Source organism: Gossypium hirsutum, chromosome D07 (assembly GCF_007990345.1).
Source record: "Gossypium hirsutum isolate 1008001.06 chromosome D07, Gossypium_hirsutum_v2.1, whole genome shotgun sequence".
NCBI lineage: Eukaryota > Viridiplantae > Streptophyta > Magnoliopsida > Malvales > Malvaceae > Gossypium > Gossypium hirsutum.
In genome coordinates this window covers 22,178,991-22,251,079 of record NC_053443.1, presented here as the reverse complement: position 1 = coordinate 22,251,079, position 72,089 = coordinate 22,178,991, and the positions used below count along the sequence as shown (strand labels likewise).

At 31.7% G+C, this 72,089-nt stretch overlaps 4 protein-coding genes across 12 annotated transcripts; 2 read left to right on the top strand and 2 right to left on the bottom strand.

Moving 5' to 3' along the window:
• Positions 1–1,961: 1,961 nt before the first annotated feature.
• LOC107956701 (transcription factor MYC3) lies at positions 1,962–3,826 on the top strand. Its single transcript, XM_016892266.2, has one exon. It carries the CDS (start codon positions 2,107–2,109, stop codon positions 3,616–3,618), a length of 1,512 nt encoding a protein of 503 aa, XP_016747755.1. The 5' UTR covers positions 1,962–2,106; the 3' UTR covers positions 3,619–3,826.
• Positions 3,827–34,611: 30,785 nt separating this feature from the next.
• Positions 34,612–39,714, top strand: LOC107954427 (glycerol-3-phosphate acyltransferase, chloroplastic). 9 transcript variants are annotated; one of them, XR_005915794.1, is made up of 9 exons: positions 34,614–35,267; positions 35,337–35,645; positions 36,106–36,312; positions 36,413–36,473; positions 37,041–37,103; positions 38,448–38,505; positions 39,077–39,178; positions 39,270–39,358; positions 39,440–39,714. XR_005915794.1 is itself a non-coding variant. In XM_041096712.1 (7 exons), exons 4-7 carry the CDS (start codon positions 37,093–37,095, stop codon positions 39,468–39,470), a joined length of 372 nt encoding a protein of 123 aa, XP_040952646.1. In that variant the 5' UTR covers positions 34,616–35,645; positions 36,143–36,312; positions 36,413–36,473; positions 37,041–37,092; the 3' UTR covers positions 39,471–39,714. The 9 variants fall into 9 exon arrangements, 5 of the variants coding, with proteins under 5 accessions (XP_040952646.1, XP_040952644.1, XP_040952649.1 ...); XR_005915795.1 differs by having other exon boundaries at positions 34,612–35,449; positions 35,533–35,645; positions 36,143–36,312; positions 36,413–37,103; XR_005915792.1 differs by lacking the exon at positions 36,413–36,473.
• A 7,330-nt stretch (positions 39,715–47,044) lies between these two features.
• On the bottom strand, positions 47,045–48,093 carry LOC107956103 (small ubiquitin-related modifier 1). The gene is made up of 3 exons (XM_016891846.1): positions 47,947–48,093; positions 47,705–47,854; positions 47,045–47,107 (listed from the first exon to the last, which is right to left on the bottom strand). Exons 1-3 carry the CDS (start codon positions 48,091–48,093, stop codon positions 47,045–47,047), a joined length of 360 nt encoding a protein of 119 aa, XP_016747335.1.
• Positions 48,094–67,472: 19,379 nt separating this feature from the next.
• LOC107954426 (uncharacterized) lies at positions 67,473–68,896 on the bottom strand. The gene has a single exon (XM_016889973.2). The coding sequence runs from the start codon at positions 68,528–68,530 to the stop codon at positions 67,769–67,771; it is 762 nt and encodes a 253-aa protein (XP_016745462.2). The 5' UTR covers positions 68,531–68,896; the 3' UTR covers positions 67,473–67,768.
• Between the last annotated feature and the right edge of the window lie 3,193 nt (positions 68,897–72,089).

Genomic DNA, 72,089 nt, shown 5'->3' with positions numbered 1-72,089 from the left:
TATATTTAAAAGATTATTATTTATTTATAAATCTTCCATTAATTTTTATTTTTTAAAAATAACATAATGTATAAAACTCGATAATACATTAAAAATCAGAACCAACTCCAAAACCTTAAACATCTCTCACCAAAATCACTTTCCCGTAAAACGTCATTTGGTATAGTTTTCCGTCTCTTAACTTTTAGAGTCCCAGCGGCTATGTATCAGTGCAATATGATCAGATTTGAAGGTTGGATTGTCGCTTTAATGAAGTAAAATACAAATAACCTTTTAAGACACTAATTAATAAAGGAACTTTCCTTTTCGAGTGATGCACATGTAAATGTATATGGATTGGAGTAGATAAATCTAAATGTAAAATATTGATAATTGTGAGAGAAAAGTATAATAAAAGTCGGTATGTTAAGACTCAGATTGTATTTTATGATTTTTTTTAAACTGTATAAATTAATCATTTAAAAATACATATATAAATATATTTAAAAATATATATAAGTAGACCTTCAAGTAAGGCTCTCGCCTCAATCTTGAAAATTGAATCCTTTCCTAACTTCATCCGTCGACACTTCTAAACACTCCCCCAATGCCCGCAAATGAGCTATTTCTCGATACAGCCATCCTCTAGTTCAAAACTTTTCTTTTATATATAGTTATATAGATATAATAATATAAGTAACTTATTATTCCTTTTTTTTCTTGAGAAATATTTTTATTATTTTTTATATTATAAACGATTAAAAAAGAACCTGAAATATAAAAAGACACTGATATAGGAGCGCACAGTCCACAAATGTAAAGCCTTCAGCTAATATAAAGATAACACGGTTTGATGATAATTACATAAATAATAATAAGTTTTATTAATAAGAAAATGACATGAAAACTATCTTAATTATACGAAATATGTGTCAGCCTATTATATGTAATATAAAGAAAGTAATATAAAAAATAGTATAATATGGTACGGTATGATATTTCTTTAAGTTTGGTGGTTGGTATATAATAATACATTAGTGACTTTTTTCAGTTTTCAATGATTGGGTTAAAAGATGTATAAATTGTGTGTGATGCCAAATAACGAGGAGCCCATACCCATAGTAGTCACTATCAACAAACGTGCAAGTGGTGACAAATGTCTGCTCTTTATTCTATCTCTTCGTATGTGACGTTTACAATATTTAAACATGTGCTTTTTTAATCATTTCGCCGTTTATCTTTATGCTCTCTCTTCCTTTAACTTTACTCATCATAGTTAATTGAATTAGTATTAATTAAAATTTTTAATTCTTTAACTATTAATTAAATTAAAATATTTTCAAAAAATAATCGAATCAAAATATTTACGTTAATTAAAATTTATATTTTTTGTTAAAATAAATATAAAACATATAAAAAAATTATACGGTTCACTTGATTAGATTAACCGAATTAGTAATAGCCTAATACATATAATATATATAATATTAGTTATTAAGTTCAGTTAATGCGATTAGTTACCCGATTTCGAATCAAATTAACCGTTAACCGAAATTTCATAAAGTTTTTGACTGACCTCCGATCGAATTAGATGAATTAATCAAATTATATCAATTCGGGTTAGAACCAAATCCCTGTTTCCTTGATGCTGCAAGGATAATTGAGATTAATATGGTAGTTTCTGTTATCGAAAATTACAGGTTAATAATCCCAACTTGATAACCTAAAATCATTTCACACAGTCAAAATAAACACGAAAACAAAATAGGTGTGATTAGAAGGAAAACAAAAATTTCAAGAGGAGAAGAAGCAAGTTTAAGTCTAACTTAATGAGTTAAAGTCACAGTCTTACTGTTAAAATAAACAAAGAAAAGTAGACAAAGCTTATAGGTGTGCATGCAGAAGATTTTAGGATCTTGTGGCCCCCACCTTATAAGTTACAAAGCTTATAAACTCCCCCTCCATCCCCCTTTTTTGTCCAATGCTCCCCGTATTCTCTTTTGGTTTTTTCTTTTCCTTGTAAAATTTAAGATGATTTAATGGCTCATTTGTTGTAAAGAACTTCCAAAATCTCTGCCTTTTAGATTCCCTCCTGTATTGTTTTCCTTCTTTTTGTATTTGTCAGCCATGGAAGAACTTATAATCTCTCCATCTTCATCTTCTTCACTGGTCTATATGACCCAGGAAACTTCACCTTCAACTCTCCAGCAGAGGCTCCAATTTGTGGTGCAAAGCCAGCAAATTTGGTGGACATATGCTATATTTTGGCAGACATCAAACGATGAACATGGTCGTTTGTATTTGTGCTGGGCAGATGGTTATTTTCAAGGCACCACCAAAGGTACGCCTCCAAAATTATTAAGCGCCAACAATTCGTGCCTAGAAAATGAAAGAAGAAAGGAGATGAAAGGGGCCCAAACTCTCATTCGAGATAACCATGAGGTAGATGTGTCGATGATGGACGGCACCACCGGGGTCAGTGATGCTGTATGGTTCTACGTGATGTCATTGACTCGATCTTTCCCTGCTGGAGAAGGGATTCCAGGCATGGCTCTAGGTACTGGCTCTTTGGTTTGGTTAACCGGTGCTCATGCTTTGCAGTTTTACAACTGTGAAAGAGCTATAGAAGCACAAATGCATGGCATTGAGACAATGGTCTGTATACCAACTTCTTGCGGGGTTCTTGAATTAGGATCCGTAGAAATGATCAGTGAAAATTGGGGTTTAGTCCAACAAGTGAAATCCCTTTTCGGAGCTGATCCCATTGACTTGGTACAAAAGCAATCAAGTACAGATCCAACTCTAACCCCACCTTCAATCCCCTTCCTCGACAGAAACATCTCTTTCGCAGACATCGGTATAATTTCCGGTGTTCAAGAAGAAGAAGAAGAAGATGTAGGTCCTGATAATGAAACCAAGCAAGAACACCACAACCACCCAACCAAGAAATATTTCACAAAACTTGGGCAATCTTCTTCTGTGGACTCGGAGCATTCTGACTCGGATCGTCCATCACTTGCCATGAGTCATTTAGAGCAGAAAACCCCACAGAAACGTGGAAGGAAACCCGGACTTGGACGAGAGACACCGTTGAACCACGTGGAAGCTGAGAGGCAACGCCGTGAGAAGCTGAACCACAGGTTCTACGCCCTCCGAGCCGTAGTCCCGAACGTGTCGCGCATGGACAAAGCATCGCTCTTATCTGACGCTGTCTCATACATCAATGAGCTAAAAGCGAAAATCGAAGAACTGGAATCGCAGCTTCAGAGGGAGTGTAAGAAACCTAAGGTAGAAATGGTTGATGTTACGGATAACCACAGCACAACCACTTCCGTGGAACAGGAAGCAGCAAAGCCTGATAATTCACCATCCCCTGCAACAGCAGGGTGCGTTGGCCTTGAATTTGATATCAAGATCATGGGGAATGATGCAATGATTAGGGTTCAATCAGAGAATGCGAACTATCCAGTTACTAGGTTAATGGTTGCCCTTCGTGATCTGGAGTTTCCGATCCATCATGCAAGCATGTCGTGTGTTAACGAGACCATGCTCCAGGATATCGTCGTCAACGTCCCTGATCTTGAACTCAGAAATGAACAAGGCCTCAAATCTGCTCTTCTCAGGAGGCTAGACCACTAAGTTTATCTAGTAAGTGTGTGAGGTGAACATCTTTTTCAATGCTTTAGTTTCTTCCTACTGTCGCTTTGTTGGTTTGCCAAATCTCACTCTCTTTATTTATTTGCGGTTTGGTTTTGTATTTTTGTGTCCTGTGGTTTCCCTTTCGGGTTTGTTTTCTGCTTTGTCTTGTATAATTAAGAGATAAAATGAGCAAATATGTTTCCAACAATTTGTATTTTGCCGTTCTTTGCCTGCTTTATTTCATCCGTTTCTTGCTACGTATTTTACTTCTTGCTGTTCCCCAAGTCTAAACTGTTCACACTCTTGAATTTTCACCAAAATATCAGCTGTATGTGCTTGTAAACCTATAAAATGCCTATATTTCACTCCAAATCAGGTAAATGAAACCATTCCAAGCAACTTCAAAATAACAATTAATTATCAACCACACCACGTTTATGAGTATAAATATATGTATTATAGATTACGACGTGAATGTTTGAATAATGTAATAAACATGATGAATTTAAATATTGTTAATGTGTCGGCAACAACATGTGCTTATTAATTAATCATATTTATGTTTAGCTTTTTACCTCAATTGATATTTTTATTATTAAAAATTATGAGTCCTGCATAATATTTCAATTTTAAGATTTGAGACATTTATAAATAATTTAATAATTGTATAAAAAAATATAAATATTAGAATTTTTTAACCAAAGGGTTAATATGATAATTCTATTTAACCAGTAAAAATTGATAATAAAAAAAGGCTTAATATCTATTTTTCTTATGTACTATATACAAATACTCAGTTCGGTGCTTTAAGAAAATTTTTTGCTGGTTTAGTGTATGAACTTTCATTCCATCAACCACTTTGTTACTTCCACGTTTTTAATTAAAAGAAATATCAAATAAACTAATAAAAGGTTGACATGTGCAAAATAGTAAAAGAAAATTCTAACATTTTCTATAAATACTTAAAATTCCAAACAAAATCTAAATAAATAATAATATTTTTAAGTTTTTTAAATTATAAGAATATATAAAATTATTTACAAATACTCTTTTAGAAAAAATGTGGACAAATTGGATGTCCTAATGAGATCAACCTTGACGTACATTTGTCTAGGTTTAATTTTTATATACATTTTTAATAATTATATATATATCTAATTATAAAAAAAATTCTCTTAGTTTTTCGAATTTTAGTTTTTTGGAATTACATATATTTTCAAAAAAATTATAATTTTTTTATTTTTTCCTCAAATTTATGTTTTTTTTAATTTTTTTTTAGAATTCTAAGAAAATTTGACTTTTTTTCACATGGTAGCAGTTCATTGGTTTATGTAGTTTTTTTTGTAGCGGGAATCAATGAATTACCAAAGTGCATGACCAAAAGAAAGTTTAAGTATCAATCTGACTTAAAAAATTTCTTGAGTATTCACTACACCAGAATAGGCTTTTAGCGGCGTTTGGAACAAAAGCGCCATAAAAAATCGAGCATTAGCGGCGATTTAGCCAAAGCGCCACTAAAGGTAGAGCATCAGCGGCAATTTCCCAGAAGCGCTGCTAAAAATAGGAATTAGCGGCGTTTTATACAAAGCGCCACAAAAAACCTAAGACCAACGTTGTTTGCGATTTTTTAAACCTTTAGCAACGTTTTTATCTAAGCGCCGCTAATACTCGGATATTTAGCGGCGTTTTTACCTCAGCGCTGCTAATTCTCTGGCCTTTAGCGGCGTTTTTATCTAAGCGCCGCTAATGCTCGGATCTTTAGCGGCATTTTTATCTGAGCACCACTAATTCTCTGGCCTTTAGCGGCGTTTGTAGCTAAGCGCCGCTAATGCATTTACCTTTAGCGGCGTTTTTACCGAAGCGCCGTTAATAGTAACAAAAATCTTATAAGTTGAAATAATTAATATTTTGTTCTATTTATTATATAGTGGTACAATTTACATTTAAATTATAATTAACAAATAATATTGATTAATACAAAAAGTTTTTATTAAAGAGAAGTCGTATATATATAACAGCTAACTATTTATTACTAATTTTCAATCACAGTTGATTTAAACTACTTTACGAGAGAAAATATATTAAATTATCAATAAAATAAAATATAATAAAACTTAAATTTTTGTATTGTAAAGAATAAATTAAAAATAGAATTAACTTTTATAAGAGTAATAAATTTTGGTAGTACTGTTCGACTAAATAAATCAAAGGAATTAATATAAAACACCAATTTATACAAAATATATTTTAACAATTAATTATTGTTTAATCGATTTTGACTATATTTTATGATTATATATATTAAAGATTTAGGGAATTTTTTATGGACGGTATTTTAAGGAGTACGGGGTATAGATTTAAGGTTTGAGATTTAAGGTTAATTTAGGGGTTAGAGGTTTAAGGGTTTGAGATTTAGGGTTTCAACGGTCATGTTAGGGTTTAATTTAGATTAATATTAGTTTTTGATTATTTTTTATGGTAAATATATATGTTCTTATATATTTGTAAAATAGATCCAGAATAAATTTAATATATTAAATATTATAATAGGTAGATCATGATCACTTTATGCATGTCGATTGATTGGTTAATTTATAATTTGAGACTTGTTAAATGATACAATTAATTATCTTGAATATTTAAAAACATTTAACCCTAGCCATTTGATTTTTTTGATATATATGACTATAGCAATACCAGATGCAAAAATATCGATACTTAAGTTCAAAAATGATAAAAACTTATATTTAGATCCATACGAAATTTTTTGTCATAAAGATAATATTGCTAGCATATTTCAACTTTGTACAACATTTTTAACTATATATAACTTGTTGTTTACTAGATTTTCACTATATTTTGTGATTATTAAAGAATATTAATTTAGGGAATTTTTTGGGTTTGGTCGGAGGGTTTAGACGGTCATGATAGGGTTTCTTAAGAGGTTAATATTAGATTGATTAATTTTTACGGTAAATATATATATGTTCTTATATATTTGTAAAATAAATCCAGATCAATAAATTTAATATATTGAAGTTTAGTATATTTTATATTATAATTAATAGATATATATATATAATAGGTGTGTGGTACTTAGATGATCATTTTATGGATGCATGTTAATTTATAATTTGAAGATTGTTAAATGATGTTGTATATTTAAAAACATTTAACCCAAATTAACGGCCATTTGATATTTTTGATATATATGGATATATATAGTTATTAATTATTTAATTTGTATATATATGACCAAAATAATCTTGGTATAAATAAATAAACAAATAAATAAGTAGGTAATTATGTATTTGTTAAATAAATAGGTAATTAATTATTTAAATGTAAGACACAAAAAAAAGAAGAGAAATTTAGCGGCGTTTCTATATAAAAACACCGCAAAAGGTAGCCTTTACCGGCGTTTTAGTCAAAAACGCCACAAATATTGCAATATACGACGTCGTTACGTGTTAGGGAATCAGTTTCTATTGTGGCATTTTATAGGGAAGCGCCGCTAATATTCTTGAAACTCTGTCAGAACGGCGTCGTTTCAGTTGAATGATGGACTCTATTACTGGCGTTTTTCAGAAAAACGTCATAAATATGTCTACAATTTTGTGAAAACGTCACCATTTCTTTGTGTAATTGAAAATTTAGTGGCGTTTTTTCCCCTAGGGCCGCAAAAGGGCAGGCTATTTAACCCGTGTCCTCATCCTTTACGAATTTATTATCAGAAAAAAATGCATTTTCTATACCAAATTTTATAAAAAAATTGTTTTTATATAAAGAGACAAAATTTGTTGTACCAAGTTTATTATAACAAATTTCATCCATTTGTTAAGAGGACATTTGAAGCTTCATACGAAAATTTGTCATAAAGATAATATTGCTACCTTATTTCAACTTTATACAACATTTTTAACTATATATATAACTTGTTGTTTAATAGATTTTCACTATATTTTTTTATTATTAAAGAATATTTAGGGAATACTTTGGTCGATGCATGGTATTTTAAGGAGTACGGGCCGGTATATATGAATTTAAGGTTTGGTATTTATGGTTTAGGAGTTAGGGGCTGGGTTATGCTTTAGGGGTTACAGACGTGAATTTAGGGGTTAGTGACAAGGTTAATTAGGGTTTAGGGGGATTTAAGGGTTAGAGAGGTTTTAGGGGTTTGGCCGGGGTTTAGGGTTTCTTAAGAGGTTAATATTAGATTGATTAATTTTGGAGGTAAATATATATGTTCTTATATATTTGTAAAATATAGATCCAGAATAAATTTAATATTAAGATAAGTTTTGAGTATAATAGGTAGATGATCACTTTATGTATGTAGCTACATAAATTGATTGGTTAATATGAAGATTACAAGGTTAATTTATAATTTGAGACTTGTTAAATGATACAATATAACTAATAATAGTTATATATTTAAAAACATTTAACCCAAATTAACGGCCATTTGATATATTTTTTGATATATATGGATATATATGGATATATATAGTTATTAATTATTTAATTTGTATATATAAGACCAAAATAATATTGGTATAAATAAATAAACAAATAAATAAGTACCATTTGTGGCAAAGTTTTGGATGTTCAAGAACTTCAGAAGGTACAGGATCGAGCCGCTTTGACTTTATGCAACATGGAGAAAATCTTCCCACCTTTCTTCTTCACCATTATGGTTCACTTGATAATCCTTCTCCCGCACGAAGCAATTCTTGGCGGACCCGTTTTCTATCTATGGATGTATCCCATAGAAAGGTGTTAATTAAATTTTTTAAAATTTTCCTTCATTCACCTTTATGCCTTTAGTTACAACTTTTGATAATGTTGTATATTGTGTTTAGGTTCCAATCCAAATTAAAGTCTTACTGCCGCAACAAGCGATATCCAGAAGGATCGATTGCTGAAGGCTACTTGGCAGAGGAATGTATGACCTTCTGCTCAAGATATTTGGAAGATGTTGAAACAAGGTTGAACAGACCAAATAGGAATGATGGACTCGCGGACCATAACTTAGCCGATACTTATTTGTTCCAAAGTTTTGGAGAACCAATCGGCAAAGTTGAAATTGCAGAATTAGATCATTTATCGTGGGTACAAGCACATCGATATGTTCTGTTTCACCACGAATCATTGGAACCTTTACGGAAGTAAGTTCTACAAATTTGATAAATATTTATCAAACTAATAATTGTTTATCTTCTAACAAAGTGAACATTTTTTAATACAGTGAGTACAAACAAATATTGAGATCTCATTCGCGGTCCCGAAGAACACAACATCGAGATATCAATAAGTTATTTACAGAATCTTTTTATGAATGGTTAAGCCAAATGGTATGCAGTTGGAGCTCCCGCTTACAAATAATAATGTTTTTTCATAACATTTTTAATTACTCAGTTTACTTTCCATTCAATAGGTTTGGAGTGGGAAGAACGTAGACGACGAAGTTAAATTGCTCTCCCAAGGTCCAAATCGAGTGGTTAAAAGATATAGTGCGTTCCTCATCAACGAATTCAGATTTCATACAAAATATCGCGAGAGGTTGAGGAGAACGCAAAATTGTGGAATAGTTGTTAATTCTGCAATTACAAGTTATGCTAGTGCTAGGGACAATAATCCTATCGAGGGAAATGTGGAATATTTTGGACATCTTACTGACATAATTGAGTTGGATTACTACGGCAAATGGAAAGTTGTCTTATTTCGAGGTGATTGGGCCGATGTTAATACAACTCGTGGAATTAAGCAAGATCAATTTGGTTTTACAATGGTGAACTTTGACCGATTGATTCACACAGGACAACAACTGATAGATGAGCCGTATGTATTCTCATCTCAAGTCAAACAAGTTTTTTACTCAAAAGATCCAACTGATGAGGGTTGGTACGTTGTACTCCGTAACATCCCTAGAGACTTGTTTGACATGGGCAATGGAAGTAGAGATAACATCGACGACAGATCAGAAACTTTGCCCTTTCCAGAACAAAACTTAAACGATAATATCCCTAGTACTAGTGCACAATTTCAATGGGTTCGTCAGGATACAGATGAAGATATTTACGAATAATGATGTAGTAAGATTTTACGATTGTTTAATTATATGTAATATCATAATTTAAATATTGGTCTTATTATATATTTCAACTATTTTATATGTGATGTTATTGTTATAATTAGTTATTAAGTTTACTTACATTTTATGTGTATTGCAGATAAAATGCTTAGAAGAAAAATTCTAAGGGAAAGCATTGTTCAAAATGATCCAAACTCGATAGAAACAAATAGTACTGAACAACAGACAGCAATTGGATCTTCGAATGTTCCGATTACACCTGAGGATCCTACAAAAGTTCAAAGTAATTTTACATTTAATTTACATGCGTGTTGACTTATAATTGATTTATTTTTCAAATTCTTATATTATAATATACCATTTGTATCTGAAAATGGTGGGACGCGCAGAGGTCGAGGACGTATGCTACTTAGAGAGTTGTACGAGTTAGATCCAGTCGAGCGTGTCAAGGTATGCAGAAACAGTTTTGGTCAGCCTGTTGGATCAGAAGCTCGACTTTTAGCAGGATACATGGGCATTTTAGCACGAAATGCGAATATGTTGCCTATCAACTACGAGTCGTGGCGTCAAATGCCCGATAGCAACAAAAACCAAGCCCTCGATAATATTAAGGTAACAAAATGTTAATGTCATCTGTAATGCTTGGGAAATAGTTTCATTTATATTTACTTTATTAACTTGTGTTTTTTGTGGGCGAGGCTTGCTTTAGAGGTCTCGGATGCTTATGTAAAGAAGGCATTGGGAAAAATATGGAGAGACAATAAAAGTACTTTGAAGAAAAATTATTATAAGACAAAAACAACCCTCGATGAGAAATTGCAAAATGTCCCACCGGGTATGTTGAGGTACCAATGGGAAGATGCGGTTAGATTTTGACATTCGAAGAAAGGCGAGGTACGACGTACTTCCAAACTATTGTAACTATTTTGGTTTATAGTAGTTACTATTTACGTACTAAAAATTTTATAACGTAGGATCGTGAACAAGTTGGAAAAAGCAGCCGGTAGTAACAAAAATTCACTCACACAGCCGGGTCAAGAAGTTTTGCATGTGTAGCTAAGGCAGAGGTATTTTTAATTTTTTAATATTCTCAAATATGTATAACTTTCTATTAAATAATATTTTTACTACTATATTGTAGGAACGGTCGTCCGGTCAAAAAGTTGGACGCCTTCAACTTTTTAAAATTACACATAAGAAGAAAGATGGATCTGCTATGACTCCTGAAGCTGGTGAAATTATGGTACATTTACTTAATACGATTTGACTTGTTTTAGTTATTTATAGTGTTTATTTTCTAATGGTTTAATTTATTGCTTGTAATGCGACTATTGTTATATTGCATTTGTTTTTTTAATAAATATTGCGTTCCTAACTATGCGATTTATTTATTAGGAAAAACTAAAGGATAAAAAGACGGAGTACGAAGCGATTGCTTCTAGTGATAGTTCTGTTCATCTTGAAGACATTGATAATCGGATTATTACTGAAGTTTTGGGTCCTGAAAGGTATGGTCGGGTTCGATTTCAAGGATCTTTTATCAGCCCAACCCAATATTTTGGATCTAGCTCGCACCAATACATGGCTTCGGGGAGTCAATCTCAAGCTGAAGTTTAGAGGTTAAAAGACCAAATGGCTCAAATGCAAGCAACCACATTTGAGGTTCAAAGGAAATATGAAGAACTTCAGCAACAATTTAAAACAGAGGCAGCAACGAGGGAAGCAGAGGCTGCAGCAAGAAAAGCAGAGGCCGCAGCAAGAGAAACAGCGAGAGAAGCAGAGGTTCAAAAGAAATATGAACTACAGCTACGACTTCAAGCAGATACGGCATCAAGAGAAGCAGAGCAGAGCAAAAAGTACGACGAACTTCAACAGCAGCTTCAGATTATGATGAAGATGTTTCAGGAGTCGCAACTTCCGCCGTCATAGTGTATATTGCATAAATATTTTTATCATTTTAACTTTTAACGTTTTTGTAAAGAAAACTATGAATTCACTTTTATTTATTGATATTAATATTATTTTAGTCATTTAATTTGAAATATTATATAAATTTATTGTTTTTGGTTAGTTTAGATTTGGTTGCTTTTGATTTGTTGTTGCAGGAGGGCTGAAAAAACAGAAAATTTTATTTTAAAAAAATCCCAAAATTAGTGGCTTTTTTTAAAAAAGCACCGCTAAAAGTCATATCATATAGTGGCTTTGTAGATGAAGCGTCACTAAAGAACATTACTTTTAGTGGCGTTTTTTACCGCGCCGCTATAGAACATTACTTTTAACGGTGTTTTTTTCCTAAACGCCACTAAAGATCATGTTCTTTAGCGGCGTTTTTTCCAAAGCGCCGCTAAAGAACATGATCATTAGGGGCGTTTTTTCCTAAGCGCTGCTAAAGAACATGATCATTAACGGCATTTTTTTCCTAAGCGCTGCTAAAGAACATGATCATTAGCGACGTTTTTTTCCTAAGCGCCGCTAAAGAACATGACCTTTAGAGGCGTTTTTTTTCTGTAAGCGCCGCAAAAATTAGCGACGTTATCCTTAGCGGCATTTTTTGTGGCGCTTTTTCAAGCGCCGCAAATGCCTTTAGTGGCGTTAAAAAGCGCCGCTAAAGGCCTAAAAAAATGCCGCTAAAAATCTGTTATGGTGTAGTGATTGAATTAAAAGTTTATTTATAGTTTAGTGTCGAGGTTAGAACTTTAGTCTCGCAATCCATACGATCTTAGGTGATTTTTTGATTTCAAATCCACCTAAGTTAGCCTAACTATTGCAAAGTGAGAATTCTCGATAAAAATTCTCTAAGACACCAAAAATAAAGTAAAAGTAACTCAAAGACAAAAGATCAACGAATGATTAATACATGAGAATGTTGTATGTAAATGCATGTGAATATATAAGCTAGACTTGTGGGTCATTAAAGCATGAATACGTTGTTTTGTCTTGATGAATTATTGTTAAATGAATTTTATATATATACGAGTTGAGTGTAATTGCATGTGAGAGTATATGCTAATTTTATGATTTAATGAAGCGTGAATATGTTATTTTGACTTGGTTAGAATATTGTTGAAAATGTGTTGTAGTGTGCTCTTGTCTAACCTTTGATGTTGTGTATACTTTATGGTTATTCCGACATTCACTAAGCTTGTTTAAGCTCATCCACTCTTTCTAACCATTGTAGATATTTAACGTTTGCGGTGTGGTTCCAAAAAAGTGATCCAAGTTAGGCTTTAGTATTTAAGTAGGTGATATTATTATTCGTTGAACTGTGGAAATAAAGGCAATGTGGTTGGAACTTCGGTTGGTTATTATTATGTTCTTGTTGGTTTAGTATGATTATGAACTTCTAGAATTTCTTTCTTGGTAATTATTACTATTTTTAGTTGTTATTACCATGATTTGGACAACAAGGTAAAGACGTTGCGTGGGGTTGTGTTTTAGGTAAATTTGATGCTTGATACTGTGATGATTAATACATGTTAGAATAGAGATATGTTGAGCATGTTTAATACTCTATTTTGCTGGGTTTTTACGAATCTGAGCAGAGGTATTAATACTCGGGACATAAATATCAATACCTCGGAGTTAAATTGTATCTTTGTGAAGTAAGTAGCTTAATTTGATATCAATACCCAATCACGAGTATCAATACTCAGGGTGAAAATACCAATACCTTTGCCCATGTATCGATAAAATGCTCTTGTTTAAAATTCGACAGAATGCTAGTTTGGTGTTGATTTTCTTACTAGCAGCGATACTTATCTTCCAAAATATTAATACCTATGATAGCGTATTGATACCTACGTGATTTCTTTATAATTTTATCAAATGGTCCCTAAGCATGTTTTTAAATTATTTTTAATGTTGACTTAGATATGTTAAGTCGCTTTAAATGCTGTCTAAGGTGTTTAAAACTCATTACTCCTCTAAATATTTGAAAGTGGCGATGGTTGCATGTATTTGAGACTGTGTGAATATGTATGAGTTCGATGTTTGATGTAGTATCCTGTTACTCGGGCTTGACGACCGGGCTTGGTATAGGGTATTACAGAAATGGATGGAATCTAGCGACCTCTTCTTTTCCCTAGATATAGAGGCAACCGCCCCTGCTTTAATTGAGAAAGCCAATAATGAGGGAGAAGAAGATACAAAGGAGTTCGCTTACCAACCAATAAAGGAAAATATTTAACTTTTATTATATTTAGACCTAATTTCTTGTTTCAATTAAATATTCCTTCCTTTCTTCACTTGTCTCTTATATTTGTTGTACTTACCTTTCGTTCTGTCATGTCTGTTTTTTTTAAATGCCTACTACCAAACTTGTAACGGTTCGCTGTTCTACACCCAACTACATAACACATAATAACTTATAAAAATCCAAAGGACTAAGCTAGATTTAATGTACCATGCATATAGGGGTTGTTTCTCAAATTCTTATGCCCGTAGGATCGATTAAATCTCGCTCTGATACCACTAAATTGTAACACATTATACCCAACTTGATTGCCATGTCCAAATACTGAATGTTACAATTAAACCAAATCATCATACCATAATTCCAATTTCTTTAATTCTACGTCAAATTTAAAGCCACGTTCTCATACAACTTTAATCCAATTAATTAACTTTCCAGAACATTTTCATGAATGAACATCATATTAAACCTCTTATTATACGACTAACCTACTAAGTAGATTAATGTTCTTTACAAACATACCTATCTATTGAATATACTTATACACGTAATTTGACAAAATTTGATTCTACTTAATTACATATTCAATCTGCAAGGTGTAGCATTTAAGGGTGCCCTTATATATGCATGATATCGCTTCAAAGAAGTCCATAGGGGTTCTATGAGGTCTAGCATGGCCCCTCCCATACTTTCCATAACAACCTTTGATCCTGCAGTCAAGGCAAACCACTCATGAGTTTGAAGGAATTTAGTGAGTTTCCATACATCAATTATTAAATAATAACATCTTGGTATTACGAGTAATAAGAATTAATGCACGTAAATAACTCCCTGAGTTTCATATAAGCTCTCGCAATTTGGCTAGCGTGGTCGATGCTTATACGTTTTTTTTGAACGAATCATTGGCAGACATATCGAGGTGGATTTGACATAATTGTACTCTTTTTTAAAACTCCCTTTTTGATACTTGACTTGTCAAGCTTCAACAGACTTTTATTCTACGTTGTTGGTTTGACTCATCAAAGATAGCCACGCAAGTATATTTATGGACTGTCGACTAACTTTGGCGAACTTATAGACATTTAGCCAAAAATATGAATTCTTACCCTGATTCCTTCATTCCGCGTCGAACACAATATTGACTAACTGTATTATCCCGACATTTATTTTCTTATAACTTAGCTTGTGCATATACCCTTCTAGATGAAAACCATTTACTTACATCCTTGTATGTGGCCTTCGAATATAATATTTGACAGACAGTTTAAACACCACTCTTTTCTTACCAGATTGTACTTGTAAGATAGACCTTAGCGGACTTCCCAACACTAGATAGTCCTAATAGACATCCTCTTCATTTGTTAGTCCCTGACGAACTTTATAGAATAGATAGTCCTTATGAACGTTCTCATCTTCAAGATAGTCATTGGCAGACATTTGACTTAAAATAGCCTTTGGCGGACATTCCACCTAAGATAGCCCGTGACAGACTTCCTTTTTCTTGCAACCTCTTTGCCAAGAAGCACTTTAAGAATAGATTCTAGAGAACCGTCTCACTTTCTCAAAACCAATATTGGCTTGTTCATTTCCTCTAGTGGACTCTTAATGGTGGATACCTATTTTCAAATACTCTGAGAGAAAACCCATTTTTCCATGTATATCCACATACAAGATGCTTTCACAGATTCTTTTAGCCTTCGTATCTTGGTTGGACTTCTTATCAACACACTTGCTAGTGTTCCCATATGCGTCATAACTGTTATGGTAGACTTTTCATCTCGCGAGTCATAAAATGGTTTCCACATAGATGCCCTGATGGCCTTCCCTGTTTACTGTCTTGGCGAACTTCCAACTTAGCTAAAGATACATTTATGGTCTCATCTTCACTAAGGATTACCATCTAAGTCACCATTCTAGCCTCTTCCTAGGCATACAGATACCCTACCGGTATCATCACTCGGTAGAATTTATACATGACAGGATACCCTTCTGGTATCATTTGTCACAATATTCTATCAGGGGCGTCACTCTCTAATAAACTAAGTACTTTTGAATAAACAACCAATTTCAGATAAATAATCACTTAACAAATAAATTAGTTTATTAAATGAATCATGCGAGATATAAAATAAGCACAATAGTCTATTCAATTATTCATACAAACACTAACTGAGTAGAGAATCGAAGATATAAATAAAAGAATAAGATATAGGAGAAAACTTATGAAAATATTGAAGCGCAATGTCGGTGCAATCTCCGCTTGCAATTGTCTTCACATTGGAATAGAAAAGTTCCGACTAAGCAAGCATAAAAATAAAACACAAAGAAACTAAATAGGAAAAATTGTCTGTCTAAGTGTACACACCAATTCCGGTGACCCTAAGGTTGCGTATATATGTAACGGGCTACTTGGTGACCACTCAACCCTAGATACATTTAGATACCAATTAATACAATATTCTATTAAATACTAGGGTCCAAATAAAGAAATATCCCAAAAGTGTCATCCAAAGAATCAACAATATCTTGGCATGCCATCGTCCCGTCGTCGTGATGTAGGAAGATTGCTCATCACAACGTTGCCACCGTGATATGCTTCCCAAATTCATTGCATCTTCGTGATGAGAAGAAGCTCGTCGTCACGACGTCGAGTGTATTCCGGGCTTTAGCAGCTTTGTTGTACTATCAGGCTTCCTTGTCTCATGGCCCAATCATCATCCCTTGTATTCTTAGACTTGAATTTACATCCGACACACTTAAATAGCCCATTACAAGCTCACAAGTTACGGGTCATCGAAATAGCAAAAAATGCATAAAAGCACTTACTTTATTAATATTTTATTTCTAGCCTACTAATAATGAAAATGAAATAATTAATTATAAAATACCAAAAAAAAACAAGCTCATTAATTGCTGAAATGTACTTAAACTACCACTACAATCGACAGCAAGTCATCTTCAAAATGTAGAAATAGAGTCATTTGGAAATGAATGTAGTTTTCTCAAAAAAATGGAAATGGAAATGGAAATAGAAATGAAAATGAGAAATATTTCATTTGCAAATACACATGGATTACTTAGAAATGATCAAAAGAATGAGTTTATATTTTTAAGCTATTTTAAAGCCTGAAAATGAAAATAAATCATTAGGTCATAGTGAACAAGTTGAATTGTGAAATATTAAATATATCATTTTTGGAAATTTTACCAAGGGTAAAATCATCATAATTTTACTAGGTTATTTAATTGGAAAAATTAATTTTTATTTTGGAAAAAAAATTATATATTAGGTTGGATTAAATTATAAAGTGTTGGGTTAAAAGTTTAGAAAGCACATATAATTGGGATTAATACAATGAGAGGCCCGAATTCCCATCATAATACATATGAGGGGAGGCACACCCTATTAGCCCCTCTCGTCTTCTAGTTGACTAGAAAGTTATTATTATTTTAAATAAACCTCTACAATTCAACAAGAGTTCTACCTTCTCTTCTTATAAATAGATGGCACCAGTAGAGCTATTTACACAACTTGAAGATATTGTTACTCTACCAAAAAATAGAGAGAATTTATTCTCAACTATTAAATATATTTTTTCTAGAATAACAATTATGTCGGTTTTTATTAAAGAAGAGAGAATTTTCGTTTTCACCCCAAAAAGAAAAGAAAACTTTTTTCTAATTCTATGTTTTGATTCAATTGGTTTGAGCCTACACTTAAAGTATTTCATCGTATGAGAATAGCAGAGAAGATCGTTTGTTTCAAAGCCAAAAAAATCAAGGATCCATTTAGCCGAAAACACAGGTATGATTTCGGTGTAAGGCTTATTGCTAAAAATTTCACAAATCGAGTCAGTTTTGAAAATTTTAATTTTCCGCTGTGTAAGAAAATTATTTTCAAATCGGATTTTTTCCAACATATTTTGGTTGAATCTACAAATCTTTTATTACCATCCAAGCTCATTGATTTATAGACATGATGAACAACCTCATACGAGTCTTCCAATAAACATAGTTTATGAACCAATTAGCAATGATGATTGAGTGATTAAACTACCTTTCTTAATAAACTGAATAACAAGTTGAGCTCAAGACCTCTTTCAAGTGTGCTTGAGGTCTATTCTAATACTAATTAAAAAAAAGTATCTTTGTTTTCCTTTGCTCAAGTTGTTGTCGAAAAAGATGTTGTAACAAGGTTATTGACATAAATGATTTTCAAGTTAAATAAGGGAGTAAAAGAATAGCGAGAGATTAAAATTATTAGCACAATTTAGATTATATAATCCTACCTTTGCGTAGCCTAACTTAGAGAATGAATCCACTAAACAAGTTCCTCGGTATAATAGTTTATTTAGACTCAATCTACCCAATTCTCACATGTGTAATTGAAGCATATATATTTCCCAATTGTATACTTCACTCTTTCAAATAACCTCACTTACAAGTATAATCTCTCTAAAAAGATACTTAAAGTAACTAAGTATGAAAAAATCTGCAGAGTATACCCAAGAAATGCAAATAAACACTCCTTTAAAATCACTTCCAAATAATGAGTTTTGACTGCTTCATATAGGTTAACACTCAATATTTGAACTAATAAGATCACATGAAGATCAACCCTTTATCTGTTTTTTTTTCAAATTTGAAATATGTTGCATAATAAGCTGAGTTTCAAATTTAAAAGCACTCTACAAACTAACCAAAATGAGTCTTAAACTCAGCTTGATAAAGTCCACAAAACTTGAACTCTTCCTTGTCTTTCAAAGGTTCTTTCTAGCAAGTGGACTCTAACAAGATATTAACTTGTTCCTTTTTTCAACAAAATCCTACATCTTCTACCTAACACGAAATACAAATATAATATTTAGAATATTACAAGTCAAAATCACCAATTATCATAAGAAACTTTGGTCGTTATAAAAACTTCTTAAAACTCATTTTTGCGACAAAAGTTCAGTCAAAGTTTCTAAAACAATTGATTGATGTTTCTCTAAATAGAAATATAAAAACATAAAAACTAACTAAATTATGCCCTTTCTTTAATCTTTTCCCCATAAGAAAATTTTTATGAATTTATACTAAAAAAAGGTCAAATTCAAATTAATTTTGTTCAGAAAACATTTCCTTATTAATTATTTTTATTATATGGGTACACATAATGCTATACTAGAATATTGGAATAGGTGTCAATAGCCTAGAAAAAAGAAATCTAACTTTGTACAAAGTCAAATCACTTTGTAAGTTGATAATAAACAAGAGAGTAGCTTTGTGACAAAGATATAGCTACACATATTATTCCTTCAAGTAGGCATCTCTCCTTCATCTTTTCTCTTTTTCCCTAACAACCTTATGATCCTTACTTTCTCTATTACAAAGTCATTGGATTAACTTAAGCATCAGAGAGTATCTCTAAATAGATGCTTCAACGATTCCTAAGCTCACCCTAATCTTTTAGGAACTTAAGAAAATTAGAACCCATTTCGCCTTCCCATAAGGTCAATCTCCATAACCAAATATGTGTAAACAATTCATGTCATCTTTGGGAGCAGAGAAAAAAATCCATTTCTCAACCTCTTTATTATATCTAATTCCATTTTTGAATCTTTTGAAGCTTTCTCAATACTCATGTTACATAGAAAGATGAAAGTTTGATATAGAAGGTCGTGTACCCTTCTTCTAATTGGCCATTACAAAATGTTCAAATATCTTGTCTATGTTTGAAGCTTGCAATAAAGCTAGCACTTTTTTCTTTTGATTTCTAAGGATTCGAATTTCTAAGATGTAGTTAGCTTCACCCAAATCCTACATGCTAAACTATTTTATAACCGTAGTTTAACTGATGACGACGTCCCTACATCATTCCTAATGAGTAGCATGTCATCGACATAAAAAACTAAAAAGACCACTTTTCCATCCACAATACATTTATAATGCAAGGTTCATTTACATTTTGCTCAAATCCAAAAGTTTTGACCGCTTGATCAAATCTTTGATTTCAGGAATGGGACGCCTACTTAAGCCCATATATGAACCTAAGTGATTTGTGAGCTTTATGCTTGTTACTGGAGAGAAGGTTTCCATGAGTAGAATGCCTACTTAAGTTTGTATATGGACCTAAGAAACCTTTAAATTAGTTAGACCAATCTCTGTAGGATCGACCCTACTTTCATAACTACGATTTAAAATTCCATTTTAGGTGTTAGACTTTTTAGTTTTGGTGAACTCAACACCCATCATCAAATGTCATAAGGTTTTTAATCATAGAACTTTAAAAAGTTTGACACATGTAAATTTAGACATTCAGAAGTTAAACCATTAAACATGCAATGTTTTGAAGCATACTTAATCTAGAAATGTTGCTATATATTTAAACTATACTATTATTTAAGTTCCTTATTAAGTTGGTATCGCAAGTTAACTGAGCATCAATTCAGTTAAAAAATTATGAATTATCAAAATTTTAAAACAAAAATCATAAATAAGAAGAATTATATAAATAATTTATTTTATTTTAAAAATAAAATAAAAATTCATCCTAAGGATTTTAACTAGGGTACACAACATTCTAAAACTTAAAATTTATCAATACAACCAAAAGTTAATTAACAAAATTATTTACATTTTATTATTTTATCAATAATTTTTTTAAATTCATTGTTTAATTTTATTTTTTTTCACCTGCATAATGATTAGGCTGGCTAGGAAGTTTTTAGGCAGCTATATATTACTTAGACATGTTGAAATGCTAGGACAACATCCAAATTAAATCAGTCATCCTCTTTTATAAATGTAACATTTGGTATTCCATTTTCATATTTAAGACATCAAATAAAAGTTTCCAGATTTAGTTTCTAGTTAAGAGTATCTACACCTTAGTGGAAAATGTTAATCAATTTTTAGTTAAGATAATATTTATAAAAAGTAATATAATTGATGGATTCTTTTTTTAATGTAATAAAAATAACACATTAAGCTAAATAATTTTAGGTAAATTATACCCAATGTCACTAAATTATTAGTAAATTTATATTGTAGTCACTTAATTTCAAAAAGTTACAAAATGGTCATAGAATTGTTCAAAAGTTTTTATTTAAATAATTGAGTTGTTAAGTTTTTGTAAGCTCAACTAGCGAGCTCCAAGCGATGATTCAATAATTGGTATGGTGGATCAGTACCCATCGATGAGTAGAAAAACATATCTTAGATCTAAGTTGATCTGATGATTAGTGTCGGAGATTGAAGAAAAAAATTATTTGGATTTTGATTTACAAATTTGTAATGGTCAAAGTTGTTTCATAAAAGAAAAGTTGAACAGTAGAAGAAAAAGGGAATGAGAACTTTTGATTGGTGTAGGTGTTGTCAACAGAGAATGCCTTACAACAATAATTTTAACAACTTAGTGACTTAACTTTCGAATAGTTAATGACCATTTTGTAACTTTTTAAAATTGAATTATAAAATATAAACTTACTAATACTTTAGTAACATTGGGTATAATACACTCATTTTTAACTTATATCTATGAATACTAATTAACTGAACCTACTATATGTGTATGAGATGGGATTAGAAGAGCCCACTTGAGACGATTGAAGTGAAATAATGATAAAATGGGCTTTCCCCTTGTCTATTTATTTAAGGCAAGAACCAAAACTTCGTCGCACCCTGAAACTATTCGCAATTGAGGTGTATTGTACGCTTAGCCAATTTGATTGCCATCACCAAACAAAAGCTTCATGGAAAATGTGAGTGACGTTTGTGTCTTCTAGAGATGGTGAAAGATTCTGAGAGCTGGATGTTGAATCACGAGTGTAGATTGGACCTGCAAACAAGGATGAATTAAGAATGCATCGATGTGTATACTTCAATATCCCTTCGATGATAAAGTTGAAAGGTTGAAGGGTATAATTAGTCTCTAGTTTGTAGCTATCCATCGTTTGTTAATATCTTGGGCCATTAGGGCTGTATAATCTTTTGGATCTCAACCTTTGTTATCGCATATTATACCTACTTGTTTAAGGTTTATTTATCAAATAAATTTTAAATAAAAGGATAACTTTACCCTTCATTTAGTTATTTTTTATTAATTTTTTATCTCTAATATTTATATTCAATAATTTTCAATTAAAAATTTAATTAATTATAATAATATTTTAATTTTTATTAAATTGATTTATATAGGGGTGAGCAAAACTCGATTCGACTCGAAAAAATTGAAAAAAAATTCGAATTTCGAGTTAAACGAATCAAGTTATTCGAGTTATTCGAATCAACTTGAATTTCTTTTTCAAATTTCGAGTTCGAATCGAGTTGAGTTTTCGAATTCGAATAACTCGAATAATTCGAATAATTCGAATATCAAACTATAATATTTTACATTTTTATCCCAAACTCCCAAACTTTTCTACTTTTCCTGCAAAACTTTTCTTCCTTCTCACTTCCCCCAAACTTCTACTCTCCTCCCCTCCCAACCCCCCAATCTACCCAAAATCCATTTCCCACCAAAATTTTACTCTCCCATTTATTTTTTCTCAAAATTTTACTCCCCAAAACCCTCAAAACCTTTTATTTTCCCCCAAAATTTTTATTCCATCCCACTTTTCTCCTAAAACTTTTATTCTCTTTCCATCCCACCTCCAATCTACCCTAAACCCTCCCCCCTCCAATTTTTTTTAATATTTTCCCTCCAAAATTTTACTCCCCCTATTTACTTTCCCTCAAACTTTTATTCCCCAAAACTTTTTATTTCCCCCTAAACTTTTACTTCTCACCCTTTACTCTCAAATAAAAAATCAAAATTATCCAAAAATAATCACTAAACATAAATAGTAATAAGTTTATTTATATCTTCTATTTATATTATTAAATTAAATTTCATATTTTATATTATTTATATTATTGAATTGTTTAGTCATATTGAATATTTATATTAAAATTGAATTATTAATTATGCCATAAAATATTCGTGTTAAAATTTTATATTGGTATCAATTTCACATTTTATTTTTAAAATAACTTTTATTAAAAAATCATATTTTTACATTTAATATATTTTTTAATTCCAAAATACGTAGTGTCAAGAATCTAAAGATAATTGAAACAACTAAGCAAGCAGAGAAGCTAACCAATAAATAAAAAATTAATAAATAAATTATAAGGTGATGAAAGTTAATAAAAAATTTGATTAAGGTGGACAAATTTTATTACGATGGGTGACAGTGGTTACAAGGACCCAAAATTATTTTTTAAAATTTAACTCAAACAAATATATTCGATTCGATTCGATTCGAGTTCCATTGCACTCGACTCGATTCGAGAAAACATCAAATAAAGTTAGGATGATAAAATGTGATTCGAAAACTCGATTAACTCGAAAATTTTCGATTCGATTCGATTCGATTCGATCGAATGCTCACCCCTAGATTTATATTCTAAGATAATCATATGCTAAACATAATATGTACTTCAATTAATATATGCAAATTTCTCTTTGAAGTTAGAGGTATAGATAAATTGCAACAACAAAAAATAGATCCGAATAACTATAATCAAAATTAATCACTATAAAACATGATTAGACTAATAACCAAGCTAGACTATGATAAATTATATGAGATGTAACACTCCATACCCGGCCTAAATGTTACAGTTGGATTATGGAGGTTACATCATTTAAGCAAAAGAAAAAAATGTTTAATTTTATTGAAAACCCATTTCAGTAGAAAGAAAAGTAATTAGAATAACTTTTTGAAAGCATAGCAATTTTCACAACTTATATTATTTTACTAAAATCAAAACCAACTCATTGGTACATTTGCGAGATATATCACTTTGAAAATTTCAGTTAGACTTACAGTAGAAAACTGTACCGCATATCGTTTGAAAAATCGTGATTCTCCTTTTCTTTTAGTTATCTCAAGTTAAGCATCATTAAGAAGGAAAAGACTTTTGCGTAATAAAAACCAGAAAGGTCCCAAAGATCTAAACAAAGAAAAAGTCTAGAATGTCCATAATAACAACAAAAACCAGTAAAATCCATAGTACTAAACCAAAATAAAATGTGAAACCCAAGCTCCAGAGTCGCCATCCTATCCTAAGTCGGAGGATCACCTGAAACAAAGCAACAAAGGCGTGAGCTTAAAGCGCACTGTGTGATTTGGCTCATAATTTCAATACAAACATACATATGTATCAGAATGTCTCATATAGTTTCATATCATTTAAGGATTTATACAAATCATATCTTAATGTATCATATCATATTGAATCTTGGCATATCATGTTATATCGAATCATAACATAGCATATTTTAACATACCATATCATGTCCTACCCCATCCTCTACACACCATCTCCGTCCAACAAATCACACCAAATAGGACTACAAGAGTCCATCCATCCAACCACACCAATTTGTAGTGGTGTGCCACTCATATATTTGTGGTTGAGCTGCCACACACAAATTTGCAGTCTATCTTCCATATAGCACTTCCTCTATCATATTATAACCCAACCCAGAACACAAATAAATCATAACCATATATCATACTTACATATATTATAAATCATATGGCATACATACTATATATTTCATACAAATCATAACATAGCACACAATTTAAAGGTAACATTTCTTACTTAACATACCTCATAAGCTTATCCGAATACTTTTATGTACACTTAGGCCTTTCTGGCCCCATATAATGCCTACGGGTCCAAATTTTGAGTCCCTCAAACAGCCCCTAGTCAAGCCCTAAAATTTAGCAAAAAGTACCATACGATCGTGTGACCTACACAGCCCAAAAACCTAGCTTGTGTGCTCCACACGGTTTGCACAGTTTCACACGGCCAAGTGCCACACATTGCCTGGCCACACGATCAGCAAAGTCTCACACGGCCGTGTGCCAAACACAATCTACCACATTACTTGACACACTGTCGTGTGGTAGTAGTCAGCTTCGAAAATAGCTCCTGTTTTACGATTTGTCAAGTTTCTATCGAGTTTAAGGGTCGTTTTCACACACTTGATCGAAAATACGATTAACCACACTTCTGAAACTCACGAAACCTACAATCGTTTATCAAATTGTACTCATTAATCACAATAAAACCCATCTAAGAATGAATTTTTAAACCAAAATTTCATATTGTATACTAATGTCGAATACTTACTCTTCAAAAATCAGCAAGTAATCATAACAATTACACCTCCAGAGGACATTGATTTCTACCTCTTTCGCCTAAAAGAAAGTGAATCGCATACTAATTAAAACATAGGGAGAATCTAAGTAATGAACTTACGCGAACAATTCTTTTAACACAATCCACGCAGATCTAATAGCAGTTTATTAACGTAATATGTAAACCCCCAAAGAAAGAAAATGAAGAAAAGGCCAAGCAAGAAAGAACAGTTATATAACCGAATTAAAAGCAAAAAGGAAAAAGAGAAAAGTTTGCAGATTTGGGAAATTAGAAAAGAAAGTGGAACAAGCAGGAGTAGTTGAACGATTGAAACTAAGAGCAAATTTAGGGATTTGGCTTTATTTTGATAACTTAAAGAATTAAATTAAAAATAAAAAGATAAAATATCCTATAATAATCTAACCATCTAGCTTTTACAATTTAAAAAGAACTTAACTTCCAACAAATAGCAAATAACAAAAATAATCCATATGCTCATGCCAAGACTTGAACTCAAGACCCCAAAGTACGCTAAAGCTTAACCATTGAACTACTAGGCTCATCGTTTTCATAACCCCACAAAGAAATTAATTTAAACCATAGGGCTCAAGCTTAACTTAAAGCCAAAATTAACAGAAAATCCCAAAACAAGAGAATCAAACTTGGGACCTAAAGCATACTTTCCAAGCACTTAATCACCACACTAAAGCAAATTATTTTGCAAACAAATACCGTCCAAAAATTAGAAATTTGGGGCGTTACAACTCTCCGCTCCTAAAAGAAATTTCGGCCTCGAAATTTACCTGACTCGAAAATATGAGGGACTATTGAGGCACCAGGTCCTTAGGCTCGTAAGTGGCTTCCTTGGACCCATGATTCTACCAAAGTACTTTACCTAGAGGAATGATATTTCTTCTCAAGACTTTAATCATGATCTAAAATCTGTATCAGCTCCTCCTCAAAAAACAAATCTGGCCTCAACTCAATCTCCTCCACTGGAACCACATACAACGGATCAGATCGATAACATCTCAACATATACACGTGAGAGACGTCATAGATGTGACCCAACTCTGGAGGTAACTAAAGTTGATAAGCAACTCGCACCATATGCCTCAAAACCCAATACAACCCAATAAATCAAGGGCTTAACTTGCCTTTACAACCAAACCTGAGAATTTTTTTCCAATGAAACACCTTAATAAAAACCTGATCCCTTACCTCATACTCAAATCTCTCACCTCTTATGGTTCGCGTAAGACTTCTGTCTATCAGAAGCGGCCTTAGGCACACATCCCTTACCGCAAAATAGACTGTCTTAAATCCACATCCTTAGGCACATAGATATGTCCCCCAAAATATAGAATCCCATAATCATTATACCCAAAATTCAAAGTCTTACCATCATATAACTGTTGAACTAAACTAATCAGATACTCATCCAAAAGTTGTTTACTCTTAATCTCATTTAACCAATGCGACTTAACTTGTAACTCAACCAAAATTCTACGATCATCGAACAAACTTAAGCGAGCAAACGTCGCCTTCAAATGAGACATAGATCTCCAATAAAAGCGCCAGCCACCATATTGGCCTTACCAGGATGATACTCAATCAAACAATCATAATCCTTAAGCATCTTGATCCAGTGATACAGCTTAATATTCATCTCCTTCTGAGTAAGAAGGTACTTCAGACTCTGATGATCAGTGTAAATGATACATCTCTTACTATATAAGTAATGCCTCCAAATCTTTAGCTCAAAAACAACCACAGCAAGCTCAAGGTCATGAGTTGGATAATTACCCTCGTGCTTCTTAAGTTGTCTAGATGCATAAGCAATAACTTTATCTTCTTACACCAACAGACACCCCAAACCAATATGCGAAGCGTCATTATAAATCATGAACTCTTTCTCACGCTCAGGCTGAATCAAAATTAGTGTATAAGTCAAAACCGACTTGAGCTTCTCAAAGCTCACTTGCTGCTCAATAACCTAAACAAATAGAATATTCTTGCGTAGCAGCTTAGTCAAATGTGCTACTATCAAAGAAAACGCCTCCACAAACCTTTACTAATATCCTGCCAAACTCAGAAAAATCCGAAGCTTAGTCACATTTCAAGGCTTTTTCCAATCCAGAATAGCCTCTATCTTCTTAAGATCCTCTCGAATACCCTCAGCAGAAACCACATGCCTAAAAAACATAACCTCACCCAACCAGAACTCACATTTAATTAGCTTAACATACAATTCTTTTTCCCAAATAATCTGAAGAATCATACGAGAATGCTTGTGATACTCCTCTTCGGTCTTAGAATAAACCAAAATGTCGTCGATAAACACAATGATGAACTGATCCAAATATGGCTAAAAAACTCAATTCTTAAGATCCATGAACGCTGTTGGAGCATTAATCAATCCAAAGGGCATAACAAGGAAATCATAATGACCATAATAAGTCTTGAAAGCAGTCTTATGTACATCAGCCTCCTTAACTTTCAACTGATGATACCCAGAACAAAGATCAATTTTTGAAAACACAAAAGTTCCACGAAACTTATCAAATAGAACAAAGATCAATCTTTTTTCTTAAAAAAATAACTGGTGCTCTCCATGGAGGCATACCAGGCCGAATAAATCCTCTATCTAAAAATTCCAGAAGTTGCAATTTAAGTTTCTTTAACTCATTTGGCGTTATTCGATATTGAGCGACGAACACCGGAGCAATACCTAGTAGTAAATCAATCCCAAACTTGACCTTTCTATCCAAAGGTAATCCTGGTAACTCCTCAAGAAAAAAATTAAGAAAATCCTTCACCGTGCGAATTTCCCTTATAGTCGAATCCACACTACTCATGCAATGCATACATGCCAAATATGCTTCACAGCCTTTACGGATTAGCATTTTAGCTGCTAAAGCAGAGGTCACATTGGATAATTTATATCAACTCTCCCCAACCAACACAACCTCCTCATCCTTACCAACCTTGAAGGTCACTTTTTTGTCTCACAATCCAACCATACCCGATGCTCCACCAACCAACTCATTCCCAAAATCAAGTCAAATTCCCCAAACGAAAACTCCATCAAATTAGTAGGGAAAGTATACCCCTGAACCTTAAGCAAACACCTCCTATATACCTTACTAACTCGAATAGATTGACCCAGATGACTAATCACAGAAAGTTCACAACTAGTGCCTTTCACCACAATCCTCAAATTTCCCACTACACTACTAGATATGTGGGAATGCATAGAACCACGATCAATTAAAACAAAATAGGGCAAAGTATGGATAAAAAACGTACCTACAATCACGTCCACAACATCTCTATCCTCACGGTACCTCGCCGCATAAACCATGGCTAGCTGCGTAGCCTAAGCCTGACCTGCACCTCTATTCGGTGCTCTCTGACCACTACCTCCACCACTACGCCCTCGTATCTAACCTCGACCCTTAGCAGGCTACTGACCAACCCTCAGAGGTAGAATTTGACCCTAAACTTGAGCCTGCCTCGGCTTAACCATAAGAGGACACTCACTGATCTTATGTCCAACTGTCCCACACCTAAAGCAAGCCCAAGTCCTCTTCAAACACTCTCTTGGATGGCGTCTATTATAGTACCCACATATCAGAACCTGCTTAGCTCTAACAACTGATTCAACTCTAGCAGCTGACAGTACCAGTGGAGGTCTATCAAATCTCACCCGTTTCATGGGCCGTTAAGAAGAACTAAATGACTCGAATACCTCTTGTTCTTATTCTGTCTTTTCTCTCATTTTCTCTTCTCATGCTCAGTGCGCTTAACCTTCTTTATCCACTAACGCTGTAAAAACCTGTTCTGTAACAGCCCGATTTTAACTAAATCAGAATAGTAGTTTTGGGACCACAAATTTGAAGTCAAAATATTTATTTTATTATTTTATTATGGTTTACAACATGATAGAATTATTGTGTAAAATTTTTGTAAAGAAATTTTACCATTTAAGTGTTTAATTCGGTAAAAAGGACTAAATCGCGTAAAGCGTAAAAGTTGTGTTCTATAAACTAAAGGTATCAAATAGCTATAGAACTTAAAAGTGAAGGTCCTTATGTAGTAAATATCTCATTTATGAGATAGTGGATGATAGTGGAGTGGCAATTGGTGTTATTATTAATGTTTTCAAAGGGTAAAAGGGTAAATAAGTAATTAATGATAAGTTAAATAAAATAAAAACAAAACATCATCTTTTCACCATTTTCAGCCGAAACTTAAAGAGAAAGCAGCCATTTTTATGCTCAACATTCGGCAACCCTAATCCCTTCAATTAGGTATGAATTCCTAATTCGTTTTTAATGATTTTTATGTTTTTGAGATCATTACTTCGTAATCTAGCTAGCCTGTGCCTCTAAATTCGAAACTGTTAAAGATTTAACATGTTGCTATTGTTGAAATCCTGATTAAATTGATGATTTATGATAGATTATGAATGTTTGATTTTAGATTTTCATCTTTTATAAAGTGATTTTTGAGAAAAAAACTCAATTTTGGACTAAATTGTGAAATGTGGAAATTTAGTGGTTAAAATGTGAAATAATTTGAAAATATGGGCTGCTAGTAAGATATGGAAAATTTGGCTAGCTTGGGTTTGTGTTTAATTTCATGAAATTGTGATTTCATGTGATAAGGACTAAAGTACAAAAATGTGAAATAAGGGGGGGAAATGTAATTTTGCCAAAATGTGTAAATTGTGCTAAATTGAATGAAATGATGATTAAATAAGTAAATTGTGATATTATATAGATTGATATAAACGAGGTTTGGATCTAGAATGGGGGAAAACAAAGTATCGGGTTAGTCGACCTAATTTGTCGTTTCAGCGAATAAGGTATGTTCGTATGTTTAATAAGCATTAAATTATACATGTTTAAATGCTTGATTGAGATAATTATGGTTAATGCTTCAATATTGAATTTAATTGTGATTTCAATGATTTGGAAATGCTCGACGGAGATTCGACAAAGTAAAAGTCCCAGTTGAACCTTAGGAATAGATAGGATACAAATGTCATGACATTAGGGTTACCAAGGTTACGTGTAAGACCTTATCTGAGATATGGCATCAATATAAGAATTTGTGTAAGACCATGTCTAGGACATTGGCATCGATATGTGATTTCGTGTAAGACCATGGCTGGGTTATTGGCATCGATACGAGATTACATGTAAGACCATATCTGGGATATGACATTGTTACGGTACTATGTGTACAAAATCCTCGAGTATCCTTTAGTATTCCAAATGGTTCAACGGGAAAAGTGGATGAAACATGGTTATAAGTGATGGTACAACGAAAGTAAGGTATTCGTGACAAAAATTAACAAGTAAGTGAAAGTTGAGAATGAAAGTACAATTGAGTTAAGTAAGACAGGTACGTACAAAACCTATGTGAGAATCAAATAAAAGTGAATTGGTGAGTTCATACCGTATCATGTATATGAAATGAGAAAGGTATGTGTTTAAATATGTTGTATACCAAAATGTGCTCATTTAGCTATATGGAAGTATGAATTGAATGTTATATAAGAATTAAATTGATTAAACTTGTGAAAGCTAAGGTTAGCTATGTAAATGATTATATGATTGAGAATGAAATGAAATATGATCTATGAGAATTGTATAGATGAAATATGATATGTGTTATGAGGACGTGTGGAACTGGAAACGAAATTTTATGAATTGTATGAAAGAAATCATGAAAGAGTAAAATTTGCAATAAAACAGTTTTGGACAGTAGCAGTTGTATAACTTTGAAAATTCACTAAAAATTTTGGAAATCACATTAGAGGTTGAATAAGACATGAAATTAAATCTTATTGAGTCTAGTTTCACATAGAAGAAACGGTGTAAGCAAAAGAATCTTGTATTATGATATATTTGAATTTTTGTGAGATAAGGTTAGAATGATTTTGGAATCCCCTATTATGACTTTGGAAAATCATTAAAAATTGTATAAAGATACTTATGGTTATAATTTATATGACCAAAATTCTTAATGAGTCTATTTTAAAGAGAAACAAACGGGAATATCATCTGAATCCCGTACTAAGAGATAATTAATTTTAGAGAAGAAGGGTCGGAACTGTCAGATAGCAGAACATGGACGACTTTGAAGAATTAACTGTACTTATTGGCTAAACCAAAAATTCTGAAAATTCTGAAAAATCAAGCGGATTTTAATTTGTAGTTCTGTAGCGCAACATATAAATAATTTATTGGCTATGACTCGAGTAGACAACTTGATGTGAACATGAGCAAATAATGGAACTATGTGCAATTTTGATTGTATTATCTTGAGAACATGTTGTGAGGATTGATAAAAGCAGGTTAACAGATTTCTTATTACTTACATATCAACTTACTAAGCTTTATAGCTTACTTTGTGTTATTTTTCTATGTTTATAATGTTCCGAAGGCTCGCTCGGGTTGGAAATCGTCGGAGATCCCATCACACTATCTAGCTAGGGGTGTTCAGTCGATTAACCGACCCGAAATAACATTAACCAAATTAACCAACCTTTCAAAATTTTTAACCGTTAACCAAACCGAAATTTCTTCGGTCAATTCAGTCGGTTAACCGAATTAACCGAAAATTATATGATTTTATTTTTGGTTAAAAATTAACCGAATTACCCGAATTAACCGAATTGAATTACTACATAATTAAAAACAGTACATCAGTCTTTGAATCACTAACATTACATAAGTCTTGAAATTAACACATAATTGAAATGTAAGTCTTTAATATTCTCCATTTGTATCTATTTCTTCTCTCCAAAAAATCTCCATTTGCATTAAACCTACAAAAAAAAACATGTGCAAAAATTTAGCATATACTTGGGTCGGGTTGGGTTTATTAAATTATTAAATTTAGCATAAAATTTAGAATTTTATTTTTATTTATTAAATTATTTGTAATTTTTATGATTGGGTTGGGTTGGGTTGGATACTTGGGTTTGGATTGGGTTTAGGTGAATAGTGGACCTATTTATATATCATAATTTTATTTATTAATTTTTTTTCGATTAACCAACCAATTTCGAACCGAATTAACCGTTAACCGAAAAATAAAAAAATAATTAACCGACCCCTAACCAAAAAAATACCCCTGTTTTACCCCACCTTGCATCCCCCATCCCCAAGTGTATCCACAACAACTGGACAGTGATCTGAAAAACTGTGTTGTAAGTGATTAACCTTATGCCTTGGAAAAAGATCCCACTAATGCATATAGGTTTTCAAATGACGTATAATAAAGATAACTTTTTTCAATTATTCTGCATCAAATTAGCGATGTTTTAATTTATGTGTTCGTCTAGCTATTAATAATGAAAATAATCACTACACCAAAACAGGCTTTTAGCGGCGTTTGGACAAAAAACGCCACTAAAAATCAAGCATTAAGGGCGCTTTTCTAAAAACGTCGCTAAAGGTCGAGCATTAGCGGCGCTTTTTGGAAAACGCCGCTAAAAATAAGCATTAGCGGCGTTTTTTGAAAAGCGCCGCAACAAGCCTAAGCCCAACGACGCCGTTTTTTGAGTTTTTGGGGCCTTTAGCGGCGTTTTTGAATAAGCGCCGCTAATGCTCGGGCCTTTAGCGGCGTTTTTGAAGAAGCGCCGCTAATGCTCAGGCCTTTAGCGGTGTTTTTGAAGAAGCGCCGCTAATGCTCAGACCTTTAGCGGCGTTTTTGAAGAAGCGCCGCTAATGCTCGGGCCTTTAGTGGCGTTTTTTAAAAAGTGCCGCTAATGCCCGTTTTTGATATATTCTCAATTATCTCATTCTTTGATATATTCTCAAGTAATGTTTCAATTATATTTTTTATTATAAGTTGAAAAAATTGATATTTCGTTGTATTTATTATATATTGGTCAAATTTACATTTAAATTATAACAAATAATATTGTTTAATACAAAATGTTTTTATTAAAGAGAATTCCTAATTCCTAACTCCTAGCTATTTATTATTATTTTTCAATCACAGTTTATTTAAACTACTTTACTAGAAAAATATATTAAATTATGAGTAAAATAAAATATCATAAAACTTTAATTGTAAAAGATACGATGGTATTAATTTTAAATATTTAATTAATTATTATTATAGTTTAGGGTTTAATATATATGGTTTAGGGTATATGATTTAGGGTATATGGTTAATTTAGGATTTAAGACCGATTTAGGAGTTACAATTTTAAGGTTTATAGATTATGGAATTAGGGATTAGGGATTAGGGATTTTGGTTTAAGGGTTGTAATCTAGGGGTTAGGGGTTAGAGATTAAGAGTTAGTGTTTTAAGGTTTATGAATTCAGTGTCAGGTTAGAGTTTAGGGTTTAGATTAATTAGTGTGTTCTAATTTATATTGAATAAGGTGTAGGGGTTAGGGGTTAGGGATTTGGGTTAGGGTTAGGGTTGAGGATTTAGGGTCTAGATTAATTAGTGTTTTTTAATTTATATATTAAATAAGATTTAGGGGTTAGTAGTTAGGGGTTAGGGGTTAGAGGTTAGGGGTTAAGAGTTAGTGATTTAGGGTTTAAAGATTTGAGGTCGGGTTAGGGTTTAAGGTTTAGATTAATTAGTATTTTTTTAATTCCTATATTAATTAAGTTTTTATATAATTGTAAAAGAGGGGTTAGGGGTTTAGGATTTATGTTTTATGATTCAGGGTTTAGGAGATAGGGATTAAGGGTTTAGATTCATTGGTGTTTTTTAATTTATATATTAAATAATTTCTTATATAATTGTAAAAGAGATAATAATAATTTTAATATATTAAAATTATTATTATCTCTTTTACAATTATATAAGAGATAATAGATCAATTTTATACATATTAAATGGTTCAGGATTTAAGGTTTACTTTAGATTTGTTAAATGATAAAATTTTATACAATTAATTAATGTTTTTATATTTAAAAATATTTAATCTAAATTTAGATTAAATGGTTTAAATCATTTGATATATTTAAATATTATATTTTAAAAAAATGATAAATAAATAAATTAATGTAACAAATTAATATAACAGATTGACAATAAAAGAGATAATATGAATTTTAATTTATTAAAATTATCATTAATATAGTTTTTTAAAGTTTTTTTTTCATATTTTAAAATTTTTTGTTTTTGTTTTCTTACATAAAAAATTATATAAAAATTTTAAAATTTATCTTATTCTTTTAAATATTACTTAAATTTTCAAAATTTATTTATTTAAATTTGATATGAATTATATAATAATTAAATATAAAATTGTAAGAAAAAGTCAATCATTAGTGGCGTTTATGAGAAAAACGCCGCAAAATGTAAGCAATAGCGGCGTTTTTATGAAAAACGCCACAAATACGCATTGAATTTTTTAAAACGTAAAGTGTCACGGTAAAAATTTAATTTTATTTTTAGTGGCGTTTTTATAAAAAACGCCACAAAATTCATTTTAGTTAAAAAAATTCGCGCTGCTTTTTTCCCAAATTTCTCCCCTAAAACCCAAAAACGAAAAAACCCCAAATTTCCCCCCCAAATTTTTCTTATTTCTCTCTTCCAAAAGCACATATTTTGAAGACCAAATGGCAACAATTTCAGCATTTTCAACTCCTTTGCATTTAATCTCCAAAACCCATTTTAAATCTCCTAAAAACCTCTTCTTTTATCCAAATTCTATCCATTTTCAGACCAAAGTTTCCACCTTTTCTTCCAATAACTTGACCTTATCCTTCAAAAACAGCAAAACTCTTTACGGTACTTGGAAACTCAAGTCTGCAGAAGAAGAAGAAACAGCTGTTGTTGAACAAGAACGAGAAGAAACAACTGTCGCCGAACAAGAGTCTGTTTCCCCCCAATTTCCCCAAATAGACAGTCCTTTTATTTTTCCCAAACCATTTCTCCCCCTACCCCGATTCCCTTTATTTTTGAATTTGCAACAATATGGGAAGTCATCCAAGCTATCACTCAATGCTTTTGAATTTGTTTTTTTTTTAGGGAAAAAGTTCAATGCTTTTTTAATATTTTCATAACTTTAAAACCCGCCAAAAGAAAATCTTGCCATAGCTGTAAGTTTAACCTCGTATCATTCCGCTCTGGAACATGCATCTCTCCGCCGCGATTAACTCATTCAAGTCCTCCAATCTCATCTCATGGAAAACGGTACCTTCCCTCACTCCCAAAACATCCTAACCTGATCTCCATTTCCGTTAACTTCTACTGTGATCCCAGACCGGTAAGCTTCAACAAACCCTAGCAGGATGCATCAAACTGTCGGGAAAAACACTTCAGTCGGGGAAGGTCTCGAAGGTAAAGATATGGCCGGGATTCACCAGCCAAGGAAGGTACTTTGAGTTTCACTCAAATTTGATTCCTGCATCCATCGATTTTGTTCGAGAATCACTGTTGTGTACCTCTCTTTGCAAAGACGGATACAAGATTCGGACCGTCGAGCATTTGCTTTCGGCTTTGGAAGCTAAAGGCATTGACAATTGTAGAATTCAGATTCAAAGTCTCGATTCTGAGGATACTGAGGTCGAGGTTAGTGCCATAATTTTTGTTTGGATATCAAAATTGATTTTTAATTTGCTTAAAATTGTAAGTTTTGTTATTCATTTGGTTGTTACTTTTGTCACATTCTTTCCTTTTTGCAAGAAAAGCGACTTTTCCTGTAAGGTATTGTTGGATAATAAAATGCATGATTTTACATTTTACATGGAACAAATATATATTCAATTGTTCGTTCACTTCAAGACAACTTTGGAGCAAGCTAAAAGCATGAAGCTGCAATCTAACAGCCGGAAAGAACCTTTGAAGGCCATATTGTAGGATATGCGTTCTAGATTGAGGGATGAGCGAGGAGATTTAAACATAGTCAATGAATTTGTAGAGAGAACTGTTTAATGTAACATATAATGTACAAACACTGTAATAATTTAGCTGAGTCTCTTTTTTCATACAATTTTATAGATGGTGATGATTGGAATTTTAACTAACACAGGTTCCTATTTTTGATGGGTCTGCAAATGCTTGGGTAGAGGCAATAGAACAAGTTGGCAGAAAAGAGGCCTTGGATCGGTGTGGCAACAATGTTGAGAAATTGGCACCATATTTGAGTGAACCATTTTATGTTTCGAGAAATGATTCTTTTATGGTTGCCTTCCCTGCTTCAAAGGTTCACATATCTTGTGGAATTGACTTTCCAAAGGTAAATTCTTTTGTTCTTTGGTATGCTGATTGTTAACCACATTGAATTCAAATGGTAATTGTCTCGTTAGTCTTGCTTTACCTTTTCTTCTCTTTTTCAGGGGAAATAGGAAAACAGTTTAAGAGCTTATCCTTTTTAACTTTTAATCGGCTTGGATGTGGGTAATGTGCAACTTTTTAATCACTTGGTTATAAAGACATCACAAGAGATCAGTTTTGTGCATAATCTATTTTTTTTTTACACTTTTAGCTCAGTCGAAATGTTTCTAATATGTGCTTGAAGTTGCTGTGTATTCTAGGGGCTTTGGTGCTTTGTTGATGTACCATGATTCAGGATAATCACTTAGTTTAGATGCTTTATAAATGTTAATCCTGTTGTAATTTGTCCATTGCATTTCAATAAATTTAGGTTGGTAATTTTCTTGAGCCAAATCTTTTGAAATTCATTGTGGAAATGCTTAATGATACTGTTTAGTTAATCATTTTTTTTTTCATTTGAGGTTTTTATTGCATTTATGCCTATATACATGTAGCTTCTGTCCCAATTAAAACATTGTTTGGTTTTTAATTACAAGCTTTTCCATGCATATTGACTGAGAATGTATGTATGCCTATATACATGCATATTGTGGAAATGTTCTTCTTTATAATTCTTGTTTTAGGTTTTCATTTTTTTTCTGAATGACTGACAGCTTCGATGCACCATTTTTTTGAACTATTTTTTTGCAGCGATTGGGTTTAATGTAGAGGTTGTACAATACAACAACATCAAGTTTCAAGTATGGGATTTAGGTAAGTTAACGTTAATAAATCTGAAATAGCAGCTGATGTAGTTTATACAAATGGAGTTCAATTTAATTTATCGAATCATTGAAATTTGTCTTAATCCTTTTACTTAAAATTGAATCATTTAATTGGTTTAATTTATTTAACACGTTAACTGTTGTGGTGTGTCTTCTAACTAATGGAGATGCAACCTCTTAAGTTACTTTGCTTCCTCTATTTATTTAATTCTGATATGCGGATATCTTGTGGGTTTTTCTGGCTGCTCTTTAGCTGGACATACATACAATCAGTATATGTCCAGCTGCTCTTTAGCTGGTTACATAATTTTTTATTCAGTATATGTCATATTCATGTTAGGACCTGTTTTGATGTTTATTTTACAGCAGTAGGCGACTGTTTAAAGGTAAAATTTTAATTTACCCCTGTTCAAGAAAATTATGTTAGCTAAAACAATAACCTCGTTGATTTTCTGACTTGCTTAATATAGATTAGTTGTTTCATGTTTGGAAACTTTTGATGCTCTTGGTCTTATGTCCTGCAGTCATTGACAAAAATTTGGTTCTCATTCTTCACTTAACAAGTCCAGTGGCACATACATATGTAAACTAGGAAATTGAAACAAGAAAGAAACGCAAAGCCAAAGCACATTGATACTCTTGAATGATAGTTATAAATGAATAATATGCCTGACTTGGCATTTATAAAACTCACATGCTTGAAGGATAGAACAGAAATTGCTGTTAGAATTGGATTGTCTGCTTTAAGTGTCTATGACATGTTTGATATTGGTTTCATTGGAAGAATTCATTGGTTTCATTGGTTTCTCTGCTGATATCAATTAATTTGTAAAAGCTTCCTGAAAATTAAGCATGTGCTTTGCTGAAGGAATTTGTATTTTTAAAATTTCATAATTCTATTTTGTAAACCATGGTAATAAACTTTAAGGTTCATGGATATAGATATATATATATAGAGAGAGAGAGAAGTGAAATAGGGACTGTAATTCTTTCTTAATTATTAGCTACTATTTGAGACCATCCAAGGTTAAGCTTATTCCATGTTTCTTATCTTGTGCAGTCTTTTTTGTGTTTTTTTCATTGAGGGTTTCATAGGGTCTTTAGTAGTTTTCCTCTTCTTCATGTTTGATTATTTATCATCAACCGAATTGACAAAAATGCAAAGAAAAAGAAGCATGTATTTTGTATATTTAACTTATTCACCCTCTTTCATGTGCTTCATATAACATTTATGTTATTCATATTTAAAATCACTGAAGGACATGTTCGGTCTCTTTTTTTTAAAATTAAAAAAATCACTTCTCTTAACATCTGTGTATTATGTTCTTTGCAGAAATTCATATGTTGGCAATCTTTCTCTTTTCTATGAAATAGAGGAGAAGCTTAAGCAGGTGACTATGCTCAGTTTTCTTTTTCCTTTTACTTGATTCCTCTAAACAAGACCGAGTTTTGCTCCAGCATCTTTTTCACTAAGATGTCATTGTCATTATTTACTTTTTGAACAAACGTACTGTTAATCATAACATGATTTATCCATCATAGAGCTGCTTGGTAGTAAGTTGATGAAATTTTTTATTCTGTATGCTACAATACTTGCATATTCTTTGATTAATAACTAACAAGAACGTGCATCTGAGGAAGAAATAAAATAATAGGTTTGTATGTTAAATTTGTGTCCATTTTATTTTAATTTCTTAATTTTCATCAGCTTTAGATCATGTTAATTTATATTTTTTTTATGCAAGCAAGGCTGAAGTTATATATTAGTATTCAGAAGGAAAGTTTAATGGTGTTTTCCTTTCAATTTTGTATTGGCATAAGCTAAACGTGGTCATATTAAGTTTTCAACATTCGGGAAACTTTTACGTGCAACTGGGACTTAGGAAGCTTGCAATACTGGCTAAATCTTTCATGTTTAAACTGGCTTTTTCATGGATCTAATTGTCAGACAATTGGGTGCAGGGTCACAACGTTGTACTTATATCAAACCATCATACTGAAGCTGACCCAATCATCATCTCATTGTTGCTTGAGAAAGCAAATCCGCATATTGCTGAGAACATGGTGATTCTCTCTTGAATTAATTTCTCATTCTGAGCCTGCTGATCTATGCCCTTGAGGCCTTGACTGTACTTGGGTTCTGTGGTTGCAATAGCTGCCGGGATGGTACATAGCTTGGCTATTACTGAAGATGGAGCATTATTTTATTGGGTTTCCTCAGATCCTCATCTTAGATGCCAACAGGTTCTATTCCATTGTCTTTGTTGATTTTAACTTCCCCTGGAGTGAAGCTTTTATTTACTTCATTTGGATGAATTTGTACAGCTATATTCCCTTTGTGAGAAAACAATCGTAAGCATTTCTGCTGGTAAGTACTGGGCTACTACTGCTACTGCTACATGTGGGATGGCAAGAAAAGTATGGAAAAACCACATTTTGCAACTCGGTTACACCGAGTTAAGGGAAAAAAGATCCCTTAAAGAGTTGATTTTGAGAGTTGGTCATGAGAGAATGTAACTTGTAAACAATTTTCTAATATAGAATGTAACTTGTAAACAGAACTTATGTAATTCTAATATAGAATGTAAACAATTTTCTTATGTAATTCTAATATAGGATGTAACTTGTTTTAATTTTCTTAATCTAAATTCATTAATTTTTATATTTAGCTTTAAAGTTAAAATTTTAATAGAAATTTTAATTTAATATTTTTTATCCTTAAAAGTATATAGTTTAAAGTTTAAATTTTAAAAATAAAACATAATATAATATTTATGATAGAAATATATATTATTTAATTAAAATATTTTTTTAAGTCATGTTTTTAGCGGCATTTATGGTAAAAGTGACGCTAAAGGTCCTGGTCTTTAGCGGCGTTTGTGGGAAAAGCGCCGCTAAAGGTCCTGGTCTTTAGCGGCGTTTATAGAAAAAGCGCCGCTAAAGGTCCTAGTCTTTAGCGGTGTTTGTGGGAAAAGCGTCGCTAAAGGTTCTGGTCTTTAGCGGCATTTGTGGAAAAAGCGCCACTAAAATTAGCGACGCATTCATTAGCGGCGTTTTTTTTGGCGCTAAAAAGCGCCGCAAATACTTTTAGTGACGCTAAAAGGCGCCGCTAAAGACCTAAAAAAGCGCCGCTAAAAGCCTGTTTTGGTGTAGTGAATATCTTCATCTTTTAAGGCGGTAGTTAAAATTTTTATTAAATATTTATTTAATACGGGTTTAAATAATATAATTTTAAATTAATCTCTAAATTATAATTTTCATTTTAAATTGATTCCTAAACTTTAAAACGTTTTGATTACATTTCCGAACTATAGATGTTAAATAAATCATGCCCTATAAAATCTTATATTACATAATTTAAAAGGAAAATTTTTAAAGAGAAGTCAAATGTTCACATAACTTTAAAAAATAAAAAACTAGAAATAAAGTAAAATCAAAAAGAAAAGTGAATAAAATTTTTCTAGAAGTTTCGAAAATCTCAAAATCAACGATTTTAATAACAGAGGGACTTTATTAATATAACATAGATATTTTGAAGATATAATTAAAATATATTAAAATTAAAAAACCAATTTAAAATGAGATTCATAATTTAAAAATATTTATTACAATTAACTCATCATATTTATTATATTTGCTTGCCTGTTAGAAAAAGTCAAAGAATTTATTGCATGACTGAAATATTCAATAAATCTAGTTTCTATTAAAGAAGAGAAATGATTGTATGAAATAGGGACGACATGCCATCATGTATCTCTTTTCAATTATTTAATGATATTTCAATAATTTTTTTATGTCATTTATACATAATTTTAGTATTTTTATCTTGAACTTTGAACCCTAAACTTGAACTCGAAACTTTTAACCCCGAATCCTAAACTTGACATTTTAGTTTAGGGTTCAAGGTTTGGGTTTATGGATCCAAATTTAGGTTCAGGGTTTAAGTTCAAGGTCTAAGGTTTGGGGTTCAAGATTCAAGTTTAGGGTTACCAAAATTATGCATTAATGACATCGAAGTGTCATTAAATAATTGAAAAATGATACCGGATGACATGACGCCCCTGTTTCATACAATCCATTCTCACTAGAGAAAATATCACACTTTAAGGTCATTTTACTTTGGCATGATAACCTTTTTGGTTCTCCAACTTTACAAAATAAGTTATTTTAGCTCATTATTTATTTTCGTCTCTTTTAGCCTTTGAGATTTCATTTTTTTTTGTCAAATCACCCCAAAATAGATAGAAAAGCTAACGTTTGTTGGCATGACTTACACGTGGATTGTCACGTGGATAAAATGTCAACATTTTAATTAATTATTCAAAATTTAAAATATATTAAAAATAATTTTTTATAATTTTTTAATAATTTTAATGATTTTTAAATTTTTTATAATATTTTTTGAATTTTAAAAATTTTAAAAATGTATTTAAATATTTATGTGTCATCCACATGTATGCTAGCAAAGTAAAAAAAGTTATTTTTCCATCTATTTTTGGATGATTTGACAAAAAAAAGTTTAAAGACTAAAAACAGAAAAATTAAATGGAGAACTAAAATATTTTTTTATAATATTAGAGAGCTAAAAAAATCATTATACCTTTACTTCATGTAGTTTTACATAAATTCAACTTTTATTAAAAATTATCAAACACTTTAAGGTCATATTTTACATGTCATTTTACTTTTAAGTTTCTTTTGATCTCAATTTCAATGATAATTGTAACTATACAAACGATGGTGGTTACGTCTTTTATATAAAACTTCAATTATTAAGATTAAACAATTCAAATTATAATTAACTCGACTTAAACTATTAATTAATTAATTAATTGAAATAATTTTAAAAAAGAATCTACATGTTTATACCTAATAAGATTCGAACTTAATTACGTAATTAATTAATAAAATAAATTTAAAAAAGAACTTACACATTTACAAGTATAAGAGTTCAACATAATATTTTTAAAATTCTAAAAATTGGAAAAATGTAACAACCCGTTTTTAGTGAAATTGGAACAGTGGTTTCGGGACCACAAATCCGTGTTCGGAAGGAAAATTATTTTAATATTATTTCATGGATTTGCATTATGATAGGAATACCGTATGAAAAATTCGTAAAGAAATTTTACGATTACATGATTAATTTAATATAAAGGACCAAATTGCATAAAGTACAAAAGTTGGATTCTAGTAGCTATAGGTATCAAATAGCTATAGAATTCAAATTTTGAGGTCTTTATATGGCAAAAAGACCATTAGGTGGAGTTAGTAGATAAACATGATTAGTCATCATGGGAAAATCTAATAAAGAAAAGGACTAAATTGGAAAGTGGAAATAACAAAAGATGATAAATGATTAAATAACAAAATATCATCTTTTTCATCATCTTTCCCAAATTATTCCACATGGAAACCCTAGTTAGAAGAAATTGAAGGTAGCAAGCTTATTTGGCTCAATTAGGTGAGTATTCAAGTCCCGTTTTTAGTAATTTTTATGTTTCTAAGATCGTAATAGCTTAATTTAACTATCTCGGGGATTAATTTGCAAAGTTATCAAAGTACTTGGGCTTTTCCATGGATGAATATAGCTGAATTATGAAGTTTTATGGCAGAAAATGGAAGGTTGTTGATAGATAAAAAAAACTTTTGAAAAGGGAATTTTGATGAAATTATGATTTAGGGACTAAATTGAAAAGTTGTAAAATTCAAAGAAAAATTATGAATTTTATGAAATACATGGGCTTCTATTGTTACATATAAAAATCGGCTAGGCTTGGAATAATGATTAAATTGTATGAATTTCATTTTTCGAGCCTAATGACGAAATTAGAATTAATTAAAAGTATAGGGAAAAATGATAATTTTGTCTAAGATGTGAAATGGGTTGAATTGAATATGAGTTGTATTGAATTGATGTTAAATTCATTCGTATAGATCCGGATAGATCAAAAACGGAGTCAGATCGTAGAAAAGAAAAGGTGTCGGATTAGTAGATTTTACGTACACGAACAACTGTCGAGGTAAGTTCGTGTAACTAAATTGTATATTTATATATTTGAATTGAATATTGCGTATGTGAATTGTGTAATTGACATGTATGAAAATTAGTCACATATCCGATAAATGTTAAGTCTTCTTTGAATAGATAAAATTCGATGGATACAGGTTCCCGATTGGTTGTGATCCTATATGTGTTGCGGACACACCATAGCTCGAAAGAGCGTCCCGTTATATGGTTCCTGCGAGCTTCCCGTTAATATGGCTCCGGATAGCCATATATCAGGAAGCTCCTGATATATGGCTATTTGTGAGCTTCCCGATTAAAGGCTCTTTGTAAGCTTCCTGATTAATGGCTCTCCGGAGCTTCCCGATATGGCTCGCTTGAACTTCCTGATATATGGCTATCCGGAGCTTCCTGATTAATGGCTCTTCAGAGCTACCCGTTATTGGCTCACATGAGCTTCCTAAATATGGCTCTTATGAGCTTCCTGTTATACAGCTCAGAAAAGCTTCCCGTTATATGGCTCGAGAGAGAACTTCCCATTTATTTGCTCGTATGAGCATTCCCTAATATAAATTGACGATTTATAGCTTTGTACACTTCAAGTGTACTACCCTTGTATCCATCGATATTTTAAATTATTTAACGGGTAAAGTTCTGATATGAGATGATATGAATTCAAGATGAATTATTATGAGAAATACTTTAAATACAAAGATATGATATGTACATGTTCATGGACACTTGAAGTGATAAATTCATGTATGTGGAAATTGAATATTGATTAGTTCATTCATGTTTCTTGGTATTTATGTGAATTACATGACTAACAAGCTTGATGATGACATGTGTTTAGGCAATTGGCCAAATTGGTTTGAACATGTTTATTTTGCTTACCTTAAATGTGAATTAATTGGTAAGTTAATTTCCTGTTATACGAAATTACTAAGCATTAAATGCTTACTCTGTTCATTTCTTCTGTTTTATAGTATTCGGAAGCTCGTAAAGGTTGAAAGCTAGTCGGAGTTACATCACACTATCCTTTAGCTCAATTCGGTATATATATAACGAACTAAATTTTGGTTATAATGGCATATATAGGTCGATTTGGGCCATTGATGGCATATATGTGTTTTGGTTATAACTAGCCTTTGGAATGACTTGTGATAGATATGTTTTGAAAAGTATATAAGAGTCTAGACATGGTTGATATGTGTTTGAAATGGATGAGTGGTGGAAATCATATGGATATATTGATGAATGGATGAAATGGCATATTTAGTACAAAGATGTTTTTATATGTATTAGGTTAACTTGATAAAAATGAAGACTTGGTCATATGTATTAATATGTCATATATGATACTTGATATTGACTTGATTTGGATGTATTGTATTGGCTTAAGAATATGTTTAAATGTTTATGTAGGTGGAAGACAAATTTGGGTGAGAAATATGGCTTGGAAATAGCCCTATTTCGTCCACATGGGCGTATGTCTCAGTCATGTGTGACATACGGCCTTGTACATAGGTGTGTGTTTTGGCAATATGTCCCCTGCACCTATTTCGTCCGTACGGGCGTGTGGCTTCACCGTATGACCCCTGCACCTACTTAATGCAAATTTTCATGTTCACATGGCCTAGCATACGGGCATGTGGCTTGGCCATGTGACCCAAGTCAGAGAGTTACACGGGTATGCATACGGGCTGGGACATAGTCATGTGCCCTATTTCGAATACCCAAACGGCCTGAGACACTGGCCTGTCTCTTAGTCGTGTGAGCCACTCGGGCGTGTGTCCCTGTACCTTGGAAGAATTTTGAGATTTTACGAAAAATTCTCTGAGTGCCCAGTTTAGTCCCGACTTGTTTCTAATATATGTTTTGGACCTCGAGGGCTCATATAAGGGACTTTATGAATAATATCTGACATGAATATTAAATAATATGAAATGTTTGTATTTGATTTGTTTATTTCGGTAATGCTCCGTAACCCTGTTCCGATGAAGGATATGGGTTAGGGGTGTTACAAAAAATCCATAAAAAAAGTCACTCAATTATTTTTATACATAATGAAGGTTAAATTGTCAGGAAGTATAAATTTTGAGGATTATAATTGTTATTATACTAACTAAAAAGTGTCACTTAATAGTCGGGTGAAAAAAAAACATTTGTGAAAAGTTTAATGACCAAATTATAACTTTTTTAGATTAAATGACTAAAATGAAAAATTACCCATAATCTAGTGACTAAAAGTGTAATTTACTCATTTTTTAAGTTCATATTGGGTATGACCGTGAACAAAAACAGAGACAATTAAAGTTATGGATTTAGATCTTATACTTGAATTTAATTAATTTTAGTCTCTATATTTTTTGAATTTTAAAATTTTGCTCTTATCCTAAATAGTAACAGTTTAATTCCTTTGATTAAATTCAATTACCACACTTGTATAGTGCATATAGTTTTAGCTTTAGTCAATCAATATTCTCCAATTAGGTCTTTCTAAGTCCTTATACTTTTTGAAATTTGAAATTTCAATGTTAATGCAAATGGCGATTCTTAATTCATTAACTAAATTTTTAGTGATTAATATGTAAAAATAACAAATTGACATGGCATTACACGTATGATAATATATTTGTTGCATCAAATTTTGAAAAATAGAAGAATTTAATTTAATGAATTTAACAATTATAATTTGGCAAGGATTGAAATTTTAAAATTTAAAAAGTACAATGACTAAAAATAATCAAATTAAAGTATAAAGATTAAATTTAAAACCCTTACAAAGTATAGAAACTAATAACAAAATTTAACCTTTTTTATTTATAATTGAAATGTATTGAGAAATGAATCCATCCCAGACGAGAAAAGGTCAAAACCTCCTCTTGATTTACACGTAACTATGAAGATCCGATAGTTTCCACCCACGGCCATTTGGAATGGGTTCACAAGTGGTGCATTGGGTTTAACTTTGGGTTTTTGTATCTTGATCGGACTATTACATATGAAATGGTTGATATATTGATTTAAATAAATAGTTGAATCAGTTTTGAACTGGATTTTGATTGAATAGTTTGAAATTAAGCTAAAAAATTGAATGGATCAGTAATTAAACTGGTTAAAAAATAATAATATTATCAACACTATCAATTAAATTTGTTCATTGGTCGAGCTATTCGTCTAAGTTCGAAGGCTTGCCCAAACTTTGTAAGGGTTTGAGTAAAAATATTAATCCCAGAAAACGAGGTTAAGAAAAAAATTAAGCCCATTTAAAAATGAGTCCGAGTTTAGGCTTAAACATTCAAGACCTGAGCCCGGCCCGACCCGATCTATTTTTAAGTTTATAATTCTTTATATTATGTTATTTTTATATATTATGTAATTTGTAACACATTAAAAAATAAACTTATACTAAATATATAATACTATTCTAATGTAAACATTAAAATAATGTTAATATGACTATATAAAAATTTCAATAAATAAAAAATATATATATTATTAAATATTAAATTAAAATAATATAAACATTTTTTAAAAAACTAAAAATAATATAGGTGGTCTTAAAATGAGTTTAGGTTAATCTTTTGTAAATATAGATGGACTTGGCCAAAATTTTAGGCTCATATTTCAAGCCGAATCAAGCTTGTACAAGTATAAAGTATGTTAATATCATGTGTATGCCCGACCTGACGTGACCTATGAACACTTCTAAAACCAAAATAGAAGAGTTGTTAAATTGTTTTCTTATAACTTGTTATAGTTAAAAAGGTTCAAAAGTTAATTGAAGAGGTATAAAAGTTTAAAGGTTTAATATTTCAAGACTAAACTCTAAATTCTAATCCCTAAACATATCAACATTCATATAAATTTGACATAATAAAACTAATTAAACATAAGACAAACACTAATCACCGGTCCGATTAGAGGCCGCCTCCAGTTTGATGAAACATGCAATCAATTTGAGATTGATCCTCCAAATTTAGCTAAAGAAATAACATTTTTGACAGTTAGAAAAAAAGCCATAAAATCAACATTGCAGGAATGTCCATAAGGTAACAGCAAATGCTCAATAATGATCAAACAGACTTCATAAGGCACTTGGTTTCGGATATAAACATGAGGATAACTCGAGGTTAAATTAGCTATAAAGCTTGAATTAATTCGACATCAAATTTATTATTCATTTTTATGTAACTTAAATTCGAGTATGAGTATCGATAAAATATAATTTTTAAAACTTTTAACATAGCATACCATTCATTTCCACAAACCTTTAAGCACTAAAATCTTAGTATTCTACACATTTTATTGCAATTTGGATAAAGCCAGCTTCAATCTTATCTTGAATGTTGAAATACATGTATCCAACACTCATATCCGATACATGGTACAAAAATACGAACTCCAAACACATAGGAAAACAAAACTTGGAAAAATATAACCACATATATTCTGCATAACATAACTTTGAGCCATCAATCGTGTAGAAACTCGGAATGAATATACGGATAACAGTTTCAGTGACAGAAAAAGTCCTTGTAACAGATGGGGGAGCATGGAAATGAAACGAAAAAAGGTACCTTAGCAGCGGTATATTTGCCTAGAAGACGACGACCTTCATGAAAAAACCGAACAGTCCGGAGATCATATTGCTTCCTTTGGCAGTATTCATGAAACATTTTGCTTAGTTTGAGATTGGGCATAATTTTAAATGCCAACCTATTCTCGTCCTAAACAAACATAAATACAAACAGTTAAAGTACAGCCAAGAGGACAATACCAAATGACAACATTTACATATACAAATGAAGTTCTTTAATACGGTTTGAACCGGGATTCCCAGAAGAAAAATACCAACAGACCCCACTTGACTCTGTATGTGAATGGTTATTCTTTTCCTCTTAGGTCGACTAGCGAGGTTATCGACTGGATTACTTCCACCGCTACTACCACCATCATTTTGAGCCATTTTTGTAAAACTCTCAGGCGTTAAGGTACAGAAAAAAGAAGAAAATGTAAAAGCCAAAGAAAGAGTAGGTAGTGGGAGTGTTTTTGAGTTTTGAAAGAGGATGATCATATTTTCCCAACTTTGTGAACAAAATATTTGGAACCCGTAACACCCAAAAGCAAAGCTCAAATGTATCAAAGTTTCAGTTTCAGATAATCCAAACTTTCCCGGAGTAAGGGTGTCTATCATTGTCTCTGTTTTTTGTTCACTCTCATACCGAAATGAACTAAAAATAAAAAATCTGATTTAATTGAAATCACTAATTTAAGGGTAAACTACATCAACAGTCCCTAAATTTTATTTAACATTATATTAAGATCATTTGATTTTCAAAACTTACATATTCAAAGGGTTAATAACAAAATTAACCCCTAAACTATAACTAAAGTATTATTTTAATACATTTAAATTTTTCCTAACAACAATTCTAAAAAAAGTTAAAAATAATCTTAAAACATCACCGGTTTAATTCTACTTTAAGATTTTCTAATAATTTTTTGAGCATTGAGATTTTTTAGGCTTTTATTATTTTTATGACTTTTTTGAGATTTTTAATGATTTTTAGTTTTATTATATTTTTAAAAAAATTACGTGAACCTTTTTTTTTCTTTTTCTTCACATGACAGTATATCATTAATTGGTTTAATTGTTTTTAAGAAAATTTTGGATTAGGGTAAGGGGATTACAGAATTAAAGTCAATGAACCAAATTAATAACAAAAATAAAGTATAAAAAATAAACTGATAAAAATAATATAAGTACCAAAGCGATAATTTACTCATACTATGGTGTCCAAAAGAGGGCCTGATTGTAATGTGTTGAATTATATGAATCCACGCCGGACGAGAAAAAAAAAAACAAAAGCTTAGGGTGTGTTTTATAACTTAGAATTTTAAATATTGAATTTTTATAGCTAAATTTTTTAAATGATGAATTTATATTAAAAAATTATTTTGTAATTTAGTAAATATAAGTATAAGATATAATTATGTTAATTAATAAAAGTAAATATTGATTTTTTTAAAATTATTTATTTTTAATTTTAATGTTATTAATATAATATATTATTTTATTTTGAATAGTTTTAGATGAAAGATAAATATGTTAATTTGAATATATCTTTTTTAAAAGATAAGTTATTTCAATTTTTTAATAATAAAATCAATTTAATATTTTATACATTAAATGATGAGTAACTACATACCTACTTATCTTATTCAACATTTTTTTATTGACAAATTTATATTAAATAAAAAATTAAAATGATAACCAAACATATTAAATAAAAAATTTCCAATGGTTTATCAAACACACCATTAGTTAGTCTATACATAACTAATGAAGATCCAGCTATGGTTTTACTAAGTCTTTGAATCACTAACATTACATAAGTCTTTGAATCACTAACATTAAATAAGTCTTGAAATTAACACATAATTGAAATGTAAGTCTTTCATATTCTCCATTTGTATCCATTTCTTCTCTCCAAAAGATCTCAATTTGCATTAAACCTACAAAAAAAAAACATGTGCAAAAATTTAGCATATACTTGGGTTGAGTTGGGTTATTAAATTATTAAATTTAGCATAAAATTTAGAATTTTATTTTTATTTATTAAATTATTTGTAATTTTTATGATTGGGTTGGGTTGGGTTGGATACTTGGGTTTGGATTGGGTTTAGGTGAATAGTGGGCCTATTTATATATTATAATTTTATTTATTAATTTTTTCGGTTAAACTGAAAAAATTTGGTTAACCAACTGGTTTCGAATTGAATTAATCGTTAACCGAAAAATCAAAAAATAATTAACCGACCCCCAACTGAAAAAATTCAGTTAACCGGTCGGTTAACCGAATTTTTTCGATTTTACCCGAATTTTACACACCCCTATATCTAACTATGGTTTCGGTATTTAAAAAGGTTTGTAATTTTGGTTATGTGGCATGTATAGGCTAGTTGGTTTGTTAAGAGTATAAGTAATTTTGGCTATTGGTGCCTATATGTTTGAAATGTATTGAGCCATGAGATTTGGCTTGTTTATAATGTGAGGTTTGATATGTAGATAGCCTTATAATTCGAATGTGCTTGTGTAGGGTTGACCCTTGTGGTTGGTGAATTAGCCTTGCAAATGGCCTATAATCATCCACACGGCTGTTCACACGGGCGTGAGACGTCTGTTACTTAGAAAATTCTTAACGTTTCAGAAATTTACATGTCAAACTAGTTTAGTCCCGAACCTTCTTAAAAGCATGTTTTAGATCTTGTAGACCTATTTAAGGGACAATGTGATTATGAATGAATGTGATATGATGATACATGATCAATGTATATGAAATGTTTGTATAATGATGTAAATTGTTCGATAATGCCTCTTAACCCTAGTCCGGAGACGGATACGGGTTAGGGGTCTTACACGTTCCCTCTAAGGAGCTATCAAAACTTTGAGATCATACTTCAAACCCTCCTCAAAGCATATGTTCTTCTCATAATCATTAGCAACTAGCCCTCGAGCATACCTATTTAATCGCAAAAACTTGGCCTCATACTCAGCCACTAATCTATCCCCTTGAGTTAGCCACATAAACTCACGTTTATGGGCCTTAATATAACTTGCTCTAACGTGCTTAACCTGGAACGCGCTTTGGAAGTAATCCCACGTTAGCTGCTCAGGCTGAATGCCCTCTTGTACAGTCAATCACCACTGATATGCTTCGTTGAATAACAGGGATACTGCACCTTTCAGTTTTTGCTCGAGGGTGCAGTCTAAGTCATTCATTATCCTTTCTGTGGCCTCTAGCCAATATTCAGCCATAGTTGGGCCAACCCCAGAAACACCCCTAAATAATTTAGCGCCATTGGATTGAAGTCGTTCAATAATCAACCCTTGGCTCTTGATCCCGAACGGGTCCCAGCGACCCACTCTAAAACTCTCAACATTGCATAGGATAGTGCGTCATCCTCGGTAGTCTGAGCCGCAGACTTAGTCTCAACAGTCGAAATTCCTACCATCTCACTCATATCTAACTAGGGCAAACTGCACATCGAAGATGGCTCAACTCGAGCCCCCTGACGGCGACCACTGCGCCTACAGGTACCATGTCCATGAGAACCACGAGTGCTCATTGTCTTATCTACAAATTTTCTAGAGTTTTATGAAATCAGTTTAAGTTTTAAACCTTAATCTATCGAAATACTTATCAAAATATAGAGTGATTTACTACACTACAATCTCTAAAGGCCACTTATTATACTAACATATCACATGCAAAGTGTCTCTAAAGCATAACTAAATTTTAGAGTTCTTACTTGGATTGGCGTTGGATTCTTGATTTCACTTATCAAAAATTTTGAAAATCATTTGAATAAAATTCCAATTCAAAATAAGAATTTATTTCTTAAAGCCGAGTTTTGCAATATGACTCAGATACCACTAAATGTAACACCACATACCTGGCCTAGACGTTATATTTGTGAAAGCACGACTTATATCATTTTACTAAATGTAACACCCTATACCCGACCTAAACGTTTAATTTTATTGAAAACCCATTTCAGCAGAAAGAAAAGTAATTAGAATAACTTTTTGAAAGCATAGCAATTTTCTGAAAGCACGACTTATATCATTTTACTAAAATCAAAACCAACTCAGTGGTACATTTGTGAGATAAATCACTATAAAAATTTCAGTTAGACTTGCAGCAGGAAACTATACCATGTATCTTTTGAAAAATCATGATTCTCTTTCTCTTTTAGTTATCTTAAGTTAAGCATCATTAAAAGGAAAAAGACTTTTACATAATAAGAACCAAGAAGGTCCTAAAGATCTAAACGAATCATAAAATATCCAAAAATAAACAAACCCCAAGAAAAAGTCAAGAATGTCCGTAATAACAACAAAAACCAGTGAAATCCATAGTACTAAACCAAAATAAAATATGAAACATGAGCTCCTGAGTCGCCATCCTATCCTAAGTCGGAGGATCACCTAAAACAAAGCAACAAAGGCATGTGCTTAAAGCCCAGTGTGTGATTTGGCCCATAATTTCAATACAAACATACATATTTATCAGAATATTTCAAATAGTTTCATATCATATCAGAATTTATACAAATCATATCTTAACATATCATATCATATTGAATCTTAGCATATCATGTTATATCGAATCATAACATAACATATTTTATCATACCATATTATGTCCTACCCCCATCCACTACACACCATCTCCGTCCAACCAATCACACCATATAGGACTACAAGAGTCCATCTATCCAATCACACCAATTTGTGGCGGTGTGCCACTCATATATTTACAGCTGAACTGACATACACAAATTTATGGTTTAGCCATCATAATTGTAGTATAAACAGCCAGATAGCATTTCCTCCATCATATCATAACCCAACTCGAAACAAAAATAAATCATAATCACATATCATAATTACATATATCATAAATCATATGGCATACATACTACATATTTAATACAAACCATAACATAGCACACAATTTAAAGGTAACATTTCTTACTTAACATACCTCTTAAGCTTATCTGAATACTTTTACGTACTGAAACCTATATCTTTTTGGCCCCATACAATGTCTACGGGCCCAAATTTTGAGTCCCTCAAATAGCCCTTAAAAGAGCCCTAAAATTAAGCAAAAATACTCATACGACCATGTGGCCTACACGACCCAAAAACCTAACTCGTGTGCTCCACACTGACTGTACAATTTCACATGGCCGTGTGCCACATACGGCTTGGCCACACGGTCTGTAATGTTTCATACGACCGTGTGCCACACACGACCTGGCCATACGGTCTGACACACGGCCATGTGGCACTGGGTAGTTTCAAAAAATAGCCCTTGTTTCAGGATTTTCTAAGTTTCTATCAAGTTTAGGGGTCGTTTTACATACCTAATCGAAAATAAGATTAACCACACTCTTGGAACTCACAAAACCAACAATCATTTATCAAATCGTACCCATTGATCACAATAAAACCCATCTAAGAATGCATTCTTAAACCAAAATTTCTAGCCGTATACTAATGTTGAACACTTACTCTTCAGAAATCCGCAAACAATCGTAACGATTACATCTCCGGAAGACCTTGATTTCTACCCCTTTCGCCTAAAAAGAATTCAATTGCATACTAATGAAAACATAGGGAAAATCTAATCGTTAAAGTTCTACTTAGCAAAACTGAGCAAAATTGAACAATAGCAGCAAAATAAATAATGAACTTACACGAACAATTCATTTAACACAAACCACACAAATCCAACAGTAGCTTATTGATGTAATAAGTAAACCCCCAAAGAAAGAAAATGAAGAAAAGGCCAAGCAAGAAAGAAGAGTTATATGATAAGTGATAAAAGTAACATATTTTAATCTTGTTCTCAAAGTGTTTTTGGATGATTATTTATGCAAATTAGAGAATTGTATGCTTCTAATCCTTTAAATTTATATTTCTATAGTTAGGAAAGCATTTGGGAGCAAAATGAGTGAAAAACAAGCTAAAATTGGACAAATATAGTAGATTTCAAGAGCTACACGGGTTGGGCCTTCCCACACGGCCATGTGCCAAACTGTATCGATTTCGCGAGTCACGTTCCAAAGACACGGAAAAACACAATTTTTATGCTTTCCGGGCATTCTAAAGTCTATAAATACCAAATAGAATAAGAGAATAGGGGGCGATCAAAGAGTATTGAAGAAAACAACTCGAAGAACACTATTGAAGCCAACTCTAAAGCAGACTTCCATCAAGATTAAAGACCTCATTTTAATTTCTTTGAAGTTTTCATGAGTTTCTTTATTTCTTGTGGTTATTCTGTCTTAAAGATGTTTTTATTTACAATTATGAACTAATTCTCTAGATACTTAGGGGAGATGAACTCTATGATGAATTATGTTATTTGATTTTTATTTTACACGATAAATACTTGAATCTTGTTCTCAGTTCTGTGTGATTATCTCTTGTTTTAATATTTCTGAGATATTAATTCATGTTTAATATGCTTAAATTAGAGGAGGAAAAGCCCATATTTAGGAGTAGATCCAGCATGACTGAGTGGAGTTGCATGCAATCCTAGAAATAGGATGACATAAATCTACCGAATTAAGTCAAATCTAATAAGGGGATCCATAGATCAAGTTAATGTGACAATATGAGCTTTAATTAGAAAGAATTTTCAATTGATTAACTTAGAGTTAGTTGTTCTTACTCCCGAAAAAGATATTAGCATAATTTAGGGATTTCTACAGATCAAGATACCAAGTGAATAAATTGTTTAATTCAGATTCGTAATGATAGATGAAGTCTAGGTGGATTATTTCCTGGGTATTGTTTAGCTTCTTGGTTATTATTCAACTATTTTCCTTATTTATTCTCTGCTGAGTTCTTTAGTTAATTAATTTAGTAGATTTTAGCTTAAACCAATCACTTCAATTTCTCGGTTAAATAATAAGAAAACGGTAATTACTAGTACTTTTAGTCCTCGTGGATACGATATCTTTACTCACCGTAGCTATACTATTTATCGATAGGTGCACTTTCCTTTGTCGTATTTTTAGTTAGTTTTGTGACCATCACTATATAACCGAATCAAGAGCAAAAATGAAAAAGAGAAAAGTTTGTAGACTTGGGAAATTAGAAAAGAAAGTGGAACGTGCATGTGGAGTAGTTGAACAGTTGAAACTAGGAGCAAATTTAAGGATTTGGCTTTATTTTGAAACTTAAAGAATTAAATTAAAAAAAGATAAAATGTACTATAATAATCTAACCATCTAGCTTTTATAATTTAAAAAAAAAACTCAACTTCCAACAAATAACAAACAAAAAAATAATCAATATGCTTATACGAGGACTCAAACTCAAGACCCCAAAGAAACAAAACAAGAGGATCAAACTTGAGACCCAAAACATACTTTCCAAGCACTTAACCACCACACCAAAGCAAATTACTTTGCAAACAAATACCTTCCAAAAATTAGAAATTCGGGGCGTTACATGAGACCTAAAAATGGTGGAACTTGAACCAAAATAAATATGGGCTAAGAACTCGCGCATGGTTTACACAAGTCAGGGCCAAACCTATGATCTTAAAGTTCTTAGGTCCTTAACCATGCCCATTAAGCTAAGTCTATTAGAATTTTTGTGCCATTAGTGTAGTAATTTCATCATATTGGATAAATTACTGAATAGTCAAACTTATTATTCATGGAAATAAACAAATGTTATTCGTTATCTCTATGTTGTACTATCTTCAATCATTTTTGCAAGTAAAGAACAAATTATAATCAAATATTGGCTCATTGATTACCTAAGACTTCACTAATATTAAGTTGCATTATATAATCGGATTATAATTTGAGAAGACAACTTATATTATTAGGATCTAGTGCCCTTTGTGTAGTTTTTAGTCTAATATACTTATAATTTTTTGAACGGATTGGTTTAATAAAAACCAATCATTTACATTAATATCGTTTGGACTTGTCCTCAACAGTTTTTGCATACAAAACAAAATGAATGAGCATATATTGGATCACCAATTACCTAATTTTTAACTAATATTAAGTTACGTTATGTGGTTGAATCATAATGCGAGAAGATTATTTATATTAGCAGATAATCTAAATAAGTCATATTATCATGAAATTAAGCAAATCGATTAAAAGACTATTATGTCGCCTATCAAGTCCTATCAAGGAAACATCTAGTCTTGAGTATCCGAGCGGATGACTCCCAGAAGATAAAGGCACAGATATGATTATCTTTAATAACATTATATCAAAAAGAACCTAAGCAGATTAAGTCCTAAATCCGTTTGCGGATTTTTTCACTTGTGGTGTTCATAATGTGACTTACCTCAATCCTAAGTAAGCGATTGACTATGTGTGCTGACTCATATGCTTCGATGTATTGAAAGCCTGAGTTCAATTGGAAATAGAGTCAATGTAACCTCCTGCAACCTAACCCAGATGTTATGGCCAAATTATGGAGGTCACACTAGCCACCGAAGTGGCCTAGTAAAACATTCAGTTTCGTAAAAAAGTCAAAAACCAATTTTTGTTTAATACATTTGTCTACCTTTCAAAGATCAAAATATGCTTCTAATGAGTTTTACCAAAATCATTATCTTTTCAATTCAGAGTTGGTTTAGGGACTAAATCGCTAAGGTTTTAAACCATTTGAAAACATGATTTATTTTTAGGTTTAAATAAAAATTTTATTCTATCTTACATTTTATGAATTGAACTTGATGCCCAAAGTTTTATTCATTATAAAAAGGATACCTTTTTCATGCGAAAATTAAATAATTAACTTATCTAGTTTTTGTGATATAAAGTGTAATGCAAAACCCAAAACCAAATGGGTAACCAAGTCATTGCCACAGTTTGTTTATACAAGGCAAAAACCAATCAGAGATTATAAAATGAGTTTTGTTTTAGTTTTGATAAAATTTGACGACGGTCCTTCAAATACAAAGTCTGAGCCCTAACCTCACGAGTTATTTGGAAAAGATGGAAAAACTAAAAGGGGTGAGCTATGAAGCTCAGTGTGGTCCTAACATATGAATGGTAATTAAATAGAGCAATAAATAATATCATACAAACATGCAGTGCAAAGTACAAATTAGAATCACGATTTCCACAGAATTCACAGTATCTAATGGCAAGCTCATGAATGACAGTGCAATCCACTACCCAATCCAACCTTACACACCACAGTAATAGTTCACAGAACTCATCCATCCCTGCACACAAAAATAGTATTTGCGGATGAGTCACCGGTATAATAATAAATTTGATCAGTGAACCAATCTGGCTTTTAAATCCTAAAATGGCGTATTTCCCTAAATAAAAAACGGCCCAAAGACCCAATTAAAAAATAAAATTAGCATATTCTGCTAATTTTTCCATTTTTTCTTTATTTTTTATTTAATGATTCAATTTCATTTTGAAAATATCATTAATTCATCCTTTTTTTTCATTTTTCATCTTTGTTAGGGGTTCTTTCTTTTTTCTAGTTTACCTTCTAATTTTGGTAAATGATAACTATTGGGTAAATTAGTTTTAACTCCTTAAGTTTTAAGTAAACAAAATAAGTTTGGGTTTCTTAATTTGAGGTCCCTAACATATTTTTAACTTTAAAAAATTGACAAAAGTGACACGTATCACCATTTAAGTGGGCCATGTGTCCTGTCACGTTAGAAATTAACATTGTTATAGACACGTACAACATTGATACACATAATTAAAAGTTTAGATACCACATTGTTCAGAATCATTTTTCTTTGTAGACTTCTAATTCTACAATTGTGTTTGTGTTTGGAACAATACTCACACATCGTGTGATCTATGAGTTAGAGAATAGTGGAGAAGCCGATCAGCTGAAAGCAAAGGTTGAAATTATGGGTGAATCCAAAACTGATCTCGTAGAATTCTATAAGCTCAACTTCATCTACACTTTGTGAGATACTTTGATTAGATTTCAGGGTGATTCTTATTCCTCAATTGTAGATGTACAAGTTCTCTTCGAAACGGTTTTTGAATCACCTACAGCCCAAGATATGGTCATTTTTGTAAAGCAATGTCATTTCCTATAGGAAGTTTGAGGTTAATCGTTGGGTTTCATAAAGGTAACTTTAACTTAACTTTGTGAGACTTTTTGACCATATTTTTGGGCAATTCTTATGCCAAAATCATAGGTCATTGAGTGTTCTTCAAAATGGATTTTGAATTACTTCATTTTGAAGTTTGTAGCTCAAGATATGGTCATTTTTATAAAGGAGTGCATTTCCCTATGAAAAGTTCGAGTTTAATCAGAAATAAACTCCTTAAGCTTGTTAAAGCGAATCAAAACATAACCATGTACTAGATTATTGGTGTTTTGTTGTTCTTAACTATCTGAGTTGATCCTAGATGCATAAAAAAACTTAATATTTCATCACGTAACCCACATTTTCCTAATAAAGCCCTTATTGGTCGTAAGTTTCATTTTAAAAGAATTGTTATCGATGATAATTACATTTTATTTTTCTCTTCTCTTTTTACTTTTGTCTTCTATTTTATTATTTTTCTACAAATATTTGCTAACTATTTAGATTTTAATTTTATATATTAACTTTGATGATTTTTTTTCTTTTCTTCTTTTTTATATTTTAATCTTTTTTTTCATTAGAACTTTTTAAACAATGATAACTAATTAATTTTATATAAAATAATTTAAAGAATTAATCTCAAGACTAATATATAAATAAATTAAATATAAATTTAAAATATCTAATTCTAATTTATGTCAAACATATTTGATTTTATAACACTTCATTATGCAATTAAATTTTCATTATTTGTAATTAAAACTAAAAAAGTGAATAAGTGGAATAGAAAATATATAGATAAATAACAACAAGAGCATAATAGTATTTTTATTTAAAATTTGCTTAGCAAGTAGATCTAAGAGGTTTATAGGATTTTCTTTAAATTCAAGTTGGTAAGAAATATTCTAGTTCGGGAAATTAAAGAACTCGGAAATAAATGAGTACAGATTCTAGTTCGGGAAATTAAAGAACTCAGAAATAAATGAGTACCGTTAGTGAAATTATTGTGGTACCGACATGGTATTGAGGAAGCTAAATGGGAACCATAGGAAAATATGAAATTAAAATACCCAAACCTATTCTTAGGTAAAAATTTCGAAGACGAAATTTCTTAAGGGAAAAGTTGTAACGACCCGAAAGTTAGTGGTGTCGAAAACAGTGGTTTTGGGACCCCATTTCTGATTATTGAGTTCATAAATATTAAATATTAAATATTAATATTTAAAAGGTTATTATAAAATTTAATCAAAGTTTGGTCCTTTAATTTTGTCAATCAAATAGTTAATTAAAGTACAATGACTAAATTGTAAAAGTGGTAAAAGCTAATCACTATGGATTTTTAACTACCTAAAGGACCAAATGAACAATTAGGCCCTTTAAAATTCACCGAATGGTGGTGGGATTGAATTTTCATCCACTTAGTATGTTAATTAAGGTCAACATTTAGTTAATTAATTAAGATTAGTTAATTATTAAACAAACAATGAAAGATAATTCTTTTAAAAAAATAGACATTTTTTAACATCATCTTCATCCTCACAAACTAAAAGAGAAAACATAGGGTTTTGGAAGCTTCAACTTATGGCATTAATTAGGTAAGTGCAATTTACTCATTTTCTTGTAATTTTTATGTTTTTGAGGTCCCGAGAGCTTGATTTAGCTAACTCGTGTACCAAATTTGTAAAATTGTTAAATTTTTTAAATTGTTGTTGATTTCTTGAATTTCTTGATGTTAAATGGTTAGATTTTAAGCATAGCTATGAAAAAGAACTAGTTTGTAAAGTGAAAATTGTTAATTTTGAACATAGGGACTAAAGTGTGAGAATTTCAAAATTGATGTTAATTTTCTATAAATATAGATAATAGAGGGCTGTAGAAGGATGATTTTGAGATTTATTTTGAAATCGAACCTCAAATTTGGAAGTTATGGCAATTTCAATTTTAGGTGCTAAATTGAATAAAATACAAAACTTTAGCAACACTCGAAAAATGAAAATTGGGTCGATTCATACATTTAGTAGACTATTATAAACTATTTGAAATTGATCAATTGATTTGAATTATTATATATTAAGATTTGAATCAAACCAAGGATAAAAAGAAAAAAGGCAAAATTATTGAATAGTCCTTACAATTCAACTTGTCTGTCAATTTTTCAGGTAAGTTCATATTGTGTAATTGCGTTTAAATCCTTATGTATTTAATATTGTAAATATATGCTTGATCTATTGAAAATTGAATTGTTTATAATTTAGTACAAAATGTGAGAATTGGACTATATTGTAAAAAAGTAAGCATGAACTTAAATGTTGAAATTACCCTGATAAAACTTCGTAAATGTAACGTACACATGGATACAAATACAGATTTATTATCGGTGGTTACTGAGCTCCAACATTTGTTACGGACTCGAAGATACATGTGACACAAGTTTAGCTCAAACGAGTAACCTGATGTTATTTTAAAGGTTTAACTTGGACAGGTAACTTGACACAATTATATGTTCAACTCGAACGAGCAACAAATTTGATAGTACCATTATATTCGAGTTCATTAAGTTTTATTGGGTAATACAGATAATATGAAATGAGAAATCGAAGTGACCCAAAATGCATCAATGATCAAATGTTATATTAAGGAATTAATTGAATGTAAAGGTTTGGTATATATTATGAGTACTCAAATGTTGTGTATTGATATATTATAAATTTGGTACATTACGTGATTGATTTTGTGTTAACACTCACCTTGTTGTTGTGATTTGTTAAGTTAGGTAATCTTTACTAAGCTATTTAGTTTGAGTTGTTAAATTGTAAATTGAGGTAAGTTTATCATTTAAATACATATAGGCTTACTAAGTATTCGTTATGCTTATCACGTTGTTTTCTCTTTCCTTTTCAGATTTCCATCTTGCGGAATGTCTCGATCGGATCTACAAGAAGCTCATACTATCTCGTCATTGATTTGGTAATCTTTTAAACATTTAGAAAGTTCAGTTTTCTGGCATGTACATAGATCTATAAGTGTGTTAATTTTGAATTGTTAGCTTGGTTTGAGTTTGGCTAGTATATGAATTATGATATGATAATGTGTATGCATGTATGATGGCATGATTTGGTCATGTGTTGAAACCATATAGATAGTGTTTAAATGGTTCATTTGAATGTGCCATGGTATGATTTGAAAATGAAAATGACATGGTTAATTGTTGTTTTGAATGGCTTGAAAGCATGGAAGATTAGTTTGTGTTTTAATAAGTTGTATGATATGTTTTGGCACCAAATTAAGGCATGTTGAATTGGATAATTATGGTAAAGATTAAATGATGATATGATATGCAAATTGGTTGGTTTTATGTAGGAAGAAAAGTGCAATTATGCTCTAAATGAATTAATGGTATAGTTGACTTCAATTAGGTACCAAAAGGCTTAGTTTGTGCTAAAAATAGAGCCCATGTTGCGACATTAAGTAATGATCGTCGCAATGAGATCTAGGTTTTGGGCCACAGCGTGACAAGGAACCCCGTTGTCACAACGAGACAAAATAGACAGTAACATTGCGACGAGGAACTCTTCAAGTTGCGACATCATTTTGAAATTTTGTAAATGTTGCAATTTGATGCTAATACGGTTTCGAGTTAATTCTAGAGCATATGTAGGCTCGTGTAAGGCCTGAGAAAGATTGTATAATGAAATTATGATATGTAATGGTCAAAATCCATCCCTTATACCAAATGTGTAACACCCTTAATCCATATCCATCGCCGGAACCGGGTTACAGAGCATTATCGGAGTTTACAGATCAAATAGACAGAAATTTCAATCCTTTCATATCATATAATATTAAGATCAAAAACCAATCAAACTGATCCATATTGCCCTTATTTGATCCCTCGAAGCCCAAAATATGTGTTAGAAACAAGTCGGGACTAATTCAAAAACTCAAAAAAATTTTCGAAATACATTAAGAATTTTCAAAGCTGCAGGGTTCACACGGCCGTGTGGCCAAAGAGACACGTCCGTGTCTTAAGCCATGTTGGCATTCGAAATAAGGACACAGGCTATGTCCCAGCCCATGTCCATGCCCGTGTAACTCTCTGACTTGGGTCACACGGCCAAGCCACACGCTCGTGTGTCAAGCTGTGTACCTTTCGAAATGGCCTCGCACGCCAGTGTGCTAGCCATGTGTCTCACACGGCCGAGTCAGACGCCCGTGTGCCTAGCTGTGTGGACCTAAAATGTTCCTTAAACAACAAATTACCATTTCCTACATGCTCGGGCATTAAACAACTCAAAAATCATTTGTTTAACCTATTCAAAACACGATCAAATACATTCAAAACTTGCTAAAACAATCATTCTAGGTGTCTAACCAATGTACCCTAATTGGTACCACATTTATATCATCAAAACATAGCATCAAAGCATCATTCAAATCCAAATTATAAACATACCAAATTCAATCCATTTTGCCTAGTTCATAAGCACTTAAACATCAACTTAAACTCCCAAGCACATATCTAGATTTGGTTCAACTTACCATGCCATAATATGGCTTCAAAAACAAAAACATGTTTATATGTATATATATACCAAACCAATATTAAACTTATAACACCATTTACAATCAATCCACAAAATAACTATTATTTAGACACCCTAGGTACATGCTGACACAAAAGATAAAAATCACCACATTTGAGTTCGGGATTGTTGTTGGATGCTGAATCGGTGATTAAAAAGTGAAGAACCTAAGCTGCGCATGGAAAACAAAACCGTACGCTGAGTAAAACTCAGTGGTATTTCTATAATTTGAATATTTAAAAACAAGAGATTTCAAATATATAATTGAAACATAGATACATATTAATATTTAAAAGTCACAACTACCATATGCCAACTCTTTGAATTCATACATAATAGCATATCATTTCATACTAAAATTAACTTACACATGCTATCATACTTCGTTTGTTTCACAAATATCCCAATTCTCATATTTGCTATATAAATAGCTTTTTGCAAGTTGATTCACATTTCATTTAAACAATGGCATTATCCATTTCATATCTACTTCATGAGTACATAACTCATGTATCTCATTTTCATATTTCAAATCATTATCCCAATTTCAATTCACATACAATATCATCCAATATCGATTATAGTACCATTTTATTTAATTACTCCTATTAACACGACTCAGACTCGGACGGATACACGGATCCAACCAACATACCAGTTTGGCACCCAGTGCCTCATCGGATAAATTCGAAGTAATAATTGCGCCTAGCGTATATAAATTTGACACCTAGTGTCTCATCGGTTAAACTGAAGTAAATTGGCACCTAGTGCCTCATCGACTCGAGGTCGAAGAAATCCTTGAACTTTTCCTATCCTATGGCATGCCATCTATATCCGACTCAGCCCAATACAGTTAATAGGGTTCCATTTCGCTTCCAATATATATATCGAATATCAAGTTTCATATAAGCACATTATCACATATACACCTATTCAATTCAATCAATATAAATTCAATAAATTCATCACATACCAAGTCAATCCATTTCAATTGTAAAACACAATAGTTCTCACCTCCAATGCTTACCATATGCGAGAAATCAAAATGTAATAATTTACAACTTAGTTCGGATTATAAAAATACAAACCAAGAATTCCGAGCTATTCGACGTTGATTTTATCTTTCCCCTTTTTAGTCGAGGATTTTGGTACGACGTTAGCTACAGAATTAAAACAATTAAAATTCATCAATATAACACAATTCAATTTCATATTGAATATTTCAATTTTTACTCAATATTTGCCTAAATTTCAATTTAGTCCCTAAACCGAGACTAATTTTTATTCTTCACAATTAATCTTATATTTTTATACAAATTTCACATTAAACTAAATTTAACTCCTTATTTTCACTTAAACCCCTAAATTTTCAAATTTTTATAATTTAGTCCCTATTACTCAAAATTTACAATTTATTTTACAATTTAATCCTTTTTCATTTCTAGTTTAAAAATATATCAATTTAATCCCTAATACTAAAATTATTCAACATTAACAACCCTTAAAAACTTAATAATTACTAAAATTTTGACATGGGTCGGGTAACCCTAAGTATCGGGATTCTAAAAACATACCAATTACAAGAAAAGGGGACTAAATTAACTAACCAATTGAACTTGGAAATTTTTGAAGCCTTTAGGCCGTGCATCTGCTTCTTTTCTTCTTTCTCTTTCTTTTTAATTTGTTTGGCTTTGTCTTTCTTTTTCTTTTTCTTATTCATTATTTTATTACTTTTTGTTTTATTATATTTATATAATATATATACTTAATAATTAAGATAACATATTATAATATAATATATAAATTAAATTTACATATAATATATATATCATTCACTAACCGTCTCTCTTAAAGAAATAATGGTAAAATTACTTCTTTAGTCCCTTTAATTATTCTTTAATCTATAATTCAACTTTCACCCTATATGCAATTTAGTCCTTATACTTAATTACTTTTAATTCAAGTAAATTCACTTAACCAAAACCTAATTAACTACACAACTAGCTTCGTAAATATTTTTAATAAATATTTACGAGTCTGATTTATGGGAACGGAGTTTCGGGAATGCACTTTTCGACACCTCTAACTATCAGGTCGTTACAATATGCCTCATCTGAACCTTCATTCAACTCAACAAGTACCATCAGATTTGATGAGTTTACAACAAACATATGTGAGCCTATGTCGAGAGAGAAAGAAGTTATTTTCTCAATAAGAGAGAATGAATTTTTGGCTGAGAAATCATCATTTGATAAGGTTTAGGTGATTGGGGGAGTGCCCACCATCTCTGACACGACTCTGCGTAGAAGAGTGAAAACAATATCAATGGTCACTAAGGAGATTGTGACCATGGAAAGAAGCACGGAAGACAAACGTAAAGCCCATTTTGTGGCAAAACCTAGTAAAAAAAAAGAATTTCAAGATAGTTCCTCCAAATCCTCCTCTGAGTCAAATTCCAACACATCATTGTCTAAAAATGTACCCATTTATATCATGTTGCAACCAAGAACGAAAAATCTTAATTTCCCTGATTTGGCTGCTAAAAGGGATAAAAGGATGAACAATGTAGGGGTTCCAAAAATATTTTCAAATACTACTCAAGCAACAAGAAAACAGGAAGAAATGGTCTGGCTAAAAAAAACATTATTTTGGGGTCCTGGCTGCTCCAAAAGGTTTTACAAACTTATTCTTAAATGGTTCATCCATGATAAGAATATTGATGATAATTCCTTCGCTGATCATGAAATTGATCAAGTGTTATAGAATATTGAGGTTTTTAGATTAATGTACTATGCCCTTTGTGAATATGGTAGTTTATGAATTCCATACAAATCTTGATCGTGGTGTTTCTGATGAATCAAGTAAGCACTACCACAAGGTATTCATTCATGGTAGTTGGTTCAAATTTGGTCCTGAACAGATTGGGAAGCTGTTGAATTGCGCCACCACTAATAATCTTCAGTTGGACGAATTCATTGATGAAACTGTTGCTTTAAGTTTCCCTTTAGATCCTTTGTATATTTTTTTATATGTTATTTCCACTTGTAATCGGCTTCCTAATAGCCAAAGAGGTTTAGTAATAAACAGAGTGATTGTGTTGCTAAAAAAAGGTGTAAAACTGGTAGGATTTAATTTAGGACAGGTTATCATCAATGAGATCAAAAAATTTTCTGAAAAGGTTTATGAGAATTATCTATTGCCTTAACGCTCACTTATCTTTAAAATTCTTCTCCCAAAATTATAATCTTGTTCGTTCTAATGAAGCCTATGGGAAACCAATTCCAAAACTATAGTTTTCCCACAAATGGTTAGAGGGAAAACAAGTTCTTAATAAACTAAAAGAAATACATGACTCTAATTCTGGTATACCTGAAGCTGAGACTACTAGACAAGAAGTGGCCACTCCCGTAGACTCCAATCCTATCTCCAAAGGCATGAGAGAAAAAGGCTAATTTAGATCTTCAAGCCTCGATTGACTTCTACCAAAAGAATTGTGACAAGCTGAGGGCAGAAGCCAAGGCTTTGAAAAGATGATTGATTGACATAAAGCCTTCTTGCTAACCTCCAAGCTTCTACTAATGGTGTAGAGTAATTTGGCATATTTTTAGAATAAAAAGGGGAGAATTGAGTTTAGGAGGAGTTGTCGGTGCTAGTGGTCTAAGGTGGAAAGAGTTATTTTAATTTTTTTTACATGATTTTATAGACTTATATTTTGCTAGATAATTGTATGTTAAGTCTTTGGGTTCTCCCACTCTTTTACTTGTTTTTTTTATGGATGATGGTGAACTTAGAAGAATTTCTACTATGAATTTATGTTACATTGATGCATTATTTCATTGCTTACTTAACTTAGTTATAATTACTCTTGGTTAGTTGTTGATGCAAACCTATCTTAGCATTAATGATTAATTGCTTAATTACTTTCTAAGCGGATAAGTTAATTGGAATATGCCAAAGGAGAGCTTATGTTGACTGATAGTTCAAGCTTCTTACATTTTATGTTTTGTTTAACAAATTTCCAAAGGGGAAGATTGTTGAAAAATATGAAATTGGCAATTTGGTGCCAAAAGGAGTGCCCACTCCCTTAACCACCAAATCAATATGGAGATAGTTTTCATATTTAAGGTGTTGGAAATTTATTGAACCGATGATTTGAACTATGCTAATTATCTGGTTAATACTAGCCCATTATAGAAGATCATATTACTTGGGGAATTTTATATTGGTGCTTGGATTGATTCGAAATTACCCAAGACAATCTCTTGGATCGTGGACTTTAGATTAGTTCATGATTGTTGTTGAGCTACCAAAAGTCCTTATTTACATCGTCTAGTATTATTATAATGTATTAAACTTATTTTATTATTGTTCTAATGGGATTGATGTCGATCATCATATGTAAGCAAGTATAGAAATTAAGTTAATATATTTGAGAGACTTGCATAGGTGAATGTACTAAGAATTAAGCACTTAATATGTTCTTGTGAGAATATTTTTGTATGAGTGCAATTTGATAGTAAAACCCTTTTCTTGTGGTTTTACTTGTTGTATTCACAATGGGTGAATCAAATGGTGAAAGTATTGATTCTTCAAAGTACAAGGGTGAGGGAAATTATCATAGGGTGTGATTAAGTAGGTTCATTTTGTATAATTGTTGAAAAAAGTGGATGTTTCTCACTGAGCTGGGCTTTGCAGAAGTAAGGAAATCGAACTGCGTAAACAACTCCTTATGTTCTGTGTGTTTATTGTTTTGCATTTGGTGGTTGAAGGAGTGCCCACCACTTTAGGCACACATTACAAATTCTTATCATATATGCTCTTTTTAATACAATGCTTAGAACTACTCATAGTCGCTCCCCAACTTAATAAGAGGATAATGCGCTTCAACGCACTCGAACCCACGTCCTCCTGCACTGACAACAATGCCGATGCTAACTGAACTAAGACTCAATCGACGACTTTGGTCTTTTAAGTACTCTACTTTCTTACGGGTTAAATGCTATTTTATGATTCTTAAAGAAAAAAATAAAATGATACTCCAAGGGTGCTCCTATAGAGAGTAAAACAACCCATGTAAAAAGAAAATTTTTTAAATAAGAAAATCAATGTACAAAATCTTCTTTTACCCGGTAATATTTGTTTAATTACTATCAGCTCTGGAAAATGGCATTATTACACAATAAAACTAAAAAGGGTATGAATTCCCTTCATAATTCTGTTACACATTTACCATGGGAAAACCAAAGAAAAACTATAACTACTATCAATTATGTTTTGCTAGAGATGTGTCGAGAACCCAATGTTGACCGTCAGTTTGGATCTTCAGATTATTCATTTGGGCAAACAAATTTACTGCTCTTCTTACCCCACGGTTATCCGCCTTGGTAAAATAGTCGTGCCCAAATATTACCCCACCGGGTCTCAAGATCCGCTACGCCCGGTTTATATCTCCCCAAGCGGATATGAAATCATGACCCGCATCTATCTCTATTAAATCCGCGGTTATTCCCCACTCACATAACTTTTCAAGGCCTGAAGCCGTTGAGAAAGGAACGGGTAAGACCGACCCGGTGGCATTGAAATAAATCACATTTTGCATGAATTGTTGAAACAACAAAACGTCGCCGTTTATCATCTTAATGTCCTTGAAGCGGTCCCTGAATCCTGGCCATCCACGAAAGTCGTCGAGGCAGAGTATCTGAGTTTGGAGGCGGAGTTCACGAGTCACGTTGACCATGTGGAGAGCTGACGCGCCCAAAAAAGTGCCTACTTCGATTATAACTTGGGGTTTGACTCGTTTAATCAAGTGTTTGAAAACGGCGCCATAGGAGCCCCAGCCTTTGATTCTTCTCTGCTTGAGGAAGGAGCTTAGATAGGGTGGCGGGAAATTGGAGTAAGGAGAGGAGCCATTGAAGACTCGGTCAAGAATCGTTGGGAAGACGAGGTGGGGAGGAAGAGGGGAGTTGGCGCAGGGAGCAGTGACCCTGAAGTTGTCGAGTTGGGATGGTGAGTCAGCAAGTTGGAAAACTGGAGAAGGAGGCTGCAGCTGTTGTTGTTGGGGAGGTGAGGTGTGAGAAAGGTAACCCAAGGTGTAACTCAGCAAGACAAGGATAACATAGGCGGCACTGCGAGTGAAGAGTTTGGAGGTGGGACTCTTGTTTCTTTGCTGAAGAGGGCGTTGGTCTTCTTTCATTGCGATTTTGGTTTGTCTTTTTCTCGGGTTAGAATCTTTGAAGAGAAAAAAACAGAGCAAGTTTTGATATGGTTAAATCGTGTGTACTGATGATGACGATAAAACGGCAGTTGTGGGCAATTGTTTGATCAAATTGTGAGACTAAAAGAAAGGGTTTTCGTGCGTTTGAAGGGTGATTGGAGAGGGAAAAATATAAGCAGTAAAAGACAAGAGGTTGGATTTTCCTTTTCGTGCCTGAGATCTGAGATTGAGAGAGAGATTTTTGTAATGTTGATCAAGTATTTTAGAAGAAACGTTTTTAGTTATTATAATAGTATTTTCATCGATTGAGATTGAAATCTAAGCAATACATGTTTAAATTTCCTCATTTCACTTAGTTTTGGTTCTTTTGAGTTTTGATTGGGATCTCTTATGGATTAGAGTGACCGCAGCCAAGGGTGGATCTTGACTTCTACTTTTGAGGCCAATTATAAAAAAAACAATACAGTCGGGCAAGAAAAATAATTTGACAATAACAACCACAATTTATAAACTGGGAATGAAAATAGAAGGTTGTGCAAATAATAATCTTTCTTTTGGACTTATGTATATAGACTTTGATTATTTTGAAAACTCCAGGGGCTGCCTCCTCTCATCCTCCGCCACTGACGCCAGCCATAACATCATCCAGTTATCTGATTAATTGGTTGTAGAAATGTCTACAATCTTCATTTTTGTTACCTTATTTAAAGGAAAGGTTAAAATATAGGTTCAATTGTTTATAACAGTTAAAATTATTGATGTGATTTTTTGAAATAATAAAAAAATATTCACTTCATAACGATGTAATAAAAAACTTAAATTTAATTGTATTAACGGTTGAATTGAATTTTAAAAATTAATGACAAAATTTTTAGTAAAGTTCAAATTCTAAATTTATAAAAAAAAATATAAATATTTATGGCAAAATTTAACCTAAAAGGTCATAATTGCTTACGGCGCTTGGATTGTTGGATTTAAATGAGTTTGGAGTTTGGACAATCCTCCAATTCGGATCTTTTTTCTTCGTTCAACAAGATGCGGCATTTCCTTTTGCACAGCTTCTCATCACTTTTTTTTTCTCTCTTAATTCTTCTAATAAGTAAAGTTTTTTTCTGTTAAGGTTTTATCCACAATTTATTCGGAAGTATATAATTTTTCTCACTTACATGTTTAAAGTTTTTTCTTTTTTGGTCCATTTCAATTTTTAATATTATCAAACATTTTTAGTTTTGTGGTTAATGTTATTAGATATTTTCAATTCAATCCTTTGGATGTTTAAAAAATTGATTGAAATATCCAACCAATTATATATTGCCATGTGTCATTAAATGACATCACCATCATCCAAAAAACCTTAAAAATCTTTTAAAATAAAAAAATTACACAAAATTTACAATAAATATAATTACAAAAAAGTTATTTAAAAATTACAAAAATGATTAAAAATAGAAAAAAAAAGAGTATAAAATTACAAAATTACAAAAAAATAAAAATTTACTAAAATAATTAAAAAATATTAGAAAATTTAATATTTTTAAATTTTTATAAACCACATTTATTAGAGCTTGAACATGAGATCGTTGTCTGTTGCAAGATACCACCTATGTAATTGTTTTATAATTCAACCAATCTGAATTTATAATTGGTAGTTCTTTTTAGGTGATAAATTTGGATTAGTTTTTAATGTTCGTAATTTTTAAATAATTTTTGGATTTTTTTTAAATTTTTTGTAAATTTTTAAAATTTTCTATTTTTTTAGGTTTTTTTGAATGATGATGATGTCACGCTAACATCATTATATGACATGTGACAACATATGATTAGTCAAATATCCCCCAACCATTAGGGACTGAAGTGGGCCAAAAAAAACTTTAAGACCAAAGTGGGAAAAGTGGTATACTTCAAGGAGTAAAGTATGCATTAAGCCTTCTATTAATGAGAAAATTAGGTTGGTCGTGGGTGAAGTAAATCTGGATTGAGTCAATTTGGATTTTAAAATTTTCAGATTACTTTAAGTTAAGTTAGTTTTGTGTTTGGAACATTTTGAATTTAGATCCATTTCAAGTTTGAATCTCTTCGAGTTTGAATTATTTTAGGTTTACGCCATTAGTGTTTGTATCATTTAATATTTAGTCATTCAAGTTTAATTTACTACACAAATTATTTTGAATGAGACTGTTTTAGATTCAATTTATTTATATTTTTATTCGTATTTTTTGTTAGTTTGACTGCTAAAGTCTGTAAAGTTTATTTTTTTTAACATTTTTTATACAATGCCTACTTTTATTCATGACCTTAACCCTTAAATTGGAGGAAAAGAAGTACTTAAGCATGCTCGAACTTACATTATGTTAGATTTATTTAATTTTAAAATTAAATGAAAGTTATATAAATTATTTATGCACACAAATTTTGAGTCGTAAATTGACTTGAAAAAATTTGGAGTCAAAATTTATATTTATCAACTTTGAAAAGAGTACAATATCTGGATTTCTCGATTACAAAGAAAACTTTTTTGATTGTTCTCTTCAGTTGTGCTTCGACCTAAGGGTCGTCCAGACTTGTTCTTGGATGGATGTGGATTGCTTCAAGGGTCATTGAGACTTGATCTTGAAGCTAATTTTGACAAAATGCTTGCTTGAGAATTTGATTTGGATTCAATGGTAGTCAAGACTTGGTATTGAATAAATGATATTTGCTATAAAAGTTATCTAGACTTGATCTTGAAAATGGGTTCGGAGAGAGTTTGGATCCAAGGGTTGTCTAAAATTGATCTTGGATGGTTGAATTTGCTTAAAGTGTCATGGTAACTTACTCTTGAAATGGGTTTTGACCTCCTTTCTTCAATTAAACAAGATTGAGATGCGCCTTTCTTTAGAAACGACTTTTGGTTCCTCTCCTCAGTTGAACTAGATCGAAAAACAACTTTTCTTCAAAACAAGTATGATGTTTGTCAGAGTTTTTTCAAGTTCTTCAACTTCTTAAGAGATTTCTACAAAAGAAATTTGGGCTTCTTGAACTTGTGAATATGTAGAATGACTTTGAGGTAAAATATCATACGCTTGAATAAAAGAGAGTTCTTGTATAATTTAATTTCTTCATTTGAGTGTTCTACAAGAACTCAACTCTTTTATTTATTATCTATATCATATTAATTTAATTAATTAGATATAAAATAATCTTTAAATAATATTATTTTTTATAATAGAGTTTGGAATGGATTTAATTTCTTGATTTATGCAACATCTCAAATTTCACCAATGTTGAAAAATTCGATTTCAAGACCGAATTTTTGAAGTCAAGCCCGTTCGAAAATGTTAAATTGATGAGGTTCTAGGAGAACACAGAATTATAAATTAAAATTATTTTTTAATTAATCAAATAGATTATTAAGCATAGTATAGGGATTAAATTGTAAGGTGGCTAAACTAGATGACATTGGATGGGAGATTAAGCAAGTTCTTATATGGCAATTAAACCAAGGACTTGAAAGCAATAAGACCATTACTAATATTAACTTAGTGGAAGCCTTAATTTT

What these genes read in the sequence shown, in the direction of transcription:
- LOC107956701 (XM_016892266.2), top strand. Translation starts at nt 2,107, where the DNA reads ATGGAAGAACTTATAATCTCTCCATCTTCATCTTCTTCACTGGTCTAT.
- LOC107954427 (XM_041096712.1), top strand. An exon ending in TAGAGGAGAAGCTTAAGCAG is followed by an intron (nt 38,506 to 39,076) that starts GTGACTATGCTC and finishes AATTGGGTGCAG; the next exon opens with GGTCACAACGTTGTACTTAT. An exon ending in CGCATATTGCTGAGAACATG is followed by an intron (nt 39,179 to 39,269) that starts GTGATTCTCTCT and finishes TGGTTGCAATAG; the next exon opens with CTGCCGGGATGGTACATAGC.
- LOC107956103 (XM_016891846.1), bottom strand. Translation starts at nt 48,093, where the DNA reads ATGGCTCAAAATGATGGTGGTAGTAGCGGTGGAAGTAATCCAGTCGAT. An exon ending in TGGGAATCCCGGTTCAAACC is followed by an intron (nt 47,855 to 47,946) that starts GTATTAAAGAAC and finishes ATGTTTGTTTAG; the next exon opens with GACGAGAATAGGTTGGCATT. An exon ending in GCAAATATACCGCTGCTAAG is followed by an intron (nt 47,108 to 47,704) that starts GTACCTTTTTTC and finishes TTATTTCTTTAG; the next exon opens with CTAAATTTGGAGGATCAATC.
- LOC107954426 (XM_016889973.2), bottom strand. Translation starts at nt 68,530, where the DNA reads ATGAAAGAAGACCAACGCCCTCTTCAGCAAAGAAACAAGAGTCCCACC.